The following is a 58,957-nucleotide window of genomic DNA, read 5'->3' as shown; positions in this document are numbered from 1 at the left end:
AAGTTAATTCAGCGGCAAATATTTTTTGCTCTATAACAGACACCTGATTAGGAGACATCATACACACTACATACCAAAATTACATGCTACTTGACAGTCCTGATATGAAGTTGCATTTGTTAATTAAGCTATTTAATAAAAGTAGAGCCAGAGCAAAAAATGCTATTGTAATTACAATAACTGGTTGTAAAAGAATAGTTATTTAAGTTACTGTTGCCTGCTTTTCATTTTTGGTCATTTTTTTCCCCACACATTTTGAAAAACTGTGAAATTCTCAAACTAGCAACAAGGATGCTGTAGTAAAAATTATAAAGACCACATTATTCCCTGTTCTCATGTTTGATGGTAAAATGAAACTAAAGCTTGTCTTTGAACTTTATTTGCATTATTTTATGCATTATGCTGCTGCTACATGACTGGTTGAATCAATAACTGCTTCAAAATACACACTAAAAAGTGATTATGTCCTTATGTAGTTCTTGTCTGTGTTACTACAATACTATTTGCCTTTTTTCAATGTATAAATGTTCCTAACAAAATGGTGGGTGAGTGTAAATGTGTGTAGTGAAGAACTTGATTCGAGAAACCAACAGGATGTGGGTTATTTTCATCTAGATTTTTTAGATAATAATTGTAGTATTATTTTAAAATGTGTTAAAGTAAACTTACATTTTACTTTGCCACTCATTTCACAATTATCATGAATTGAAGATGTAAACAGTCATGTAAAAGACAGCGCATATTTACCACACACACTTTATAAATGTCTACTCAGTGCAACAGTGGCTTAGTCTGGTGTTGACAAACATCCTGCATTATAGTTTAAAAAGTGTACACGAGACAGTGGAAATGAGAAATGAACAGACTGACTTACCTGCAGACATCTTTAGGGAAGTGGAATCTCCAATATACAAATGTCTCACCAGTGTTCGCTTCTTTATCTCTTAACTGCAAGATGGTAATTAATACTTTCACTTTTAGTTTTGCACACCCCCTCCCCCTTTTAGTTTTGCACCCCCCCTCCCCCTCCCCATAAGCTTCCTGAATGTAAAATTCTTAAAAATCTTTAACAGTTTATTCAAATTAAAAGTTAGATTAAAGTTGGCATTTAAGACTTGTAGTGTAAAAGGCATTATTAAGATAAATGATCACATCTGCATCGCCGTGGTTTCATGGCTTCTTCCTGCTACTTTATTCTAGTTACTGTTTTTCACTGTACCCAGGACCTGTCTATGTGCTTTAGCATTGAAATCTAAGATGGCAGCCAACTCTAACTTAACATCATACCACTCTGTCATTTATATTTGGCATGTAATGCAAGTTAATCTATTAAAGAAGGGGTTCTTTTGAGTTCCCTGCTTTAGGGTTTGGAAACACAGACAACAAAATGTAAATCTGGGGTTGTCAATGTGAGTTATTTTATTAAACATGTCCAATAGCATAAGATATATAAATGATATCCATCACAAGTATTTCCTGGCTTAAAAAAAAAAAACACGTATTTTCTAAAAGTAAACCTCTGCTGCAAATAACATTTTAATTTTAATGTGTGTGTGTGTGTGTGTGTGTGTGTGTGTGTGTGTGTGTGTGTTTTAGCAAAATTACATTTTCCCCTTTTTTAATATCAATATTCACCTTTAGAGCTATCACAATGTTAGAACTTATCACAAACTAAAAAAATTTTTAAATTTTTAGCATAGAAATACACTATAAGGTCAAACATATTTGCATCCCTGATCATCACACAAGTATACAGTTCTTTCCCCAACTCTTTCCACAATGATGGAAGTGTTCATTGTTGTACTGCATTCTGTAGCATTACAATTTCCCTTCACTCGAATTTGGAGACCCAAACCTGTTCCAGTACGACCATGCTCCTGTGGCATAATGCCAGTTCCAATAAAGACATAGTTTGCCAAGGATTATGAGGTTTGGTGTGAACTGAAACTTCTTCACCCAGAATTAATGCCTGACTTCAATAATGCTCTTATAGCAAAATTATTGCAAAAATTATTCAAGCTCCAAAATATAATGGAAAGCCTTCCCAGAAGACTTTTTTATAATTTGACTTATTATAATATGATGATGATTCAAAAGACACATATGGGTTTGATACTCGGGTGTCGACACAACTTCGTCGTATAATGTATAATTGCTAAAGGCATGTTCAGTGAGGTTCGTTGTTTAATGATAATCAGTTAGAAGGTGTGGATTCTGTAAGGATGGTCAGATCTGTTCATGGTACCAGACCCTGAGAACTGCCATGCAACTTCATGAGGCCAGACCCCGAGAACTAACATGCAACAAAAAATAAACCTTCTAATCTGAGGAGAGGATCTCTTTGATCTGAGGAGAGAAAGCCATTTGTTCAGCTGCCCAGTCACCCATCCTTGAGCAACCCCTCTTTCCCTCCTGGGGAGATGGCCGGATCCTGGAAAGGTGACTGAGAAGGTCCCGGAATTCAATTTACTTTACTTGCATCATGTAATAATTACAATTTAAGAATGTATACATTTTACCTCCACATGTTTTGTATTATTTTAAAGGTCTCAGTGTGATTGGAAATATGATCTCAGTCCCACATCAGTAGAACAGACCCCAGGTCCTACTGACAGAATTTGCACCAGGGAAGATCCTTACAAGGTGGTCTAGGTGACATTTGTTTTTTAGGTCACATCCTGTCCCAAGAAACGGTGTGAAAATCTTTTATCACTTTGAATTTACTTTGAAGTGTTTACGATGGTTTGGGTATTTAAGGAAATTTGGCGAAACACTCAGGGAAGCATTCGATAGTCAGAACTTCCCACACAGTCCCTGTGTGTCTCTCTTGCCAGGTGTAGTGATTCTTTAACAATTCTTTAGTAAACAGCATTGATAAATTATTTGGTTTAATGTTGATCATATTATATAACTTTCTTCTATTATTTGTTTAGATATGACATTTGCTTATTGATTATTGCCTGGCAAATAAATGTAAAATTCTTGATTAACTCTGAAATTTCCTAAAATCATTTATATCTAGTTGATTATGTAGTCTGTCGTTACCGCAAATCTGTGACCAGGATAGTACAAACTGAAGGCTCATGAACGGATGGAGCGTAGAGCACAAAGTCTGAGACCTTCTGATTTTCCTTTTGCAAGTTATAACTAAGTGACTAAATACAGTATTCTTTATGCATGAGCAAGCATTGGCGGCCTACTTAAAGAATATTAGTTTACCGTTATATCCTCTGACTAAGAGACAGTCTGGCAAATTTGTGTCTGTGAACATGTGTAGCGGCTATCACTGACTTAGCAAGTTATGACCAAGTAACTAAATTAATGAATATTAGTTTACCGTTATATCCTCTGACTAAGATTCGGATTGGCCAATGTGCCTCCGTGAGCAGGTATAGTTAGCCGAGCACAAGGTTCTAAGCGACTCCAGGACCATAATAAATTATTAATTGAAAAGACAGAATGCTTAGAATAATGTACTTAAATTAAAGAAGAAGTACAACCAGTAAGGTAATCATCTTGAATAAGAGCTATTCAATTTAAATCTTTATTATATATTGGAGTCAGATTAGAGGTTAAAATTAGATTAATGTAACAAAGTGCAATCTATTTGAGTAATCTTTTACAGCCAGGCTAGAAGGACTAACTACCCACACAAGTGGATTCCGTCATTGGGCCATTGGGTGGGCACCCTTTACAATTCATTTTCTAGGACAGCTCTGACAATAGAATAGAATAGAATAGAACAGAATAGAATAGAATAGAATAGAATAGAATAGAATAGAATAGAATAGAATAGAATAGAATAGAATAGAATTTTTTTCTACATGCATTCATTTTGTTTTACTAATATGCTTTCTGAAAAAAGATGTTAATTTTATATGTATGTTTCCTCTTTGGATATAATTTACAGCAATAATATTATTAAATTTGGTGATTTTAAATAATTAAACTGAAGAAATGCAGTACAGTGTAAGCTAGCACAATCTGTCTGACAAAGTACATTTTTATCTGGAATTCTTTTTTGGTCTGCTGAAACAGGAATAATTAACAGTCTTCTTGTAATTCACATTGATGTCTCATAAAATACTTTTTTGTTGCTTCTAGTGCCTTTGTGTTATGATGACATTTCAACAGTCCCTGGTCCTCGTGAAAGAGACAGTCCACAGTCCATATGTTCTTCTTGCTAACATGTCGTCTACTCTCTGGAGCAATGCTATCCAGATCAAATGTGTGATGGAGCACCACCAAAACAACAGGCTGGTTTTCTAAGATGAAAAATAAAATGATACATATATGATACAGTAATATTTTTATTTTCAGAAAAATTGGTTGTTTATTTTTATAACAATTGCTATGAAAAAAGGTTACACTCTCTTCTTCAAGTGAACATTTACCTGGTATATACTTAAGAGCAGCTTCAATGTCAGTTCCGGCACGAGAGACAATGACGACGAATGCAATAATGACATCACTCTGATCCACCGACAACACTTCATTTTGGGGATTAATACCTAACCTTCTCAAAAAATCCTGGTGGCTGTTCATGTCGTTACCAATGACCATTTTGTGGAATCTGATTGCCTTAATTTTTTCAGCTGAAACATAATTGACAGTGTAGGTCTGTATTTGTTTTGCAGAAAAAGATTTAAGTTAAATTGTTTTTAATTTATATAGTATAATCACCAATACATGATTACAGAAAGCCTACCTTTTTGGGAAAGAATGTGCACCAATGCATCCCGTAGAAATTCTGCCACTTTAGTCAGACGTCTCTAAGGGAAGAAGAGTTTAGGGTGTTATGTTTACATTTAGTGTGTAGGCCTGAGGCATGTGATATCAGCATTGACTGTCATGAGATTATTACTGTTGAAAATGATAGTTTATCGCTTACAGAAAAATAGCTGGACTTTTTATTGTAAACACATAACAATTATACTAAAACACTGTCTTCAGTTTCAGGCTGAAATTGAACTTAATCCAAAGACCACTGTGAAGCTCATGACCTCATATCTCTGTGACAGAACAAACCCATCTACATAAATAGTTGGTTATAAGCAGTGTTGGGGGTAACGCGTTACAAGTAACGTGCGTTACGTAATAATATTACTTTTCTGGAGTAACGAGCAAAGTAGCGCGTTACTTCATAAATTTACACATTAATATCTGAGTTACTTTTTTTTAAAAAGTAATGCGAGTTACTTTTCAGTTAAATTGTTTTGCATAAAAAAATAAATACTGAATTAAAATGAACTTTAGATTCACGTAGAATCGCGCACTCATACGTGCAAGCAACGGGAACAGAAGCTGGTCAGAAGCGGAGATGGCAAACCAGGGCATTACATTACTGTGATGGAAGTATTCTTATTATTTTGAAATAGTCGAGGAAAAGGAGAAAGGAATAATGGTTAAGTGTAGATTATGTGTTGGTGAAAAGCTCTTGTCAACTGCAGAAAATACCACTTCAAAAAAAAAAAACATCTGCATGCAAAGCACAGCACTACAGATGTGTGTGTGTGTGTGTGTGTGTGTGTGTGTGTGTGTGTGTGTGTGTGTGTGTGTGTGTGTGTGTGTAATGTTGAATATATGCAACATTATGCAATGTTGCATATTTGGAAATGGAGACAGAAATATAGAAGACTTTTGCCGACTTTCCACCACTGCAGCTCTATGGACTGCTCAGAATAAAGGTTTTCCGTGGGAGACACATGTACGATGCCATCGCAGTGGAGAAAGAGAGTAAATTCACAGCTCATTTGCTCTTTGTGGGAAAATAAACGGCCACGGTCACTGATAATAACGCGAACTTTGTAAAAGCGTTCAGAATGTTTTAAGCTGATGATGAAGCAGAGAATGATGTAGACGAGGACGAGGTCATATTTACGGAATTGCATGATGTTTTACAAGATGACAGAGAAAGGTATGTTCTCCCTCCACATCACCGGTGTGCAGCCCACACCCTTAACCTTATATACACGAACGATAGTTACATTCCTGACGGCGAAGGCAGATTGCAAAGCAGTGTACAGAAGAGCGCCTGGAAAGTGTTCAGCCTTGTGGTCAAAATTTTATCAAAATCTTATTGTTCTCTAAGAAGTTATTAAGCATTTTAAATGTTTAAGAAATGTCTTTTGCCCTAATATAACATTTCTTAATGGCAATTATCTATATTACACCTGTTACATCTGTAAGGCTTGAAAGAGATACAAGTAACACAAAAGTAACGCAAAAGTAATATAACGCATTACTTTCCATAAAAAGTAATTAGTTACTTTTTGGGGGAGTAACTCAATTTTGTAATGCATTACTTTTAAATACCCAACACTGGTTATAAGCAAAAAAAAAAAGAACAGTGTATCATTATATGATATGATATAGGGTCCCTGGCGGTCTAGTGGTTAGGATGCGGCGCTCTCACCGCTGCGGCCCGGGTTAGATCCCCGGTCAGGGAACCAACCCCAGCCACTCGTAGTGCCGGTCCCAAGCCCGGAGAAACGGGGAGGGTTGCGTTAGGAAGGGCATCCAGAGTAAAAACATGTGCCAAATCAAACATGCGGAGGATCCGCTGTGGCAACCCCTAATGGGAGAAGCCGAAAGAAAGTTAGTGTATCATTATATGATATTTTTCAAATGACATAACAATAAAAATACTCACACAAATGAATCCGGGTATGTCGTAGATAATCTGTATTAGTAAATATAAAAAGCAAATCTAAGACAATCTAATACATATCACATTTCTGTAAACACATGACAATTATAGTAAAACATTGTCTTCAGTTTCAGGCTGAAACTGTACTGAATCCAGGGACCACTGTGAAGCTCATGACCTCACATCTCTGTGACAGAACACACACATCTACATAAATGTATTTTATAAACATAAAAAGAAATGACAGTGTGTCCTGGTAGTAATACTTCTTTATTTTTTAACTAATATAACAATGAGATTACTCACGGGATTTAATCTGGGTATGCTGCAGAAACTCTGAAATAGTAAATAGGAAGCAAATCAATACAAATTGTGTCCCCATATTATGCACCCATGTAATAAACATGTCACAAGAAAAATCTATAATACTGTCCTCTGAACTTTAGCTGCAAAAAGGAGAGATATTATGGATCATCTTAGGTAATTACAGAGTTTAATAACTCAGAATGAAAGTGTAACGATCTGAACGACTTTATGGTCTGCTGAAACAGTAATAATTAACAGTCTACTTAACAGTCTAATTAATCGTGATGTCTCGTAAATACTTTGTTGTTGCTTTTAGTAACTCTGTGTTATATTTACTCACAGAAATAAATCCGGGTATGTTGTAGATAATCTGCAATAGTAAATATAAAGAAAATCTAAGACAATCCGATACATATCCTATTTCTGTAAACACATGGCATTACTCTAAACATATAACAATTATATTAAAACATTGTCTTGACTTTACATCTCTGTGACAGAACACCCCGTCCACATAAATAGTTGGTTATTAGCAGAATAAGAAAGTACAGTGTATCATGGTAATGACACGTCTTTGTCTTTCAAATAATATAACAATAAAATTACTCACTGAAATCAATCTGAGTATGACATAGATAATCTTTGATATTAAATCTAAGGCAAGTTTAAGACAATCTGAAACGTTTACACATATTTTACGTGCCCAAGAAATAATGCTATCCCAAGATAAATCCATAATGCTGTCCTCTGAACTTGAACTGCAGTGAGGACAGATATTACAAATCTTTTGGTGATTAGAGTTTCATGACTTAGAATGAAAGTGAAACCATCTTAACCACTGTATGGTCTGCTATAATAACAGTCCCATATGACATTATAAAAATATTAATTGCACCCCAGTGTCTATGATACGATTGATAAATTATGTGTATTATAGTCAATATGTCTTCTTGTGTAAGTTAAATATGTTGTATACAATGGTTAGTTTAATTCAGTATTAAAGACCGGAACATAAAAAACGTGTCCATCTGCTGGTCATGTATGGTATTGCACTGTGAAGTCCATTACTATGAACACAAGTTCTACATTATACTCTGTTATCGTTATTGTTAGTAGTAGTAGCAGTGGTTACTGATTTATTGGCCCATACGCCTCACATGAGGTTCTACATGTCTAATAATATTCTACGGTGTTTGTTATTCATATTGAATTTTTTCCGGGTTAAAATATGTCTAACAACCTACACAAAATGTGACGTTAGCGGGGAAAACTGAGGGGAAATCATAAAGTGAATCATCAAGGAAACATGGTGCATTCATGATCTCCTACGATTTACTGTGAAGTTGTAATTAAAAGTCAAGTCAAAAAGCTTTTATTGCCATTTCAACCATATATAGCTGACGCAGTACACAGTGAAAATGAGACAACGTTTCTCCAGAACAGTGGTGCTACATCACAAAACACAGAACTAGGACTAAAGTAAATTGTCCTCGCCACAGAAAGTGCATCGTCTGCAACCGAGTCCAAAAAGTGCAAGACAAAAGACAATACAAGTGCAAACAGACAATACAAGACAGTGTGGGACAGACACACAAAACACATCATATCACTGACCAATAAACCTACTGTATATCTTATACAGTACAAAAGAGAACTATAATTAATTCATTATTGAATTAGTTATTAAAATCTAATAATAAAATATATAAATAACTAAATAGTGGACAAGTAAGTGTTTTTGAGAAAAAAAGAACTGGAGTCTCTCAAATAGTTGCATTAAACAGTTTAATAGCACAGTATGTCGTCCATTAATAAATATATAATTGTAGTTAGTGAATATGTCATATGAGTATAAATGCGTATTTAAATGTGTCAAATGCTGTTTCAGCAGGTGAAGGAGTGCAGCTCCGTTAATTTCTGTGTCCTTGGTTTCATCGACAATTATTATGGTAATTTCTGCAGAGATTGAAGAGATTGAAGGGTAAAACATAACTAGAAAGTGTCGACTTTCTGATATGCATTAGTTATTTACTGTTGGCTTGTTTCAGAAAAATATTTTCTGCTTTAATTCAATACACCAGAAACTGGACTTGAGCTTTCTTTCTGAACATAGTAAGTGTGTGTTCCTTCAATCTTATCGTCCCTACACTGGCTACCTGTCAAGTTTCGAATCGACTACAAACAACTACTCCTTACTTATAAAACACTAAATGGTTTTGCTCCCATGTATCTATCCAGTCTTTTAACATGCTACAATCCGTCACGCTCGCTGAGATCTCAAAACTCTGGACTTCTAGTAGTTTCTAGAACAGCAAAATCCACTAAAGGCGGTAGATCATTCTCACATTTAGCTCCTAAACTTTGGAATAGTCTTCCTGACAGTGTTCGGAGCTCAGACACACTCTCCCAGTTTAAGTGCAGATTAAAAACTTATCTTTTTAGCAAAGCCTACACATAACATACATCACATATCATAAACTTGTGCTCCAGTACATCTAATCACATTCACATTATCAACTTGTGCTGTTAATATCATGAACAGCAGCTACGCTAATTTCTCTCCACTGCTTCTCTTTCTCTCCCCATCCCGAGGCTTCCTGAGGTTTGGCCAGCTCCAGTCACGTCCCACCTCATGAAGATTATGGACCTTTAAAGAAGTAGATGCCTGCAAACATCTCAAACCATCTAAAGACATACCAGTGCCAATTGGATCCCACTACATGTGTGGGGTTTTGACATTGGACCTCCTGAAGTGTTTAAAGGCTCTGGCATGGAGAAGCTGGTGTTGGATCTGTGATGATCACAAATGTTGAGCTATTTTATGAGTTGCTCAGTAGCTCCTAGTTTAAAACCACAATGACTGTATAAGTCTGTAGAAAGTACATTACTTATAATTACACACTCCAGTGCTCATGTTAGTTCTCACTCTCCAGTGTTCTGTATTATTTAAAGATTTATGATCACACTCTTGATGTCACCCAAATGAGGATGGGTTCCCTTTTGAGTCTGGTTCCTCTCAAGGTTTCTTCCTCATAACATCTAAGGGAGTTTTTCCTTGCCACAGTTGCCACGGCTGCTCATCAGGGATAAATGCACACTATTCACCTTGACTGCTGATTTCTACAAAGCTGCTTTGAGACAATGTCGCTTGTGAAAAGCGCTATAGAAATAAACTTGACGTGTTTAAAGTTGTAACAGCTTTTATAGCCAATCATTTGCAGGAAAAAAATGCAGTGATTGTTCCACTCACTTTGGTCCTGTATACCTGACACGTGTTTATTGCCTTTGTATTTATTAATTATTATTTTTTTTTTTTGCACTTGTCACACTCATATGAGCACTTTATGTCGTCCTGTCTACTGTATTCCTTATGTGTTGCATAATTTTCCTCAGCTTTATATTAAAAATGCACGGTATCTTCGGCTCAAATAATTCGGAAACGCGTTTCACCATAACCAAGGAGTACCTTGAAGGAAGCCCGACATGCTAAACAATGCGCATGCGCTTTCGGCTTCTACCGCCCCAGGAGGTTAAAGTAGTCCCATTGCGCATGCGTCTGTTTTCTCTCTTCACCTCACTGCGCTGAGCTTCACCATGGCGAACGTTGCTGACACAAAACTCTACGACATTCTCGGCGTGTCTCCTTCAGCGTCCGAAAATGAGCTTAAGAAGGTAAATAAAAGTAGCAGAAATCGTTCGTTGTTTGTTTGCCATCGAGTAACGTTGCCGAAACACTTTATTCCACACCTCAATCTGACACCGGCGTGTGGCCACCAGAAGCAGGAAGGACAGATTAGCCACATAGCTACTTTGCTAACAGGAGTAGGGGTCGTGTCCCAAATTGCTGAGTCGTTCCTGTTGGGGACCACTAGATAGGCGCTGACAGTATTGGCATGTGCGCACTATGTAGGGGTCGAGAAAGCTATTTGGGATTTGTCTGTTAGTATTGCCGTATGGCTGTGCAACGAGGCCTAGTCGGTAGATTTAGCCGGTACCCGATGTTAATATATAAATACACGTATAAAGTTCTGATTTTGATTTAATATAAATTTCCCTTCATGTGTTATTTGTATGTTTGTTTTTAACGAATTTTACTGCCCAAATTTTGCTGTAAGGTTATTTTTCACTAGCTTTACTATCGCTAGCCTGATTAGCACGTTGTTGTTAAACCGGCCTGTTCACCGGCTTGTGCTAGCAAACCGCTTTCTGTCTTAATAATTTACACACAAAGCGAACTTGGTCGTAATTACTACAACCTTTCACGTGTTTACACGAGTAATTCATTATTTTTGTGATCATTTAATTAACGACAAGGGATCATTTGTAATAAAACAGAAACGAGGTCAACTCACACGCAGTTAGGATTTAACTGACAAACTGTTGTTTATTAATAATACAAAAACATATTTATTTGACAAAACCTTTTATTTTGGTATGTTTATATCCTGTTGAATTGTGTACGGAGCAGTACAACATGTTTATATTTTATTTAAAAGCATGAGGTTGCAGTTAGCTAGCTAGCTCTGTGTGCTTTAGCGGGCCTTGTTTCGTTGTCTTTCCACGTAACCGTCATGGTTACAAGGAAAAACGTGCAAAATAACTGATTACGCAGAACGTGTCGCTCTGCCAGCATTGCCTGTGTGGAGCGATCAAAAGTTGTTCATAATGAAAAGACGAAATTGCGCAACTGTGGTCACATCCCGCAGTTAGTCCAATAGCGTTTTCCTTTTCTGTGTGTGGTTTTGAACATCATTCAATATTTTTTTTTATTTACGCTTGACCTGGGTAATTAGAAAACCCCCATATTATGGTTACACTATAATCAATATTATAAGTAATTAGTGATGCCCAGGGATCATCCGGGGTCTAAACTGTAGGAATTACAGGCATTAGTGGTGGTGACTTTTTCAGTGAAAGTCGCTGTGTGACGTCACATAGATTCGCCTGTTCATCTAGATAGATGAATAGGTGAGTAGATGGATGGATGGATAGATGGGTTGTCGGTATATAGATTGATTGAATGGTGTAAGTTTGTTATTGCATAGTACATGTGTAAAAATGTACATTTTGCATCTACCAGAAGTGCAAACAGTTACATTGTACTAACTGACAATATACACACACACACACACACACAGGTTGGAGCTGAACTGCTGCATAATGGTTACTGGAAGTAAACTCAGTAAATTTATTATTTGAGCCATCAGTGTCTTTACTGGTGCAGTGTAGAGTTGATGGTTGCTGCAAATGCATATATGAGATGATTTTATAGGATTTGATCAAGGTAACTTTTATTCATGGAACCTATGTGAGAATTGAGGTTGTGGTAGAGAGGAGTCAAGAAAACATTTACTCATGAAGAAACTCACTACTTTTTAATATCGATGATTTAGACACTAGCCAAAATTTCCCTTATGAATCAAATGTAAAGCTAGAAACCAGAATAGAGGTCTTCCATCTTATCAAAGGACCGATGTAACTGCAGGCTTTTATTCCCGTTAAATAAGAAGTCTTACTTAATTTAACAAGTGGAAAAGGGCATGAATCCCGCTTGGCTGGAATGAAAGCCTGCAGACATAGTGACTCTTTCTGGATAAGACTAAAGACCCCTGTACTAAAATCCACAATTTGTCACACAACTATAAATGTAAGGTGTAGTAATATTACTGTTCAGACTAGATTAGACCATCTTATTGACCTTGTTCTGTTATTTTTGTCTGACCTTGTTAAAGCAATTGTCAAGTGTGTATTCTGACAAGTCTGGAATTGAATACAACTTACATATTTGTTATATTCCTTAATGTCCATATTAGGATACCTTTCATTGTTTAGAAATCCCTACCTGATAGGATCTGTGTAACTATTTATAACATTCATTTATTTCAGGCCTACCGCAAATTAGCTAAGGAGTATCACCCTGACAAGAACCCAAATGCTGGAGACAAGGTAAATATTTAAGTTCTGGTAGAACTACAATCTTTTGCTGTAATTCAGATGATCCCAAAATATTACTCCAGTTGTACCTTAGTTCTGAGGAATGTACTAGTATTTATCTTTAAATCACTTTTATAGACATATGTTTAAGGTTCTCAGGATTTATATCATTGTGTAACTCCACAACTAAGTTAATGGTAATAAGAAAGTTAGATTTTTGCAAGTTTTATGTAATTAGTTTTCAGGAAACAATTAAAATAAAATTATTTTAATTTGAATGATGCAGTTGTATATAACTAAATAATGAATGGTCTTTTTTTTATTTTATTTTTTATAGTAATGTGTTCATGCTTAGATTGCACTCTTCTGAGCTGTAATCATATTTAATCTTAGAGATAAGTAAACAGATATGATCAAATAATTGAGAGCTGTCATTTTAATTCAGTTCAAAGAGATCAGCTTTGCGTATGAAGTGCTAACTAACCCAGAGAAGAAGGAGCTCTACGACCGTTATGGAGAACAAGGACTGCGAGAAGGGGGCGGAGGAGGACCCGGCATGGACGACATCTTCTCTCACATTTTCGGTGGTGGCCTCTTTGGCTTTATGGGTGGTCAGGGACGCAGCCGAAACGGTGGCCGGCGGAGAGGGGAGGACATGGTTCACCCTCTCAAGTAAGTCTTTGTATTTTCAGCAGTTTAGAAGCATGTAGAAATAGAAATCTGTCATAGATTATTTGTCCTCGACTTCAGTTGCCATATTTTATTTACATGTAATGCTGATCTAAATTTAGGAATCATTTTCTTAATAGCACAGTACATTTTGTGTTTGTGATATCTTTGTTTTTTATTTCTAGGGTATCACTTGAAGATCTATATAATGGCAAAACAACTAAATTACAACTGAGCAAGAATGTTCTTTGTAGCACTTGTAATGGGTAAGTATTTGAAACAAGCTGATTTATCTAGTTGGTGATATTACCAAATATTAGCAATGTTAAAAAAAAATCTCAGATCTATGAAGCTGTTGGAAAACCTGGTCATAGCTTTACTCCTGAAAGGTGCTAACACTGGAGACTCCTTTCATACATGTTAAATAAAGACACTTATCTTTTATAGAAATTTGTTTTTAAAAGGTTTTCTAGGCATTATATATGCGTTTGTGGAACATCCATCATCCTGAGAATGAGCTCCTAACATATATATTAGAACAACTGCTTTAATATGTACATAATTCTGTGGGTTTTCTTAACAGCATTTCTGTCACAGCTGCTGTTGTAGAGAATTAACACCTTCAGACCAATCAGATTGTAGACTCCTCCAGTGCTGTGTAAAGTGCAGTAGCATTTATCTTTTTGTTAGAATTATTAAATTGAAAAACTTTGTTCGATGTTTGCAGCCAGGGGGGGAAGACTGGTGCAGTGCAGAAGTGTGTGACTTGCCGGGGACGTGGTATGCGCATCATGATCAGACAGCTGGCTCCTGGAATGGTCCAACAGATGCAGTCTGTCTGCACTGACTGCAATGGTGAAGGTAAGTAGTAAGGCTAGATCCCAGACCTGCAAACCTTTTTTATTTATTTATTTATTTATTTTTTTTTATTCAACAGCAGTAACTGGTAATGTTTGTGCATTGGACTATTTGTATCAGCAGCGAATGTGTGTAAAACATTAGAATCGTGTGTTTGTAGGGAGGTGATCAGTGAGAAGGACCGCTGTAAAAAGTGTGAGGGGAAAAAGGTGGTAAAGGATGTAAAGATCCTGGAGGTGCATGTGGACAAAGGCATGAAACACGGCCAGAAGATTACTTTTGGTGGAGAAGCGGATCAGGCGCCTGGTGTGGAACCTGGAGACATTGTCCTCGTTCTGCAGGAGAAGGAGCATGAGGTATGCAATTCATCTCCCTATAATAAAAGGGTACAATAAAAAGAGCATTTGGTTCTTTGATTGGATTTTTGAGTGCTTCTCAGGGGCATTGTCATTCTTTAATAGGTTTGGGTCTCTTGGTACCAGTGGATGGTCATTGTAATGCCACAGACTACAGAGACATTCTAGAACATTCTGTGGTTGTATAGTGTATCATGTCTTTACTGGTTGAATGGAACTGCAGGTTGTAGCCTAATTTACTGAAAACTCTAATTGTGTGGGTTAGCAACACCGATTGCAGCGACTGAGTGTCATGACCAATTTGTTTGTTATCTAGAGCTCACCCATCATTAGTTTCTGTTCACCAGCGCTCAATCGGGAGAAAACACCTGGCATCAGAGCTGTTGGATTGTGATGAGTGCATTGATTTTTGTAAAGCTTTATTCTCCCTGATGTAGCTCTCAAAAGTTCTTGGGAGATTTTATAATTGAGTTACAGTTCCAGTGGCAATTATTTATTTTTTTATGGCAATTATTTATTTATATTTTTTCTTCGAGTTCAATTGTTTTATACGGATGTCGGCAGCTCTTTGTTTGACTTGTAGCCGTAGCCCCTCTCTTCCTGTCACGTCCAGGCCTAGAAGCTTCTGAAGCCCTCTTCAAAATAGCCTGGCAGATCATACTGACAAGCTTTCATGGAGACAGATGAGAGAGGGTTAAGGGGAAGTGCTATTTTAGCATAGGCTTTTTTTGTTGTTGGATATTTTAAAGGCATCTTGAATGTAATTGGTTCTCTGATGGTCACATGTGCTAAAGATGGAGTTTTTTTTATGCAAATTGTTGAACAACGGATGCATGTACATTTATTTAGGTAAAGTGAGGCAGTTCTGGTTGACGTTTTTAAATGAAATGATGACTGGTTACTTTAATGTTAAAAATATTTAGTAAATAAAAAAACCTTTTTTTTGGTTAATTTCTATATTCTTGACAATAGTCTTGTTTTTCTTGACAGTGTAGAAGTGAAGTGACGATTAATTGTTCAAGCCGTGGTCACAGCACATTTTGTATTAAGCAGCGGAGCATAGCTGTAATCCTCTTTGTGTTTGTCTTCTTTTTTTTTAGACATATAAAAGAGATGGACATGACCTGCACATGACTCATAAGATCGGCCTGGCTGAAGCGCTTTGTGGATTTCAGTTTGTCCTGAAGCATCTGGATGGCAGACAGATTGTGGTGAAATATCCAGCTGGCAAAGTCATCGAGCCAGGTGAGTGATGTGCACACAAGATGCTCTGTCTGGTTATGAGCAGTTTATTATGTCATGCAAATGGATTATAAAAATTGTTGTGTTGCAGGTTCTTCCAGAGTTGTGAGAGGTGAGGGGATGCCACATTACCGCAACCCCTTTGAGAAAGGAGATCTATTCATCAAATTCGATGTTCAGTTTCCAGAAAACAACTGGATCAGTCCAAAGAAATTATCGGTGAGCATAATGATACACAATTGCAGATCCTTTGTGTAAAGCACCTCTTTCTAAATGTGGGAATTAAATGATTTATGTAAGAAATCTGACTACCGTCATTTCCGGCCCGATTCAGTAAAGGCGCATCTGATTTAATATAAAGAGATTTACTGGTTCACCTGAACCCGTTCGGCAATTTCATTGGTTTTATGTTATGGGGCTCAGTTTTTTGGCATGAAGTTTGTGAAACTGGGAAAAACCCAGGAAAAATCCATACATTAGCCACTTCGTTGTTTAAGCCGCGGGGTTCAAAGAATGGGGGGAAAAAAGTAGCGGCTTATAGTCCGGAAAATACAGTACATGCAGAATTTGAGAAGCTGTGAGTACAGAGGTGTAGAAGAGAGATTTAAACACTCAATGTAGTGATGTTTTTGGGTAAAAGAGCATGTTCAAGTGTTCAGGACCATCAGAATCAAGTTTTACTTTAGATGATGTATCTAGTTCAGTTTAAATTTGTATGTGTAAGTCATGTGACTTGCTGTTATCTGTGTGTGTGTGTGTGTGTGTGTGTGTGTGTGTGTGTGTGTGTGTGTATATATATATATATATATATATATATATATATATATATATATATATATATATATATATATATATATATATATATATATATATATATATATATATATATATATGAACAAAACTTCATATAGCTTAATGCTGGTGTGTTACGAATAATTATATGAATTGACAAGCATTTTAGGGGCGTAGTTATTTATTTCAAAGATTTTGGTAAGAGCAGTTTTGCTCAGCAGGTCTTTTACTGGGTAGTTTTACCAGCAAGTCAGATTAGTGAATTAATCAGCTTTTAGGAATTTAGACTGAAGAACCTTCACAAAATGTTATTACCCCAAGCTAGAGGTTGTGCCCTGTTTGTTTTTGAGCTTTAAATAACAATCTTTTCACCCACAGGAATTGGAGGATCTGCTGCCCTCACGTTCTGAGGCTCCTGTAATCTCCGGTGAGACAGAGGAAGTGGACCTGCAGGAATTTGACATGAGCCAAAGCTCATCTGGCAGCCATCGGCGTGAAGCCTACAATGACAGTTCTGACGAAGAGGGTGGCCATCATGGCCCAGGGGTGCAGTGCGCCCATCAGTAATCATGACTACCACAACCTGTCTGGATCCAGAGAAGGAAAAATGTTCTAGTTGCACAACAGCAGAACAACAAAGGTGTGGGTGTTTGTTTTATTTCTTTTTATTCTGTCTGATTTAGTGTTTACCTTAAACAGCGAGTACACTGCTTTCCTCAGTGAACGCGCACATGAGCCTGTAGATCCTCCCCCCTTTCCTCTGTTCTGCCCTGCCCTTCTAGTTTCATATACAGGTGACCTAATATCAGACAGAGAAGAAGAAAAAAAAAAGGTCGTTTCTCTTTTACTTGGTGTGTAACTTGCATTTTTGTTGTTGTTGGCGTTGCTGCTGTCAGCATAGTATTTAGAGTTAATTTAAAACTAATCCCAATGTGCAGTTCTGGCCTTGGATTCGAGCCTCTTTATTTGTAAGAGTGTTTGTGTGAAAGTAAGTGAGGAGAGAATGAGACTGTAAAAGAGAAAAGTCCTTGAAATAATACACACACCTTTGGGACATAATATTCATCACATTTTTAGGTTGGTTTGTATGCATTTGTGCTTGATTGATTTTTACCACTTTACTTTGTAGATTTTTACTTTTTTGTTTTGTTTCTTTTCTGTTATATTTTAAGATCTGGAACAAGAGTCTACAGCATTGTGTAAAGAATTAAAGTGTTGTCATTTAAGCTTTATGAGCTGCAGTTATCTAGATTAAATAAAACCTTCACTTGCCTGTATCTGTCTTCAGCCCAGGTGCATGCTGGGAAAGCACTGAAACATCCAAAAAATCGTATAATGAAACTGGGTGAGAAGCAGCTGTAGGTGTATACCTTCTGTGGAAATATGTTTATGAAATTGTTAAATAAAAACAATATCTCTCCAAACAGTTTAAAAATTTCTTCCTTTTGGGAAATTTTGATTTTGTTTACATGACATGCTAAAGCATTGAATGAAGCTTTTCATCTTGTGCTCATGTTCTATGTTAATTGAATCAGGCGAACAGTTTCAGCAGCTAAAAGTACATGCAGTTCATAATTAAGCAGATATTTTTACTTTGAGATGAAGCTGTATCAACACAAAGGCCCACTTTTTGACAGTATTTAAGACAACTCCATTAAATTCAGTGTGCAGGATGAATGTTGTGGACTCTCCAGAGTAATAACCATGACACGTTTTTTCTCTCCAGTTACATTTAATGGTTGAGTGAATACTTTCTGGGGAAATTCAGCTGGTCACCTATGAAAGTACACCCTTTTGGGTGTTAATGGTTTTACATATCAGGACAATCATGTGGTCTGCCAGGTTTTAAATTAGGTAAATACAAGTTACCTTATATTAATTGTACAAAAATAAAGCCAAAATGCAAGAGGGTGAAGTATACACTGGCGATCAAAATTAGAGAACAATTTATAAACAATTGAACAAGCCTGAAAAAATGTCATCTTCACTGCTCAACAGTGTCTATACCATGCTACCAGAACACCTTTTCCACAAAATAACTAAGGCATTTCCAAAAAATTATTTTGCAGAAAACACACTGATCAAAATTAGAGAACAACAATGACTGTAGCATGGAAAAAGATTACAACAAAATTTTCTGAAGGTTACAACAGTCAGCAATTAGTAGGAAGTGTACAGGCCTCTGCTCTGAATGACTTCAGCACATCTGCGGCCACAGGACAGCACTAGTCTCTCACACTGCTCTGGTGTGATTTTGGTCCACTCTTCTTCCAGTCTCCTCCACAGTTCGGTGACTGTAGTGGGTTTCTTGGCCATAACTTTGTCACCAAGGATTTTCCAGAGGTTCTCTATTGGGTTGAGATCAGGACTCTGGGCAGGCCATGTCATTATTTCAATGTTTTCAGTTTCAAGCAACTGCTTTACCCGTTTTGCTGTGTGACATGGAGCGTTGTCCTGCATGAACACTGCGGGCTGATTGGGTGATGAACGCAGGAAAGGAACCATATGTTGTTGAAGAAGGTTCTGATAAACATTTGCATTCACTCTGCCATGTAGCTGTATAAGAGGCCCAACTCCTGCTGCAGAAAACATGCCCCAAACCATGACACATCCTCCTCCACTTTTCACTGACTTCTTTACACACTTTATATTCGGCGACAAACTGGAGAAAGACTGAACCCAATGTTTCCCATCGGACCCAAATAAATTTAACTGGCTTTCATCACTGAAGTGAACTTTGGACCAGTTCTCCTCTGTCCACACAACATGCTCCTCAGCAAAGCTTAGTCTAGCCTTTTGATTCTTTCTGCTAATGAGAGGTTTGGTCACTGCAGAGTGGGCTTTCAGTCCAAATGCTCTTAAACGTTGAGACACTGTATGACGAGACAGATCCTTACCCTGTTCAGCGCTGAACTGGTGAGCAATTCCAGCTGCAGTGTGGAAACGATTGCCCATTGAGATCCTCCGCAGTATCCTGTCCTCTCTTGTATTTGTCTTCCGTGGACGACCAGCCTTCTTGGCGGACTTGAATGAGTTTGTGATGTAAAGATTCAATATTCTTGAAATCACAGATTTGGAACGACCAACTTGTCTTGCTATGGCTGATAGGGTCATCCCTTTGGCCTTCATCTGGACAACCTGCTGCCAGAGGCTTTCAGTCACTTTAGAACGGCCCACCATCTTGCAGAGTCAGTGAAACTGGAAGTTAGGCTGCCAGTTAAATAGGGGTTGACAGATAATCAAGGAAATTAGCACCAGGTACCAGATTAACACCAATAACTGGGAGGTATCTGAAAGTGTTCTCTAATTTTGATCAGTGTGTTTTCTACAAATTATTTTTTTTTATTTTTTTAAATGCCTTAGTTAATTTGTGGAAAAGGTGTTCTGGTAGCATGGTATAGACAGGACAAAAACTTCCCTCAACTGTTGAGCAGTGAAGATGACATTATTTCAGAAATGTTCAATTGTTTATAAATTGTTTTCTAATTTTTATTGCCAGTGTATATCCTTATTGTGTCAGGGACTGCTAATTACATTCTACTGACTAATTGATCAAATTATTCCACAATTTGCCACCATTTTTTTTTTTTTAAATGCACCTGTTAATACATCCGTTTTAGTAATTTAAATCTAATCTGAAAAGCAATATATAGTCATTTGTTCAGTAATGCACAAAGTTTTTAAATATTTATTATTTTAATATTTAAAATTAAAACAAGTATTCAATTTTGAGATTTTAGGGAGCATTTTTCAGCTTGACTTTGTTGCACAGGTACTCCATCAGCTCCTGCAAACAAACAGATATCAGACAATTAAAAACAAACACCAAACCGCAGCATTAGACAGAATTTGCATGTTTCTCACCTTAATCTTTTGCATCTGGCATAAAGCCAGCTCATCCAACAGTTCAAGTTTAACTTCATCTTTAGTCTCCTCCGACAGGAACAAGGTCTAGCAAGCGACACAAAAGCCAGACATTTTAGCCACATTAAATTTCTTCAAGGTCAAACCCAAGGTAGCAGCTCTTACCTCTCCAAGAGAGGTTGTGATCGTGGCAGTAGCAAGTCCTGAGAGATCGTCACTTAATGACCGACTTTGAAATCTGCAGAAAACAAAACATAAGAGATTTGTTTTGCTTCAGAAGATGTATCCTGGGTTTATCCAATATTGAAGTCTTACCTCATATTACCACCTAGCAGAAGAGTTTGGTCACTCAGCTTCATCACACGACCTTGAGTTCTTTTAGCACTGATTGTTGACACACATCTGGGCAGGAGGGAAGAGAAAAAAAAAAAAAAAGTTTACAGGCTTTAAATGCCGTCTCAAAATAATTCCTGTTACTTTGGTTTCAAACAGTAATTAACCATCGTTTGAGTTAATGCCAACATTACAGCACAAATAAACTAAAATCAGTGCATGTGAATCATTAATACATTTGAAATAAGTAATAGAATTATACTTTTAAAAAGCAGTATAATGCACTAGCAGTTAAAATGTGTACTGTACAACATTGACTTAGTTTCAAAGCTTTTGAAAAAGGTCATTTCATTCATATTAAACATTGCAATTTTGACATCACTTAGGGTCTAGTCACATTTTCTGCCAGTTTAGACTTCTTTTTAGAGGACAGTAAATACACTGCCTTACAAGCTACACGGTGACTGAAAATATATTCGTTTAATTTCTATAGTATTGTCCTTTGAGAAAATACTAAAATGGTTGCTGAAATGCGAGTGGTGTAATCACTTTGAGATATGCATGTAAAATTCTCCTACATTTCATTAACCATTTACACACACACAAACTTTTGTTTGAATTTGTTTAACATTTAAACATAGTAGACATCCATCCTTGTAAATGACAAAAGTAACTATGTATTGATGCAAGACTGATCCTATAGACTTTACCTTAAATTCCCAGTGCTGTTACTGGCCTGCATTTTCTTCTTGGTCTTTTCTATATTTTGTTTTAAAAAAAAAAAAAAAAAAACCCAAGCAAGGGAAGAAACATCAAATAACTAAAAATTAATTAATATACACATTACAGGTCATGTGATTCATACCTTATTATCATCAGTCTTGAGACCTGTAGATCTTTGGGCTGCTACTGTCGTTGTGGTACTTGACTTACCTTAAGAATGGCAAACCGGACACAATAAGAAAGGACAAATACGATGTGATTGTGTCTTTAGACATTTTAAACCTGAATAAAAATACTATGGAGGAATTTCATGTTAATGCAGGCGAATATATAAATATATATTACTTTAAGTCATTAAAGACTTCAACTTTATTGGTTTCCAAGAATGAATAATTGATGCATACTTTCCTATTTATTTACGTTTGGTACTGTACTAAATTCTATAAATTATCCACTTAGACACAACCTGTTCTCTGATTGGTCAACTGTTTACCGTAACTTTCGTACAAAAAGGCACCCCTTGGGTATTTAAAAATATTTACTAAAATAAAATTACAAAAATCATCATTTATGTTACCTGTATTATATGAATATCATTTTTAATAAATTATACTATGATTATATTACTAAATATTATATTAATATTTTATCATTTAATACATAGTGTGTATAAATTAAAACATATCTATGGCACTACCATAATGCCGGCAGACCATCTTAACTAGGGCTTATTTTCAGCAATATGTTTTGCATGACAAGTGTCAGAACTTTGTGGGTCATTCCACATCATGACTTGGTCAAAAAACAAAGCAAATAAACAGCATAATGTTTGCTTTTGATTGCACAAACAGCAACAAAACAAGCTCCAGTGCCATTAGTTTCTACTAGAGTTAAGTTTTAGTACTTTGTAGCATAATTTTTCTATGTGCAATGATGTGTACATATTTGTATAGTTTTTTTTAAGCTTTGATATTTTTATCTATCTATCTATCTATCTATCTATCTATATCTAATACCTGTCTATCCACACACACACGTTCAACACTTTTCTTTTCTCTGACTCCTTAAAACTTATGTCACCTTTTTTGCTGGGCTTTCTGCTGAGTGGCTTGCTAATCTCCGGAGACACAGCCTGCGAGAAAATATACAACATTTTAGAGATAAAATGTACACAAGAGAATAAAAGCAAAATAAACAACGCAGTTGTACAAACTGCCCACAAGGTGGAGACATCACTTAAACTCACCCCAATAGCCATTGTAACGTCCCCAACAGATGCATCCTGTGCTGAAAAACATATTTACGTTAACTAGGAAAATGTACAAGTTAACATTTTATCTACTTAAAGCATTTTATTTGATCTAATCCTACCACTCATTATATCTTTAATCAGCGTTGTATGAAGCGACTGAGGCAGTTTCATCATCTCTATTTTCACTGCTCTGTCCAGTGTGCCATTAATTTATCCATTTTGGCCTCCATTTCATTTATTCTTTCCTGTGCTGTTACAAAAACACACATTCAGCCTTATAACACACATGGATTTGTTGACAATAAGCATGATATTAATAGGACTGTGGGGAAAGAAAAAAAATAAATCAACCTTCTTTCTCAAACTGCTGGATGAACAGTGCTTTCCTTTTCCTGAGTTTATCAGCTGCTTGGTCTCTCTGGAGACCTTCAGAGCTTTGACTTCCTTTACGAGTTCTTCTGGCAGCCATGTTCCCACAATCACACCTCACCACTGAACCTGGCTTTAAACTCATGGTTAGTGACTGACATGATTAACAACAGGTGCAGCAACAATCAGACGGGATGAACTGCAACAATGAATGTGTTTGGCTAAATCTCAAATGTTTACCATTACTTGTATTCATATACTACTGATACTAGTAGGATTGTTAATGTATTTCTATTAAATTGATTTATAAATCCATCTGGTAGAAGTTTCTTCATAGGTTCTACTAATGAAAACACAAAAACAATTTACATCAGAATTCCTGTTTTTAAACAAATGTTTTATGGTTTCAAATACTCTTTTCAATGTTATAGAGAACATATCTTAAACGGTCTTTAAATAGATTAAATTCAGTGATAGATTATATAACTAAAAAAATGATTTTAAATGTATAGATTGTCTGTACTTGACAGATCCACTGACGCACTGCCGTCTTATTTTGTGTGCATTTCTTGTTCAAATCAAGATAATGATGTTCTGAATTTAAGGTTTCTACCTCATAGCAACAATCTACTGATTTATTCAAGGTAAAAAAAATAATTTTAATGATCTTAATAAAGAATTAAATAAAGAAAAGTACATATAAGGTGGTATAACTCAAGTCTTCATAAATCAGCACTTTACCAGTGTGTGTTACTTAAAGCTGCATGAAGCAGTTTCCCTGCTAAAGTGTTTTAATTAAATACATCATTGATCGTTATAACATGCTTCTATTTACATCCCTTATTGATAAAAATAAAGCTAAACCCTATATACAATACAAATCTGAAATTAAAATGTAAAACTAATTATTTTCTGTCAATTTGATAGGTAAAATAAAATAGATAAAACTTTTACATGCATTCTTTTGTAAATAAATTTGCTAACAAACCTGGCAAATGCTTTAAATTTTATCTGATTGTTAACTAGATTCATTTTTCAAGTTCCTATGGAAACAATCCTACAGATTCGTTAAAAGTGGAAAACCGTAAATGTTTTTTTTTTGCTCTGAATAAAAAAAAGTTCAATAAAGAAATGAAACTCTACAAAATGGTAATTTAACAGTCTTCATTTTAATTACAGCTTTAATTTTGGCATTTAGATTCATTATTATTTACATTACTCAAGTTACACATTAATGAAGAAATGCAAAATGAGAGTAAACATACACAAAAATGTACCTTCAGATAAAAACAGTTTGGCTTTGTTAATTTGAACTTCACAATATGTAGGTCTACAAATAAGAGTCAAACTCACTGAAGTGAAGTGACAATAATTAATAAAAGGATATTAGTAACATGGACACTTCAAATTACAACAGGTTTGAAAGGAGACTGCATAGATAGGCGTTGTCTCTGTGCATTACATTTGTTGCTGTTCAAGAGTTTTCAGGAAAAAAATATTAATAAAATCTCCAGAATGCTTTCCAGAAAAATGTAATTAAAAAAAAAAATAGCTTTTAAGTGATACATATTAGATATAGAGAAATGCCAAATCTGGTAACAGGTAATCATTAGCTTGTCTGAAATTACATTTTCACTTCAATTTTTACTTCAGGAAATTAGACATGTACTTCAGTAAAAAAAAAAAAAAAAAACACTGTGAAACAGTTTTTAATAGCACATGAATGCAAAAGCAAAAATAACCACAGTAAAGGAAAAAAACTAACAAAAGCAGCAAAAGAAAACAAGACACCAGAGACACTCCCCATTCTCTATTTAACGTTTAAATATATTCAGCACAAAAAGTAAAACAAATAAAATGAAAAACACCTCGATCATAATGAAGAACTGTGCGTTTATGAAACTACATCAACACTGTCCCAGTGTGCGTTACTTAAAGCTGCATGAAGCAGCAGTTTGGGAAATGTGTAAAAGTGTTTTTTATTAAATACAGTATCGATCATTATAGCACCTCTCTCTCTCAACATCCCTTATTAATACAAATAAAGCAGAACATATTTACAATACAAATCTGAAATTAATAAAATGTGAAACTCACATATTTGTTAGTTGCTGGCCAATTTTCATTGATGCATTAATTATAAACTATTAGCTAGTTTTCCAGGAAACCTGACAAAAATAATAGTTAGATGAACGTTAACTAGCTAGTCACTTTTTAAGTTAGAGAAACGGAATGCTAGTTTGCTAGCAAACCTGGCCAAAATTTTGGCTGCCTGGTATTAATTAAAAAATTATCAGCTGAATGTTAGCTAGCTTATTAGCGACCCTGGCCAGAGTGCTGGCGACAAGTTTGAATTACATACATTTTAAGGCCACACGGTATATTTATTTATAAGAGATATATGTTGAGAAGCTTTGTATATCACAAACAAGTTTCAAATAAATACATTAATATTGTTATATTGACAAACCTAATTTTGTGATGTAAAAACGTGTTTAATGAAGATGAACATGATGTGAATACGGAGAAAAACTGTCATTTCATGCCTTAGTGTAAGATCTTTTACAGGTAAACTATATTGACTCCCATTCATAATTATTTTATAGTAGCACAAAGGCACATGGCTCATGAAAAAGTGTCCTTTTTAGGGGAAATTGAATTTAAAGCAGAATATGAAGTTACTTAACACAACTGCTACTTGTGGGTAATGTGTTAAGTATTATTTCATCCATGTTCTGTGGTCAGCATCTCATGCTCAAACACCTCACTGAGGCTCCTGAAGGTCCGAGTACTCCTTTAGAAACCCGATGTGGAAATCCCGCACCTTCTCCAGCAGTACCTTCAGCTTTTCGTGAGATGGGAGAATGGTCATTCTGAAATGAAACATTGAGACAGAATTGTGTCACATTTCGGAGGAATGTGATAAAGTTCCTATCCTATGACCTGTACAACAACAAGAACAAGGCAATTCTTTTTCTTGAGAATTTTAGCATATGCAAATCTAATGCATCGCTTCAAGTGTAAAACGGCTTTTTCTTTTTGCATAATATGAAATGCTTTGCCCAAATACAAAAACAAGGTATTAACCTGAGGTGAAAAAAAAACTAATTTAAACTTTAATATACAGAGCATGCTTTGCAAGACAAATATTAAAAATATGTACAATATCAGCAGAACAAAGTGCTGTTGAGACTTGTATATTGGGACAGATTTGTATACTGGGCCATCAAACATTTAGCATGTTTCAACATGAAGGTAAATACAAGCAACAGTAAATCAAGCAACGTTTAAACAACCTGAACAAACAAATAATGTTGTAACTTATGCATAATTGTGGACTATTATTTTGACTGCTGTTACCTGTAAACAAGACAGGAAATTAGTGGGTTGGGGTAATGGGTAATCGTTGCTTTTCTTAAAACAAAAACCATTCGAATAAATACACAAAATAAAAATTATTTTGTGAATGTAGGATGGATAAAAAGACTGGGACTAAAGGGCACTGGGATATCTGGAAGTAAGATTACCTGAAATGGTATGTGCCTTCTCTTTGTCCGAAGCCACTGCCAGGCACCACACAGATTCCTGTTTCCTCCAGGAGCCGCAGGCAGTACAGCATGTCCGGCTGCATTCCCAAAGCCTGCACAAGGCCATCAGTGTAGAATGATGAAATCATAGTGAAGGTGTATGAGCAATGCATTTCAGCTGGTCATGACAAATGGATTTTAAAATATAACAACACACTTGTCTTTTCGAATATCCTGGTTTACACGATTAAACATTCAAGTTACACCTTTTGTGCTTGTAATGTTAAAGTTAAAATCAGAGATTAATGTCAATGCTACAATATGAAGCAGTGAGAACATACCTTAGCTTCTTCCACTGCTTTTGGTGGAATGAAAATCTGTGGAAATGCGTACATGGCCCCCTGCACAGGATTACACTTGATGCCAGGCACTGCATTGAGAATCTGCTCTGTTAATTTCGCTTTTTCTGCTAAAGCTCCCAGCACTGCTGCTTTTTCCTGAAATGCACATCAGTAAACATTTACAGTGCGTTCAAAATTATCTCCGCAGCTGCTATGTAGACTAGTAGTGGTGCGTTGACACGCCCTTGTTTGGTGCCACCAGTCTGTTGTACGTATCCAAAGAGTTATTCGCCAGCCGTGTATTTTTGTGTGAAAATGTTAACCATCAAAGAAGTTTTTTTCCCTTTTTTTTTTTCCTCTAGTTTTATCGCTAAGTTGGCGATAAATACATGGATATGGATCGTAAAAATTTCAAGCAGCTTTTCCGAAGACAAGAATACATCATGGCGATACAGTGCGAGATTTAATAACTACATTTCGAAGTACAGGTTCTGTGGCAGATGCACCGAGAAATGATTGACCAAGTGTTAGTGTAAGGATAGACTTCTCGATATTTCTGATAAGATGACAAGTCCGTTCAAGTCAATGAGGGAACTGGCACAGGAAACGGACATTAGTCTAGGAACGGCCCACACAGCTGTAAGGATTTAATTCATTCGAATTAAAACCAATAAAACTTTCTTTCGGCTTCTCCCGTTAGGGGTCGCCACAGTGGACCATCCGCATGTTTGATTTGTCACGTTTTTACGCTGGATGCCCTTCCTAACTCAACCCTCCCCATTTATCCGGGCTTGGGACCAGCACTCAGGCTTGTGCAACCCTAATGGCTGGGGTTCGTTAAAACCAATAGATTATGTTAAAAGACTGCGGCAATGTGAGTGGTTCAATAATTTCATACACCAAAATAAAACTGGCCTGGTTGGTGAAACTAATTTCACTGATGACACTACTCGAAGACGTCTTCAGGAATCACATAATTTCAAAGGGTTTCTGGCCTCCATGGTCACCTGACCTAACACCACCTGATTTTTACTTCTGAGGTGCAGCAAAAGGAGCTGTTTATAAGACCCCTCTAAAATCCACTCACGAACTGAAAACTGCCTTCTCCGCTTCACACTGCTTTCATTACAGAGGAAAAGTTACGTGTCTTTGGCAATATGACAAAACAAACTGAATCATGCATTTAACAACAGGGACAGCACTTTCAGTGCTTAATGTAAAGTGAATGACATTTATGATTTTAATAAATTAATACATGAGTGAGAATAATAATGAGTTTCATTAAACTAATATTTTCCTATAACCTACACTACGCGGCCACTGCGGAGGGACTTTTTGAACACACTGTATTTACCAAGGAATCATGATTCTGAGGCAAATCGCACAATATTACAAACCTTGTGGAATTTCATAAAGGACGGCTCGTCTGGATCAGGAGGATTCACGATGACGTCCATTGCGGCCTGGCCAGCCACGGTGGGGCACAGTCTGACCGAAAGCAGCTTTACCAGTTGGGCCTTGACGTCCGGGTCCAGGTTAACAATCTCCATATAGCCTCCCCTGAATCCACACCTAAGGAACACAGCTAGGAGTTAGATCATTTAGAGCATCCTGTCAGAATTTAAGCACTTCTGGATCATGGAATACAACCTCATCAACAACCTGCATCAGTAAAGGATGAATTACCACAAGCGTTTATTTGGCAAGTTTATCATAAAATGTTGTACCGAATATCCAGAAATGCTAAATGTACATTTTAAGAATATAGTCATTTTAAAGTTTCAGAATAAAACTTTTTTCCCCCATTAATTTCAGCACTTTTTTTTCTGGCTTATATGTTTTGAGGTGTATATTGTGTATTGTAGAAATGTCAAGTATTGTGATATTTCTGTCAGGTGTCCTCTGCATTTATTGTCAATTATTTAATTTCTTTTATACCATTTTATTATTATAAAATCTAAGACTAGGACATTTCTTGTTTAGAAATTTTAAGACTATTATAACTTGGAAGTGTCCTGTGATTGAGTTGTAAGAACTTGCACATCAGTATAAACCTATGATTTTGCAGCTGCATTGCTGTCAGAGCTGCTGTTTCACTGGCAGTTTAATAACAGGAAAAGAAGAATATATGGTGTAGCTATGCCTTTCCAGTCTTCACAGCAGTTTTCACACCCTCATTTGTCCTCTTTAGTGAAACAGAACTGAGCCAAATGTGCAAATTATTTATTGACAGTGTTGCACAAGGTGTTTACATGTTGATATTACTGCAGAAGTCAACATCTTAGCTCAGCTCTTTGTTAGCCATGCAATTATGCATATTAATTTCTATTCCTTGCACTTAATGTTCCCTGGTGCAGTTTATATAAGTCCACTGTTCAGCACATGCTGTCCTGTTCGGTGTATGTGTATTTTAGTTTAAGCTGCAGTAAGCATTATTCTGCCTGCAGTATGAGGCAGCGTTATGTGTGAGCGTTTAAGTCTGGGTGGAATTTCAGAGGCGTGCTGACTCAGATATCAGTACTTACTCTCCTGTGTAACCTTTAGAGGTGGAATGGAACGAGGCCAGCTCCACGCTGTTAAAGTACTCTGGTCCCATTTCATACAGCACCTTCTTAAATGAGTGAAACTGGCAGTCAGGAGCATACACGTTCTCCTGATACACCTGTAGGATTAAAATAAGGAATATTAAGGGCCAAACTGATCACAAAATGCACAGGAAAAGTAATTATAAACCAGATTTTAGTGGTACCAAACACAACAGAACCCTTTTAGCCTCTCATCAAGTGCTTAAAAGTATGAAAGGCGCTAGTCAGGGAAAACAAACTGTCTATATCAGCTTTTACATCATTACCTCGTCAGCCATTACAAAGAGGTTTTCCTCGTAGGCGAAGTGCAGGACGTCCTCGATGCACTTCTTGCTCTGAACCTGACCTATTTACACAGAGGGGAGGACAGAGATTAACAGTGACAGAACAGTATGCTCAGTGAAACAGAACAGTACACTTCGTACTATGAGGATAATGTAGCCAAAATGATTCATTTACCCAAATCCTATTTGCTACATGGACAAAATCTGGACACAATGTAATGTGTTTTGTTCTTTTTTGATACAGAAAAGGACATTTGAAATAGGAAGCAGCAAAAAACAGTACTTCTGCTTAATTACACCAACTCTATACTTCTTATTTTCCTACAACAGTACAGTTTATTTATTTTTAATACATTCCAAAATATTTATTTGCACCTTTACTGGAACTAAGCATATCTGAGCAATTAATTCAGCCCATAGAATGCTGATTAGATGTTGCAGAAAAACAAATATATAAACTTGAAGTGCTTTTAAGAAAAATAACTATGCTTAGTTATATTGTTAGTAATATATATTAATCAAACTCACTGAATAGAAAGGATGTGCATTTCAACCCTGCCTGCATTTCAAATATTAAGTCATTTAAAGAATGTGATGTCTCACCGGTAGGGTTTCCAGGGTTGATGATGCAGAGGACTCGGGGCTGACAGTGCTGTTTAGCAGCTTGGTATGCTCTGTGGAGCTCATTGACATCCAGTGCCCAGCAGTTGTCCTCGTCTAGATAGTAATTTATCTGCACAGCACCCAGCTCAGCGATGGCAGCAGAATAAAGGGGGTACTGCGGGATGGGGATCATCACACCTGTACGGTTATGACCTTCACCTGACACCAGCAGTTTCAGAATGTTCTGAGGAACAAACACAAATGAACATATTAGTGTCTCAGTAACTGAATTGCACAGGGAGTTGCCTTAATACCACCACTAGGCTACTCTGAGATGACATTAAAATGTTAACAAATATAGCCCATGTGCTGTTTGGAACACGTTCAATATACAACAATATACTAATGAATGTGGGCACATTTATTAGTCATTGGAGGTTACAGCAAGGCATATGTGCCTAATGCACATACTGAGTCACTGCAGGACTGCATGCTGGTATCTGACTCAATTTGTAGATGAGAAAGCGCAGTAGCTGTGTGTACACTGCAGAAATATAAATATAAAATCGATTCCCAAAAACCCTGGAAAACATATCGAATTTAAATAAGACAACTAACATTTCTATGGAAATGCTTCGAACTTAGGGCTGATCTTGGGGCAAACTGGCTCATATTCATGGACCCTGCCTATTTATTACCTGTCTGCCTGGTCTCAACAAATAAAACATGTCACAACAAGTAGAGTGACAAGAACTTCTTGACAATAAACAGGAACATTTTTGGTATTTTCACTCTGGTTTGGTAAAAGTTTTAATCATGGTCATTAGTGTATGCCTACCAAATGTTTAATATATGTTCTTTGAGCTTTAAGCTGGCTTAAGGATCATACCATGATGCCATCGCTGGCCCCAGTGGTGAGAAAGATGTTCTCCCAGTTAGCTGGTACACCCTCATCTCTTTGCTCGATGAAGGCTGCAATGTCCTCTCGGATACACTGCACCCCTTCACTGGCACTGTAGGAGCCTGCGACATATCCATAAATATTCACACACACACACACACACACACACACACACACACACACACACACACACACACACACACATTTCAACACACTATTCAACGTCAGTGTAACCCACTGACTGAAACATCAGACCTTTTATTTTGTTAAAAATGGAACATTGTGGGTAATAAGCATTATGAAGTTGTGTATTTTAACCTTTCTGAATTAATACACTCTGTATATATTATTTTCTAGACATTTACAAACAACTTGTCAGTCTCTTTTTTCACTATTGTAAATTTATCTGTCTGTCTACCTCATTGTCTATGTGTCTTTCTAAAATAGTTTGTCTGGGTTTTTTTTTTTTGCCTGGCAACTGCTTATTTCTATTTTCTGTCTCTCTTAGTTTCCACATTTTATATACAGGGTCTGTTTTGCTACATGTCTATGTATGTCTGTTTCTCTTTCGCACATACCGATGCTTTGTCCTCCACAGCCCTTCAGGATGCGCTTTGCTCTCCACTTTGAATCCTCAGGGAAACTCGGGCTGTCCATGAGCTCAGGGAATGTGCAGAGAGCCACCACCTGAAGACAAATTGTATATACTGCTATTCTAATACGAAGAATTCTAAAATGGGAACAATGGTTCATGTTTTGAGTTATCCTTTCATTGAAGCAAACTTGCTATGGAAACCTCAGACTCATGTGAGAGCCAATACATTGAAAACAACTAACATACTATTTGATATTTTAGGAACAACAATTCCAGCAGAGAATTAACATCATCAGTATTCAAAAAATGATGGATTTTTAGTACTTGGAGGATATAATAATATTGCGTAATGAGGCTACCAAAGGCATTTTGGTAGTGCTGAATCATACATATTGTCCATTGATCAAAAGTCCAAAAGCTTTAAGAGAACAACTGGTGTATAAAATACCATAATGTTGTAATACAGATTTAAAAGAACTGAACGGCTCATTGAACACACAATATTCTGGCAATTCACAGTCACACTGATGAACTGCTTTTTTAATTTAGCCTCCTATAGCTGAGAAATTATGCTTTTTCTGTAAAGTTATGTGCGACAAGAATATCAGACTCTGTCAATCTGAGCTCAGCCTGTATGATATATTTACTCCCACAGCACCTGCTAGCTGCTTCACTACAGGACAGTGCTGACAACACAATGGTTCACAGAGATTTATAACCTGCTACAATCATACTCACGGTTAACACTGACAGTCTGACTCACACAGACTAAATCTACAGCCAGGGCATGAGCCAAAACTGGTTGTCAAATACTGCAGTATTTAATACTCACTATTAGTGTAATAAAGAGATTTCAGGTGAGCCAAAAGCTGTATGACTGTAAACTAGACGGTCACAGTTTAAGATGAGATTATTTCAATGTCATTCCGAATAAAATGCCTAATTATCAGCCATGGGTGTTCAAATACAAACAGTGCAATTAAAACATGATATTTAAAAAAAAAAAACAGTGCCCTTATTTTTGTTTTGGAGTGTTGGATTACATTTTTTTATTAATACTAATATTTTTCTACAGTTTGAACAACTTCACCCCGGCTACTCTAAAACACTCGTTCCATGCTGTCTGGATTTAACAGCTTTCGAATAAAGGTTTATCTTTGGATTCTGGTGCGACTCAATTCCTGAAGAATTTGTTCCAGCTGCTGCTCGGCTGTTTTTCAACTTTACACAGGAGCAGTAATGACAAATAAAACAGTACAGCATTTTACCGTGTGTTGTTAATGAACAGTAGTCAAAGAAGCAACCATTTTCCCAGCGTCACGTAGTCAGTCCTTCTTCAGAGTAGAGTAACACACAGTCTGAGATTTAGAAACAAGAACATCCAAGTGTGGCGACATGTTTTTCACACCTTCACCTTATCTTACCTGTCTTAGGAATGTGATTGGTTGTTGTCCCATTGCATGAGCATCTCCAATGTTGGCTTTAATGACCTCGGTGAAGGGCTTCTTTCCTCCCTGTAAGTCAAACAGAGAGAAAATTCAGTTTAGATTTAATGTTCCAGTGGAAATAAATGCTGTTTTCAGAGATTATAATGTGTTATAATTACTCCGCACCCAAATTACAAAATACACCCAAAGTGGAAAAGAACAAATCAGACACTAGGCTTTTATTTGCCATACATATTTGTATACATCATTATAGTGCCACTTGGTACCATTATAACAACCCAATACCACAAACACATGCATTTAGGTCAACAATATGCACAAGAACAACTTTATTTGTGTTTTTCACAGAATTTAGAGAATCATTAATAATTTATAAAACACTTTTAGTTAGATTTTATCACTTTCTAGAGCAGCAATATGATTTTCATCTTCCCAGTGATATAAACAAGCATGAATTATTCAATTAAATGATTTTGCTTTCCAATGGATAAATCTTTGTTACACCTTTTGGAAGATATTACACCACAACACAGCTACATACAGGAAGGTCGAAGAAGACGAAACACAGAAAATGAATTATTAAAAAAAAGGGGAAGACAATGTTTTAAGAAGGAATTTAGATGCTTGCTGCAATCCAAAATAAAACAAAAACATTTTAAAAGACTGTTGCCTAAATTTACCTGCCTCCATATTATACTGACTAAAGTCTGCATGAATGCTTATGTTCTATTTAACACACAGTAGGTCTCTTAATAAATTATAATTCTTATTTTTCTTTAAAGTGGTCTAAGTACACTTGTGCCCGTTAACTCTTAAATCATAAATTGTTAATATGACAGAAATGTCTTTCCAATCTAATCATAGTCAAAAGGGTCTTTCAGTCACATACATATACACATCCAAGAGTTATCAGGGGAAAGTATAGAAGATTTTCAACCTAACAACACTTCTCTCCGTCTCTCCGCAATCAATGCTACAACTCCTCAGTTAACGTGTCTTGTCAGGGTTCAAAATGTTTTGTATGAAACTATCAACCATTAGATGACTCTGCTCAGCTTGTGATTGAATCCAGAGAGCAAGACAGCTCTTGCATCACTGCTGGCAGTTTAGAGTGTATACACTGGACATCTGTGGGATTAAAAAGAGTATCCAGGGCTTGGGAAAGCACCTGTCCCATCTGAGGGCTAAAATTAAATCTGTCTATTTGTCTATACTAAGGTCAGCTTCTCCAAAGCCAAAAGTAGGAAAACTCAAGTGTGCCGTGTGTCTTGCCTAATTTGTTTTCATACTGAGACTTTTTGAAGCAGTGCTGATGTGGTATTATTTTTCTAAAATAATATTGTTTAAAGACTATAATCACAGTCTTGATATCACCCAAATGAGGATAAGGTTCCCCTTTTGAGTCTGGTTCCTCTCAAGGTTTCTTCCTCATAACATCTAAGGGAGTTTTTGCCACAGTCGCCACGGCTGCTCATCAGGGATAAATACACATCGTTCACCTTAACTGTTAAATTCTGTAAAGCTGCTTTGAGACAATGTCTGTTGTGAAAAGCGCTATAGAAATAAACTTGACTTGACTTTCTGCAATGTCAAAATTCAACATGTATGATATGAAGAGCTAGAGGAAATTCTGAAATGCAAATACACCTACGTAGTTATTATTGTTTTTAAAAGACGCCATTCCATTTATTTATCTTCAGTACTTTCATAAGTTAAAGGTATAAAAGATAACTTAGACCAGCAAATGAACGGGGAAATATGGCTTTGTACTTTCTGCTGAGTAGACATAAAATACAAAGATATTTCTTTTATTTTGAAACATCTTTGGACTGACAAGAACAATGTCACGAAAGATGGACTATGCAGTTTGCACGAGAATGTGAAGGCAAAATCTTACTTTTATACACAGATGTGATGTGATTGTTTGGTTTCTGGTTTCCTTTAAACAGTTATATATTGATAGTGTTTATAAAGCAGACACAAGAAGCTCACGCGCACAGGTATGATAGAAGCTCCAGGCTGATCACACTAATACTCAGATCCGAGAGAGGTATTTTCTGATGCAACTCTGATCTACACGGCCACGTTGACAGCTCGTTATCATATTAATAAGAGGAGGAGTGTAAAAGCGAGACGGGGGAAACCGGAAGTGCGACCCCGAGTCTTACCTGCTGTATTACTTTCTCGATCTCTGCGGCTTTAATGACGATTGGTCCTCTCACCGCGTACTCCACGGCCTTCACATGCGGGTTCAGGTTCTCCATGCTCAGAGTCTTCTCTCGCGGCTTGGTCTTCCCCAGAGCAGCAGATGCTGCGGCCGCCTCGGCGGTGATGTACCGCTCCCTCCCGCACCCCCATACCGGGTACCGCCATTTCTCAGACACGCGCCTTAATCCCGCACATTGACCAAAAGACCCAGTGATTAAACCCCGGTTTGTTAGAGACCGAAATCTGTTCATTATTTCTATTTATTATTATTATTATTTTACTATTAATATTATATGCTGATGTCAAAATCAAATGAATGAAGCGGGTTACTCTTCCGAAGCTCCTCTTCGAAGAACAATGCGCAATCGAAATATGAACCGATTTATAAAGTCTCAAAGAGAAGAAACCGAACTGTTTCACAACAAAAATGAATCAATTTTATGCAATCAAGTATAAAACGATTGAACGTGTTCTGTCGACGGCCGCCTTTTATTTCCAAACCGCCGTCCACACTCTTTCATCAGCCGGCAACGCATGCGTCTTTAATCATGGGAATTGTAGTTCTTCTCAGGTTTGATTTCCTTTCGACTCGCGAAGGCGCAATTTCTAAAAACTAAAAATCCCAGAAAGGCTTTTGTTTACGGTGTACGTCAGCACCCAACCCCCCCACTCTCTGCTTTCTGATTGGTCAGAACAAGACCCGCCTCCTTACGCAAAAGGAAACGGACACATTGGAGATTTTCCACACCTTGTTCGTATTATGCATATTATATATGTGCAACCTTAAACAGGTATGCAGTTCTTTAAGGAATAAGACATTTTCTAATAGAATCACAGTTTATAGATATGACTTTAACGAAAACATAGAAAGTTACGCCATGTGAGATAAACCACGTGACATCTCAAACGCCATCGTTACTATGGAGTAATTATTACAATAACGATACGGTCATGTCGGCTGTCCAATCAAACGCCTGCTTTTGAAACAGCGGGAGGGGAGGCTGGACTTTCTCATCAGAATGACCCGACACTGCCACCTGCTGACTAGTTTGATGTCCTGCAATTACCGTTCTGCTCTTTGTATTGAGCATTGCTGACACGTGGCGCAGATCATCGCCTAATTTTATCTCCTCAATGTGTTTATATGGAATAAATAAAGTGGCGAAATGTGTTTCATGAGCACAGATTATTGCTTATTGTTGTCTATATTGTCGGTATTTGTATATTATGTTTCATGGTGATTGAGAATTTATATTTTGATGGTGAGAAAAGAGTGTTATTACAGTGTGTGTGTAATATGGTAATTGTAATCATTAATTATGTTCATGTGTGTGTAAGGGAAATCAATCATATGAAAAATGTGGTATGACACACCTAAAACCTTAATCTCTCTGGAATGTTGAGGGCTGAATAGCTAATAGACTGTCTGGCTAAATTACACTTTATGATACTGTATACAAAACAAAATATGCATATTGTCTGGAGTCCATAAATTCACTAAAATTAAAAAATACAGTACAATTTTAACATATAGCATAATCAGTTAAAATAGATTTCTCATTTGCAGTCAGGTGTTTAAAAAAATATTAAATTTAAGTAATAAAAAGATAGTGATGATAAAGTTTGAGAAAACACAAATGAATTAAACAATACAAATACATCACCTTACTAAATAAAATATGTAAACAATTATATGAAAAATACACTAAAGTGTGTAATTTAAGATTATGTATTACAATAAACTAATTGACCAAGAGGCAATAAATAAACAAGGAAACAAATAAACCTAAAAACAACACAATCATATTATATTATATTATATTATATTATATTATATTATATTATATTATATTATATTATATTATATTATATTATATTGGTAAACAATGTAGAATTAATATAATTTCAATAGAAGAACAAGTAATTTTGTTTGCAATTATTTTGTCAAAATCAGTTATTTTAATTAACTGAAAGAAAAATACATAATAATGTCACAATAAATAACATTTCATATTTATTAAACTGTTATAAGTGGTGTTATTAGATTATAATGAATTAAAAAAAAATGTTAATAAAAAAAATAAATAAATTGTTTTTAATAATTGAATAATATTTAATACAATTTAAAATAAATAAAATAAAATAAAATGAAACACTGCTATCTGCTGGACAAATCAGATCATAACCTTTAAGACCTCATTATGGTTTTACATGTTACTTTTTTATTTTAATTACTCAAAACTTTGTCCCCATTAAAAAATAATTCTATTTATTACAGTATTTTTCTGATAGATTCATCAGTTCGGTGCTGTGACAGATATCACATAATAACAACTTCACTTTCTCTTGTTAAAAAAAACCCAAAAAGTACAATTTTACATTTCGTTGTTTGGCTTTGAAACATATACACAAAAGCTTGTGGATTGATCATGTTTCTACATGAAGAAAGCGTCCATCAGAGACAAGCAGAACTTTTTAAAGATGCCTTTGTCTGCTTGGCGATGGCAGATTTGTGGGAGAAGGGGAGGAAACACAGAGCTGCAGATATTTATCAGCCTTCAGTTTGAAAGCAGGAGAAACTACAGAGAGTATATGACTGTGTATTGATAAAAAACCATCTGTGTTTACAAGTAATTGATGTTGAAATGATTTTCTGCGTGGCAGTAAAGACTGTAATTGTGACAGAAAGCTTACACAGACTTCTGCTAGTGTTCTGTTTGTGTTTTGAGTTTTTAAGAGCTACCAATTTCTGTATTTGTTTAGTGTAACGAAAGAAATAGGTGACATTTGGCCAGTTCCAGTGATAAAAATGAAATTAATGATATTATTATATGTAATTGACCATTTTTATCTCACAAAAATGAGGGCTGCAGTTTCTGTGCAGGATTTTTGGCAGGAAATTTCTGTTTACATAATAATTAAGGTTAAGGCTATAGGGCTTGGAGGTTAGATGATTTATATGTTAATATACAAGTCAGTGGAAAAAACCCACAGAAATGTGTGTGTGTGTGTGTGTGTGTGTGTGTGTGTGTGTGTGTGTGTGTGTGTGTTGGGGGATGGGCTGTGAAAAAAGATTCTTTGAGCTTAACAATATAAAAAGTGTTGATTAAAAGCAAAAATAATAATAAATGAATAAAATAATACAGGATTGTATAAGATTGAAACATCGAATAATATTCGAATATATATATTTAAAAAAAATTGTTAGCTGATCTTCAAAAAAAATCATTTCGCCGCCTTTAATATTTATAAAAAAAAAAAATATATATATATATATATATATATATATATATATATATATATATATATATATATATATATATTTAAATCTACACACGTATATACAAGAAACACAACTAAATGGCACATAATATAAGCTTTCAACCGGCTCTTCATTGTTTTCTGGGTCACGTGACCCGGTAGCGCCGAAGCGCGCATGCGCAGTGCGGGACACATAGAGACAGAGGAAATATCAACAGCATGTTCTTGGTTACTGTATCTTTTTTTAGCCGCACTGCGCATGTGCAGTGTGAATAATGTGGAAAATGAACTGTAGGTTTTTTTCTGGTAGGGTTTGGAGCTGATTGATGGTTTATGTATGTGTGTGAGTGTGAGTGTGTGTGTGTTTGAATGTGTGTAAGAGTGAATGCGCGCGCACGCGTGTGAGTGTGCGTGTGCGAGAGTGTGTGTGAAGTGGATGATATTACAGGCAAGGATCGACTTGATTATTCCGTCCTTCGCATTTTGGACTTTTTATTTTATTTTAATCACAATAATGTCCGCAAATAAAGTGAAGAAAGTGAAAATGGCAACCAAATCGTGTCCGGAATGTGACCAACAGGTGAGTGTTGATTTTATAACAGATGATATTATTATTATTTCATCTGGAAGTCTTCCTGATGTGGCGAGAGAGAGGAAGTTTGTCAATGCTGAAGTTGGTGCTTTTATTATTCAGCAGTGGAGATTTTTTTATGGTGCTTTCAAGTGTGTGTGTGTGTGTGTGTGGTTTAAAAAACAAACAAAAAAAACTTCAGACAGGAAAAAGAAATATTGCTGTTTCCGATTTCACTATTGATCGAATACAAATGCGCTCTTATATCATCAGCAGCAACAACAACAAACAAACAACAAAGAAATAAATAAATGATTGGCTATTATTTTCTCTGTGCCATCTGTGTGTGTGTGTGTGTGTGTGTGTGTGTGTGTGTGTGTGTGATCGCGAGGTCTAATATTCCATCTGGACTCTTCCTCATAATAGAAAATATGAAATATTTACTATTGTGTCATTTCACATGACTTTACTGTGGCTATTGAAAGACACTGCAGTGGAAACGGTGCATCTTCAGAGCCATTGTTGAAATATTTCAGCCATTAGAAATTATATCTGATTTTGATAATCATTTCTGAACAAAACAGAAATAACAAAAGAGACATTTCCTAGTTGCATTGTTCATGGTGCTCGTTTCAGATCAGGATCATTTCTGTGTTTATTTATTTTATTTTTATAATTGTTTGATTTCAAATGGATTGTGCGTAAAACTCTTATCATTCCTGCTTGTCTTTAATATTACATTATGACTCCTGTCTTCATTATGGTTTAATATGCTGTGTGCTCATTTGAGTCATTTCCTTTTTTAATCAACCCCCCTCCCCAACACACACACACACACACACACACACACACACACACACACACACACACACTCTCTCTCACATCTTATATTGCGTCTGATTTTAATTTCAGTCTGTTTTATATCTTAATTTCATATCATTCCTGCTAAAAAAAAAACAGTCAGCGTAGAGATTTCTGCTTTCCAAGGCCAAGGCCACATTATTGGCTTTCTGCAGGGCAGGATGCCCAGATCATGGGCCACTTCTCATCATTTCCTTTTCACTGCTTTCATATTTCAACTGACTTGTAGGAATAAAAAAGTGGTTTGATTCTTTTAGTTTGGTTTTGATGAGAAAATTAAACAGCTAGTGTTCAAATAATACTCCCTCGCATCAGGATTGCTGAGACTCCTTTATTCTCATTTTAATTCGTTAAATTTGCTAGGAATAAAAAGCTCAATATTTGAGCATATCAACAGTCATAGTATATAATAGTCGTAATAATGTTTTCTGTTTTGAAATGTATAATGTTATATTGTTAGAGATCAAATGTATGAGCCAAATTGTGAAGTGTTGCAGTAAACAATTTATATTTGCTATTTGTAACTTGGTAAAAGTGCTAGTGTGGCTTTTGTAACTAAATATTTATTTTGAATTAAGTTTGATAATTGAGTGTTTTTCAAAAACATTTTTCTTTAACGTGCTTGAAAGGATAGGATGTGGTTGTAAAAGGTGGTTGTGATGGAGAGCAGGGTGTTTTTCCATTACAATCCACTTCACACCAAAACCATCACGTTGAATAATTAAACAGGCACAAAGGTTGACATGATGGCGTTAATAATCAAGACCCGAGTAAATATCCGTTCTCTAACTGACGTGATACTGTTATCCTGTTAGCGTTGTGCAATCAGGACGTAAAAGCATTGGAGTATGTTATAAAAAGTGTAAACAGCATTGTTGTGTGTCTGTGTGTGTGTGTGTGTGTGTGTGTGTGTGTGTGTGTGTGTGTGTCTTTCCTCTTGGTTCTTCAGATCCCTGTGGCCTGTAAGTCGTGCCCTTGTGGTTATGTCTTCATCAGCCGAAAGCTGCTCAGAGAGCCACCTGCTATAGGTAACACCTAAATGTTCATTTCTTAAAAACAATAATAATAATCTCGATCGTCTACTGGTACTGTACATCACATGTCTGGCATTTCATTCTCTCTTTATATAAAGTTGGACTGTGTGTTGTTTAAGATATTTTTATAGAAGCCTCAATCACATGTTTATGAAATATTGTCTATAAAATTTCTGTCTATTGGACTGTATAGATGGTTATTATTCTTTAAAGAAAAATAGAGACAGATCTGTATCGATCCCAAAGGGCATGTTTTGTTTTTTATATTTATTTAAATTGAAATTTGATATATTAAGAGGTAGAGTATGCACTTTTTCCACTTGTGTGGTGATAGTATTTACATCTGCTTATGTTTTGCAGTGAAACAGTTTAAACAAAGTCTTAAATCTAAATGTATACAATTTAGTTACACACCAAATCCAGCTCTAAGGCTAATGTTTCTAAGATAACAAGGGCTCCTCTAGCCTCCATTTTAGTATCATATCTCAATAATTGTAGAGTCATGTTGTTGACTCAAATGATTTCTGACAGTATGCTCTCTGCAGAGCTAAAATCAGTCAAGGAACTGAATCACTTTCCTTCACAGCCCACAGTTTGGCCTGAAGCATAGGGAGGCGTGGCCTAAAGTATGAATGGGGAAATTAGAAGTTAGAAATAATTTGAATGATAATAGTCTGTTTGGTTTGTTTGTTTATTGAGTCAAACTGTTTTTTTTAACACAAGTGTAGTTTTTATTTGACTCCAGCGCAACACTAAAGATATAAATAGGACCAGGATTTTCAGGTTCTGTAGCTGAACTGTAGTTTAACCTCCAAACAAACATTGATCAAAACTAGAGTTATAATGTGTAATCTTATTCTGCTTGCTTTCCGATTATACGTGTAGTCTTACACAGATGTAATGCCTCAGCTGTAACAAAGATTAAAAATAAATAGCAGTTTATTGCAGAGCGGAGTAGCAGTGCTGCTGTTGTGCCTCTCCCTCTTTTATGAGCCATTTTAATCCGCACTGAAATGCTTCACAGGAAGTTTAAACAATGAATCGCTTAAAGCCTCTGGCAACACCGTTTAAAATTCTAAAGAGAAAAACCTTTTGTTATACCAAAGATCCATCATTAAAGAAACATTAATCGTTTATTAATGTTAGAGCTAAGTAATATGTGGCTAACCTTTTTATATTGATTATATCTAAACTGTTCCAAAAGCAAGCTTTTCTGCCTGATTGGATCTGTGTGGGCGTGTCGGATTGCATAATGATTGTCAGCAGCGTCTTTAAGGCAGTGTCATTACCAACCCTGTCATAGATCCAGTGCCAGAAAAGCGTGTAGGAATGACAGTAGTTCTTTCACAACGCTTTTGTTTTATTACATTATCCACTGCTTTGCTTATACAAGACATTAATGTTGCATTGGTGTATTTTGTACTTATTTCAAGTGAAGAATCAGCGTAGATTGCAGTATGTGTGTATTCTGATCAAATAGAAAATATTCTAATTCCAAGCAATTTAGATTACACTGAGGCACACAAACAATGAGAGAGCAGGAAAGAAGTTTTAGTTGCTGTAGTTTTTGGGGCAAAGGTGCAAAATGTTATTCACCTACTCGCCTACATGTCTCCTGTATAACTCGGATTTAAAAGCGATGAGCTCCATTTCTGCAGTAGGCACGACTGTTGTCGTTATACAGGTCAGAATTATTCAAATCCAAACACATTTACTATACTTGAAAATGCAAACAACTAGTATTAAAAACAGAGCTTTTGTTAGGTCTGAAAACATGCACAAGCAACACACCAAATGACTGCAGGATATGAATGGCAGCCATCCTACATACGTGTTTGCATATTAGCAAACAAAAAGGGCACCGATGTAAGCAGATGGTTAATAGTTTTTAATACTTGTGTAGCACTGATTTCTACCAAATAAGTCCAGTCTACTTTAAATTATTTGAAAGAAAAAAATGAAATGCATAACTCTCTTTTGCAGTCATAATTTCACTATTATTATAAAATGTGAAATATTTTGATAGGGACTTCCATAGACATTCACAAAACTGTTAAAAGATAATGAACATCTGAGCTTTTTGACGTCCAATAGTTGAAGAGGACGTTTTTGTTTTTAGGTATTTTATATATTGTATGTTAACACATTTGTATTAGCAATTATAAGGAAATATTTTCCTGGAATGAAGAAAACGACACTGGTTAATCAGTGGGCAAATATTAAAATAACAGCTATTAATTACCAAACCAGCAGAACAAGAAAAGCTAGTGGTGTTGCTCTTTGTAGCTTTTAACAAAAAAAGTCTAAATTTCCTAGTCTAAAAGACTTGATTATAATGTCTAGCTTCTAAATGATGCATAAAACACAATTAGACTCTAAATTCAGCAAAATAATTTCATGCAACATGAGCAGTTGAACTACAGACAATGTATAAAGGAGCTCATTATTAAAAAAAAAAGAATACTTTTTTCAGAAGCCTAATTTTTGCTCCTGATTAACACAGTTAATTGTGCAGTGATAGACTGTATTTGTTTCACTGTGTGAATTGAACACATGTGTAATTGGGTGTAAATTGGAAGTATCCTGGTCAGAGGTGTAACTGCAGAATTTTGAGAGTTGTCGCAGTGCTTTAGTGACTTCTTGCTGAAATCGCTGTTCGCTTGAACGAGTAACGTGGAGTGGAAAAGGGGGGAAGGGTGAACTAATTCACTAATTCCTGCCTGAAAATGCTCCTTTCCCTTTACTCCCTCCTCCTCTGCAGCATGGAGTGTTTAGGCCTCATAAGCCTCATTAACTTCATTACGGCTTTAATAAAAATAAAAAAAAACAAGAACTCTGTCCTTTCTGGCTCGTTCAACTTCAGATTAGTGAGAGGTGATGACTTATTTCAGTTGCAGAGGACTGAAACTGTAAACGGTGAATCAGTCTATCTTTGTGCAGTTTTAACTTTTTAAAATGGATGACGTTAAACCAGTGTGGGAAGGTATTCAAATGTTAGATCTGTTGTTTCCAGGAAAGTACTGACTGCAATCTTTCCATTTTTGATGCAGTAGAGACACAAACATGGCTATATATATATATATATATATATATATATATATATATATATATATATATATATATATATATGACATATGACATACAGCAGATTCGGCATATACTGATCTAATATGGCTATTATACTTTACATTAGAAATTGTAAGCGTTTTTTTTGTTTTACATGTTTTACCATGATATGGAATCATTTTTGTTACACTTTACCTTAGGTATGGTTAATTACTCACTAATTTAACATTATGTTGAAGTTCATGCTTTGTTAATGTTAACAAAGTAGTAAGTAAGGTTTAGAAATTGTTGCACGCATGTTGTTACAGAAAAAATAAACTACATGCCCTGTAGTGTTCTATAACCTTAAAAAACATCTGACTGTTTTAAAGAAAACATTTTGGATTTGGTAAAGCAGCCCTGTGAATGAGCTGTTACTATAGAAACAAGTGTTAAAATTGGCATGTTAATTTAACAGTACATCAGTTTCATAAAGGAAAATATCAAATAAACGATATAGCAGCATTTTTGGTCTTTCTCTATTTTTTAAATATCTAATTTATCTGCGTTATTTAATACGAGGTTGGATCGGTATCCATTCAGTTGCATGTCAATAATGATTAAAAGATTCATCTATATGGTGCTTTCAAAGGATGTTTTATGATGGTTTAATTAAAATGAATGAAATAATATATGTATACTCGGCGTGTCTCGATTGTAATTTGTTTGTCTCATGATTAATTATCATGCAGATAATTAAGATGAATGATTTAATTGTATTTTTCATTAAAGCTATGCTGTAGATTGGGTACGATCTCTTTTATGTCTAGAGAAGAAACAAAAAGATACTAAAGAGTAAAATTAATGAAAGCAGTCTTGTTGTGGAACTTACTAACTGCTTACTGAGATTTTAATGCAACTCTAAAGGAGATATTTATTAAATGACTAAAGGAGAGTAAAGCAGTTCTGCATATGAAGAAATGACGATGCTTAAACTAAATGTGGTGTGAGAGATTTGACTGCATTCACATTATTACATTCTGTGGGGTTTTTGTGTTTGTATGGTGTTTTTTATGTATTTTTTTTCTTGATCTTTTATATTCATAACAAGCAGTAAACACCCCTGTCCCTGCACATGCACATTTGCACATTGATTTCTTGGCCAATTGTTTCAAAATCTGCTCTGGTCAAGGTTCTTCTAGCTTTGTTTGATCAATAAAAAAACCCACGTATTAACTAAATCCCCAATTTCCACTTTCTTTTGCTGGGTTTTCTGATGCTGCTGTAGTCCTCCGATATGGTTTTGTTGATTTTTGCTGTGACAATGTTGGTGGATGATAACGTGCACACATTCAGGAATAACCCAACGTTCTGAAGTTCTTATTCATGTCACATCACAACATATCGTTTACCTATCTGATCTAGGACCAGACAAATAAGTGACTCAGATCAGTCAAAAAATCTGATTTGTTTGTTTTGATTTAGGGCAGGAAACAATGATTTTGTGAACGTGAACACAGCCGTAAAGATTTCATGTTTCCCATCCCATTAGCTTGGTAAAGGATTGGAACAATGAAGTAAAACAATAACATTGGATGCGTTATATTAAAATTAAATTTTTTTGTATCTACCCCTTTTGATAATGAAGGCAATTAAATGGCAAATGTAATATTGAAACATTGCATATTAGCCAATATCAATACTGATCCAATATATCTAATACATTTAGTTTACAGTATATATTTTAAATAAATTGCTTGAAAATAGATGCCCAAAACTGTTTACAGTGTATATATTTTAAATAAATTGCTTGAAAATATGATGCCCAAAACTGCAGCTTAGATTGTGTTTGTTTGTTACACAGAATGGTCAGATATTTCAAAGTCACTTCCATTGTAAATTTAATATATATTTATAAACCCGATATATAATAACTAAAAATATATATACACGCACACAGATATTTTTGATTTAAAATAATATTTTTATAGCAGGTTTGGATTTTCCATGATACACATTGGAAATCAAGCACAAGAAAATATTGACTAAGAGACACAAAACACTCCTGCAGTCTGTGTTTCACATTAGAGAGTTTACTGTAGCAGCATATTTTTGGTGTTTCAGTGTGTAACCGCTGGCTGACGCTCAGCTCACAGTTATGAGTGGAATGTTAAACACAGGCCTCTTTGTAGCAGAGCTTTAAACTCCAATCAACTGCGTAATAAATTCTGCTCTTTGTTTTACATAATGCAATCCAGATAGTGAATTATACTGAAATCCCTGTACAGCAGAAGTTTAGCTTCACATGACTAGTGAAGGTTTTTTTTCTCTTCTGCAAGAGAGGAAGTGTGTTCAGAGATATATTTTTTTTGCTTTGAGTGCTCAGGTTTCAGTGTTAGCTGCTTTTTCTCTAAGCAGGATGGACTATTTATACTGAGCTTATGCTAAGAATAACTACTCGATTTTCAAATAGGTCAGGATTTTATTTAGGCTGACCGACCAGCTTGTGCGAGACCATAAAGAGAGGATAAAACATGGTTTTATTTATGGTTTTAAGTCTAAATTAGATTTGGATATTATTTTTTATGAATAAATATTACATTTTTTGATAGGTCTGCTAGTTAAACAGTGACGTGAGCACTGTGGAAGTGTTTCAGCAGGATTTCACCCTTAGCCCCACTCTGACACTGACAGAAAGCAGTGTCAAGGAAGAAATGAATCAAAAGAGCTGCAGAACAGTTCCTGTTAGGGCAGGTTATTGACAAGATCAGGATTCCTGCAGTATTGTGTAGAAACGACACAGTACTGCAGTAAGACAGGGAGGAGACTGCCATATTTAACACACTGACACGCATAAAAAGAATCTGCCAGAATGATTCTGTCCATGCAGCAAATCAAAATAAAGAAGTAATAATAATCAGAATTCACAATACGCATCAGAATATTCAGGTTTTCTGACGGTGGCAACAGTAAAGCACTAAAAAACAATCTTTTTTTATAATAAAAAAAAAGCATAATATTAAAATTAAATTTATTATGTTCATATATCTTCTTCTTCTATATACAGTGGATCACCTGCCTCCATACCCCCCTGTCCTCTACATCTGCCCCTTTCGAACCAACTCCCTGCATGTCTTTCCTGACCACATCCAAAAACCTCCTCCTTGGTCTTCCTCTTTTCTTCCTTCCTGGTGGCTCCATTCTCACCATCCTCCTACCAATTTACCCCATGTTCCTCCTCTCCACATGTCCAAACCATTTCAATCGTGCTTCTCTCACTTTGTCTTCAAAACATCCTACATGCGCTGTCCCTCTAATACTCATTTCTAATCCTGTCTATCGTCGTCACTCCCAATGAAAATCTCAACATTTTCAGCTCTGCTACCTCCAGCTCCACCTCCTGTCTTTTACTCAATACCACTGTCTTTAAACCATCCATACATTTGTGATAGAAGAGTATCTGCAAGAGTGAAAGGGAACGTTTATAGGACTGTGTTGAGACCTGCGATCACTCTTCTCCACCCACTCCACCCTGTCTGCACACTTTTCTTCACTTCTCTAACACACTCTCCAATACTTTGCACTGTTGACCCCAGGTACCTGAACTCCTCCACCTTCTTCACCTCTTCTCCCTGCAACCGCACCACTCCACTGCCCTCCCTCTCATTCACACACATGTACTCTGTCTTACTCCTACTGACTTTCATTCCACTTCTCTCCAGCGCATATCTCCACCTCTCCAGGCTCTTCTCAACCTGCTCCCTACTCTCACCACAAATCACAATATCCATTATGTTCATATATAATATTTACAATTATACAATTTATAGCATAAGAAACGTATGTAATATATATAAACTGTTATTTACACATTTTATTGTTGTGGTTTACAATCATTTACTTTATATCATATTTTAAATAAGTAAATTAGACATTGAGTGTATTAAGTGTTTCTGTAATGAAATAACATTGAAAATGAATGATTAGGTCTCAGTGAAACATGCAGGAAAAGAAAAGATGTCTTGTCTTAAAGAAGGAGGAGCTGAAATATTAAATTGGTTGAATATTATCTTTTAAGTTTTAGCAAGCATCTATTTTACTACACACTTTTTACTGCATACATATGTTCTACTGTAGTCTAGTGAATGGGAAGCCATTTTGTATTTGATGGAAAGTCATAAAAAAAAACATATTATGACTAAGCATTTTTGTGGGTAAATAAATGTACAACTTTCTCTTTTCTCTTTTTTTTCTGCCTATACTGCACAAATTGTGGTTATAATCTTTATTTTTAATTGAAATTTCATTTAGCCCTCTTTTTATTTCTCATTATTGTGCATTTGATTCCGTTTCCCTCCAATGTCCTGTCAGACAAATCCGATGTGAAAAGAAGACGGCCGGAAAGAATAAGAAGGGAGAAAATTAATTTAACCTCCACCAATGATATGGAGAACAGAAGGCGGTCTCGCTCCAACAGCCAATCAGACACAATCCGAAGAGGACGGGGCAGGCCAAAGACCGTGGGCTTAAAGAAGCAGGAAGAGGAGAAAGGTGAGCTAGCTTCTGATGCATGTTTCTTCCAACCAGACTTAATTTTTCCCTTATTTCATCTCAGACATTTTTATAAGCTTTGTACTTCATGTACTTCATTATTTTTGGTTAGAATTTAACTGAAGGCCATTTTTATGAGACAGTGTAATGTCACACATTAAAAGAGAATTCTTTCTCCCCTGAGCATCAAACTGTCCTCATATCATAATACAATGTTTTTAGCCCAATCGTCCTATTCCTATAACTGACAGCCTTGTGGAGATCTCACTCACTCTTATTATCTTTCTTTTATTGAGTCTAACACACATCATCATCTGGACTCACACTCTTCCTCTCGCAATCTCTCTTTTTTTTTAGGTCTCTCGCTTTATCTCCTTCACTTTCTTTAGCTTACAATTTCTCACACAATTTATTTTACTTACTATCTTTTTCAATCTGGTAGACTCCAAATCTCAGAGTGTGTCTCCCGATTTGTCTTGCTTTTTCCTACTGTCTTACTCTCTTACTGTCTCTCACACTGTTCCTGGCTTTCTTTTTGTATAAGTTTTCTTTCTCTAACTCTCAAGTTTTCACTTTTTAAATGTGTCTCTCACTGTTTTTGATCTCTCTGTTACTGTCTATGTCTATATTTAAACTCTCTTTTTAATGTCTTACTCTTTCACTCTCTCTGCACTTTTATTCTGTTGCTCACTTAATCTTAATTTTTTAAAATCTTCTTTACTGCTTTTTTTTTTATATCCAATTTTTTTCTCTCTCTCTTTAATATTCTCAAACAACATGTCTTAGCATTCTTTTTGTTTTGTTGTTAAAATGAGAATTTACACCATTACACATAGTGAACATTTTATTTTTACACATGATGCTTTATTTCCTCCTTAACGTCTTCCTCTTTTACTGAAAACACCTTACTGAAACCACAGAGACCTAACAGTGGTGCTCGATAACAAGAAATAGTTTTATGTAAGATCAGCGACTTCTCAAGAACACAGAAGCTTTAGATCCTTATCATAGTTTTTCTTTTTTTTTTTTTTTTTTTTTTTATAAATAATCAGCTTTTTTTTTTTTTTTTTTTTTTTGCCTTATTTCATTAATTACATTTTAAACTGGAACAATCCTAGTTTCAATATGTTCTGTGAATATCAACACTCATTAGGTCATGAGAATATATATATATATATATATATATATATATATATATATATATATATATATATATATATTTATTTATTTATTAGGGCTGCAACAACTAATCGATAAAATGATAATAATCGATAATGAAATGCTGTTTTCGATTAGTTGGGCGGCTCAAGATACGGGTTAACGTGACGGCAAGATAACACTGCCAAATGTTGCGAAGAGTATTGGCAATGGGAGCATTTTATATTAAAATGCTGTAAGACTGTAAAACCTGTAAGTTATGCAAAGCGGAGTTTGTGTGGGATGGAAGTACCACAGTGATGCACTGGTATTGCTAAAGTGTAAACTGTTTGTTTGCTAACTTCAGGACAGTCACACTGGATCTGTTCTGGTTGCGCAATTACCTCGATCGCGACATTGTGATAGATTCAATTAAAACGGTGCGAACAAACACTAAATCTAAATGCAGCAAATAATAGCAGCAGTAAATGATTACTTTTTGGTCACTGTTGTGGTTTTCAGGAAATGATTTTGCATTTGTACAACAATGCATTTTTTTTTTTTCCTTTTTTTACTCAAGCCTGTTAGCCTGCTACATTTCTCCATTCCATTCTCTTTTTTAACATTTGTCTACTACAACAGTTAACTATCTGTTTTCAAACGTGATTTTTCTACTTTGAATTGCTTGTTTTCAATGTTTGTATATTTAATTTATACATATCATTTAATTATTATACACAATTAAATTAATTATATATTTTACATGCTTATAAATAAACCAAAATTTCACTGTTTTTTTATTTTTTATTTTTTGGGGTTTTTTTTTAACAAAAAGAAACAACCCAGCATGAGTGAATTTGGGAGAAATCCCCCATCCACTCCTCGAAAAGCAGCACTATAAGCTTTAAAATGTCTAAATGAAAGGTAGTTAAACTATGTGGCTTTTGCATTTTTTAAGTTAACTTTTAAACATAAATACCCTAATTTAAGGTTTTATATAGTTATAATAATCAAAACATTGGTTAAAAAAATCTAATTAATCATCGGAAAATAATCGACCAATTAATCGTTTTATCAAAATAATAGTTGCAGCCCTAGGATGCTTTAATCAACATGGACAAATATGGATGCTTTATGCAAATGTATGTTTATTTTTAGTAAAACCAAACTCAACATAGAGCATGAAGACAAAATATTATTTAAAATGTTTTAAAGTAATAATGATGTTTTAAATTATGTAAATCATCAGGATCCAAAATGAACTTTTGCTATGTTTCCACACGGACAGTTTTAGTTGCCGGATGTGTGCATCACGGCTTATGCTGGTGCTTGATTTGAGACTTGGCACATCAGTAAAACAATGTTTGGTGATTAAAAAAATAATAATAATAAATTCGGTTGAGTCTTTTATTTTTATTATTTTTATTTTATTTTTATCTGAGTAAAAAAAGGACATCATTAATAAACGTGTGTTGCGTTAAATGTTTTCATTTCCCTTCTTATATTTGATCATTTTTATAAAAAATATCAATAAACAGAAATGAACGCTGCATTAATCACACGTCAATAAAATGTGTGCCGTTAAAATTGAATTTTGTTAACACGTTAATTAGACACACGTATATTTCTATATAATTCCAGTCATTCAGTCACCCATTTTAGACTCCTTTTATTAAAGCACATTTCCAACATTATCATTCTCTACTGACTGAATCATATGTTCATTGATTTAAATTTCTTTATTTTAAATCTATTCTTGGCTCAGCTGCAGAGTTTAATATACACAAGAGGAAAACATTAGTCATTATTTTTACATTTGTTTACACTGAACTCACCTTCATTTGTCTTGCAAATTGTCTTGCTCTGATAAGCAAAATAAGCCTTCAGGTTGTGTGTCTGTTGTTATTTTTGTTTTCAGCACTAAAATAGTGTTGAAGGTGTGATTAATTTGACTTTGATGATTAATTTGACTTTGATCATCATCATCTTCTTCCGGCTGCTCCCATTAGGGGTCGCCGCAGTGGATCATCCGTCTCCATACCCCCCTGTCCTCTACATCTGCCTCTTTCACACCAACTACCTGCATGTTTTCCTTCACCACACCCATAAACCTCCTCCTTGGTCTTCCTCTTTTCCTCCTTCTTGGTGGCTCCATCCTCAGCATTCTCTTACTGATATACCCCATGTCCCTCCTCTGCATGTGTCCAAACTATCTCAATCTCACCCTCACCTTGTCTCCAAAACGACCGCCATCCGCTGTCCCTCTAATAAAGTAATTTCTAATCTTGTCCATCCTCGTCACTCCCAACGAAAACCTCAACATCTTCAGCTCTGCTACCTCCAGCTCCACCTCCTGTCTTTTACTCAATCCACTGTCTCTAAACCATACAACATCGCAGGTCTCACCACAGTCCTATAAACTTTCCCTTTCACTCTTGCAGATACTCTTCTATCACAAATCACTCCTGTCACTCTTCTCCACCCACTCCACCCTGCCTGCACTCTTTTCTTCACTTCTCTAACACACTCTCCATTACTTTGCACTGTTGACCCCAGGTACCTGAACTCCTCCACCTTCTCCACCTCTTCTCCCTGCAACCGCACCACTCCACTGCCCTCCCTCTCATTCACACACATGTACTTTGTCTTACTCCTACTGACTTTCATTCCACTTCTCTCCAGCGTGTACCTCCACCTCTCCAGGCTCTTCTCAACTTCTCCCTATTCTGCATTAAAATGATTCACAAGTCACATTTTCCAATTAAAAGAGCTTTTTTAATATAAAAATGGATTTTGGGTACAGCTACATAGTTGTCATTAAATAAGCACCATATATTCAGACCAATTACATGCTCATTTGGAGGATGTTAACATGGAACCTTGCCAGTTTTAGTATGTTGTAATATATCTAGCTAACTCATTTAGCTAGATTGATATAAACAGATGGTGTCTGTCATGGTAAAATCCCTCTTTTGTCTAACCTGTTTTAGTGTTAGCTAGACAAATAGTCAAGTATCTATTGTTAGGCAATATATTATCTTATTAGTGATGGCAGCAGGACATGTGGGTGTTTCTACTTTGCGTATTCATGCATATTCATAGATCATGTGGTTTAATAAGCGTGAAGGAGTAGAGATTGTTTTTGTGGCATTTAAAAGCAAATGAAACAATTAATTGTTCTGCATAATGGTTTCTAATTGTATATTCAAGTCGTTTTCAAAAATAAACCACAGAGATTAATTTATGATTTTATTGTTATGATTTATTCGATCTTGATGCATAATTCCTGAGTAGAATTAAATGTATAAAAAGTATTTGTCTATATATTAACTGGCTTCAGACTTCAAACTTAAAAGATGTATCGTTCACAGTCTATTTATTCTTTATTTAGATATATATATTTTTTCTTCATAATAGTGCTTACTGGGCAAAAGTACAAAATAGAAATAATATAAAAATAATTCTTTGTTTTGTTGTATGTTTTCCAGAAAAACAGGAGCGGGAGGTTGATATTTATGCCAATCTGTCAGACGAAAAGGCTTTTGTGTTCTCCGTGGCCTTAGCCGAGATCAACCGTAAGATATTGGGCCAGAGACTGATCCTGTAAGGGGAGAGAGCAACATATGATTGTCAGCTGAAAGTTTAGGACTCGTATTGCACAGATCTCTTGGTGACATGTATCCGGGAGGAATGCATTAAGTCAGGACTGATGAGCATTTCGCTCAGGAGGGCGGCTATTTCAGGAGTCACACGAGGACAAGGGGACAGTGTCTGTGACGAATCTTTAAACATTATAAATATGGACGTGTAGGAATCTTCTCTATTTATCTTTAAAACAGATTTTATGAAATGTATTAAAGAAGGAGTGTTTTTTCCCCCTTTTATCCAAGTCAACACGATTCACGTTTTCTCATTCACACTTTAATACAATTCTTTTCGTTTTTTTTTTTTTTGTTGTGTTTTTGTCATGATAAAACATAAGAACATTTTTGAGGTTTTAATCACAAAATTCATCCAGCCAAGACCTGATTGAATACAAAGTTTGCTTCTTGTTCTTTGGGTAGATGTAACTAACAGTTAAAGGACATTTATAGCTACCAGTTTAGCACCATACATATTAAAAGTCATTGTTTAGCTCATCAGTGCCATTGACTGATACATCTGTATTAAATATATATAGGAAGGAAGTAATTTGGGTTTGAGTAGACTGTTTTTTTAGCTCTGCATTATTCTATGGCACATTCATTTTATAAATAACAGTGTCATTCAATGTGTAAAACCACAATAACAAGTCTGAAGACTGATGATTTAGACATGCAGTTGCACAATGCTAAACTGGAGCCTATATGTTTCCATACTTTAGCTACATTAGCCAGTGTATATTTAAAGAAACAAATTTTATACACCAAACATGTCTTAGCTACTTGAATTTTATTTTATTTTTTATTTTTTGCTGAATGTGAAATATTGAGATTACTGTAAAGGCCTGTTTACATCTTGCATTAACAAGCATGTCTACTAATCCAGTTATGATTGTGCAGCATGTTGCACTGGTAAAAGGTCTGAACTTGCCTGTAGGTCCTCCAGAGGTTAAGTTGTTGTACTCAATAAATACCAGAACCCTCAAAGTGAATGAAGGGAGCCCAAAACTGAAAAGGGGGAACACCTGCTTGGACAGAATAAGCTCCACACTGGCCAGATGGGAACCTCAGTCTAGACACAGAGTACCCCTGCTTATGCAGAGGAAGCCCCACACCCCTCAAGTCCATCTTTACTGCTTGCTTTCACTGATTTCCGTTGCCCGGCATGAAACCTTTTCTGTTGACTGCGAATGAGTGTTGCTCACGCATCAGTTATGAATGTTAAATTAAAGGTGTAAACAAGGCCATAAAGGACTGAGTGCAAGTTAAGTGTTCTTCATCCAGGTCACAGATCCTAGACCTTTCCAAAGAGTGCTGATGGCTGGTGCTGTGTCTCAGAACGAGCCTGCCATAATCCGAGCATCTTTCTTTTTTTTTTTTTTTTTTTTTTTTTTTAATACATTCCAATGAGCCATTCTGCTTTGTAAATGCATTTGATCAAAAGGGGGTGAGGGACTCTAAATCTAATGCTGGCGAACTTCCATTATTTATTGTTGCATCTTCTATTTTATAGACTTTTTTTATTAACATTTATTTTACAAATGGTTAAATCTTACATGTGTAATAATCACCACAACTTATATTAAACATCAGAGGGAGAAAATTATTTGCAAATCTTACTGTTTTTTTTTTAAAGGGAAGTTAATTATAACTATTCATCTCTCTCTCTCTCTCTCTCTCTCTCTCTCTCGCTCTCTCTCTCTCGCGCGCGCGCTCTCGCTCTCTCTCTCTCGTTTTGTGGAAGCTTTTGTTCCCTTTCTGTCTCACTCTCATATAATCAGTCATCTCTTTTTCACTCACAGACTTTGTGTTTTTTTACTTCTGTGTTTACTACTAGACAAAGAACTATTTGTTTCATCATAGAACTACACAATGAAGACAAACGTAATAGTGTAATTGTGCTAAGATATTTTGTTCACAAAACGGCTTTACAGGCTACACCTACCTTTCTCTAAGATTTGTGTCTAAGAGAGTTTAAACTGCATTCAGATGAAAAGAATAACAACCAAGATTTGGAATTATATAGAATCTGAAAAGGTACATTTATTAATCTAAAATACACCTTTAAAATCTTATGAAACATGCTTAATGTTTTTTTTTCTTTATTCAGAGATTATATTTTTTACTGATTTAGATTATAACCTATATATATATATATATATATATATATATATATATATATATATATATATATATATATATATATATATATGTATATGTACTTTTTACTTTTTACTTTTTACTGAAACTAATCTCAGTTTTTTCCCCGCTTAATTTAGTGAAAAAAATTTATTGCCTATAAATCTCAGGCATAATTTAACACATTTTGTGTGTGCTTAAACCTCACCTACTTTAGGTTTGGATTGGATTTTAAAAGCACTGAACTGTTAATCTTTGTCTCTTTTAGCAAAATTACAGTAATGTGACATTATCCCTGCCTGAGGCTAATTTGGCCTAGCAGCTCTAATGATAGCACTCTAATGATGCTGGCTGTGTTTAATAATGTAAAGGGAGGAACGGTTTGTATAATTTTTAATGGGCAGCAGATATTTTAATCAGAAAATATACATAAATATGTAAATAAAGTGCAAAAAATATATATTTTTTTCTATTTTGCAGTGATAAATAATAAAACATTATTGTTAATGCTATTTAATTAGCCTCTATTTCATGAGCATTCAAATCTGTAATGTAAACCATAACAAAATCATGTTTCCAAAGAGATAAAAAGATATTGAGAGATCAATACAACTGTGAAAATCATTCAGAAATTGACACATCGAGAAACAAAAACAGGAAACTATTAAATATGATCATTACTTTGTCCTAAAGAACCTAATCCCCATAACCACAGTTTAAAGTCAAGTGAAAGCCTTCGCAGAAGAATGGAGCTTATTATTACAGGAAAGAGTGAACTAAATCTGCAATGGAGTTTTCAACAAGTACATATGGGTGTGTCATGAATGCACAAACTTTTTTTTTATGTATATGTATTTAAGTGAAACCATATTTTTGCACTTAAAGTATTTTTATGGAAAATTCTTTATTCAGTCATCGTCTGTAAGTGCTTTATCCTGGTCTGGGTTGTGTAGGAAAACATGGGTTGAGGCAGGAATACACCCTGTAAGGGAAACATTTACAAAACTTCACACAGAGAGAAACCTGAGCCAAGGATCAAAGTAATGACTGTGGAGCTGTAGGGCGGAAAACCTCGGTGCACCTCTCAGAATTATAAAATATTATGTATCTATAGTATATAATTACACTTACTTCTGCGTTAATCATTTGTCTAAAGATGTTTAGGGAAAAGAGTACATGTAACAGCAAGAGGCAAAGATATACACTACAATTAGAATTTCGAATATTACATCTAACATCAGTCACTATTAAATTAAGATAATCTCTGTTTTCATAAAACACTTGAGTCAGTGAAAGTTGGAATAAGGGATTTTCCAACATGAGTCAATTCATTGTGTGTGTGTGTATGTTTTATATCTTGCCAGATGAAATATCTGACAGTTTTACCTTGTAAGGAAATTTGGTCCCCATGACTAAAAATTAAATGTAGCATACTGTTATATAATGCAATAAGTACTTTTAAAAAGAGCAATTCAAACATGTTTTCAGCACCCTTTATTTGCATACGGCTGTCACATCCATCAAAAGCACAGCAGGAGCTGAGAGACAGCCGTTACGAAGTCTGCACTCTTAACCCTTCTTTTCTATTCCAGTTCGAATCTAACAATATTGTTTTTATTTGCAGTGTTAGCATTTTTGTTATGTATGTCCATTCAAATTTAAACTTCTCTGATGATCTTTATTCTTAAAAGTCATATTCATAATACAGACAGTATATGTACCTAAATTGGTGTTAAAAATACATATGGATGGATGGATTTATTTATTTATTTATTTATTTGTATTATGGCTATCCTGCTTTCACCATTTCTTATTCCACTTCTTACCTGCTATGAAAAGAAGCCCTGTGCATGAGAAGGTCTAGCATTTACATCCGTATGTAAATATTGATCATCACTGTGATAAATAAATCATAGATTCTGTATTTTAGATTTTATTGCTATAAAATATAAAGCCTCTGCATTGGGAGATAGGGAAAATATGAGCATCTACCTCACACACTGATTGTAATAACTGAAACCCCCAAACCTGACTCATGGGAAATATTTCCCGGGATGACGTGACACACTTCGGTCCATGTGTATATTTTAGCCGGAAATGCTCTGATTTAAATTCATGGCTTTGCTCCAGAGAATCATCTGTATGAATAATGCACATTCTCCTGCTCTGGGCCCTGGGGATGAGCTAGATAACACACACATATGCACACCTATCTCAGCATGGACAATAAATCAAGCTGATTTAATTAAAACTAAGGTCATATGACAGTTTTTATGAATATAGCAATACATTTTTAAAATGTGCTGTTTAAAAACTCCAGCATAACTCAACACAATCTATATGATATATGTTCAGAACTACTGGAAATGAGTTTGCTAGTTTATTTGCTCACCACAGGAGTTTTTAAAACACCAAACCGAAAAAGATCATGCATATACAAATATGCAAATGCCGCTCTTTCTCCAAAAGTTTACTTGCCTCCTCTGTAAAATGCGCCTGTTCCCATTCTGTAAACCATTTAAAATCCTCCCTCGCACAGAGAAAATGAGAGAAGTTTGTGACTATATAACTTAAAACCCCAGATGTGCTTTGGTTATCTCTGTAAGTGTTAGCAGTAAGTGGTACCTTTTAAAGCTCATAAATTAATACATTAGGACATACAGGAAAAACAGACAAACACACACAGTACAGCACAGTACAGTACAGGAAAACAATGCAGTCGCATTCATTCTTTATAAAAGCTAGTTGCAATGAGTTGAAAAGGCATTGACAGGGTTTCCAAGGTCATTTTCAATGTATTCTGCAACCAACTGACATGAGCTAACCTGACAAGATTTATGAAAAGATAAAAAAAACAACTATTAAACCTCTATAATTT

The 58,957-nt window shown here is 35.5% G+C and overlaps 4 protein-coding genes across 4 annotated transcripts; 2 read left to right on the top strand and 2 right to left on the bottom strand.

The window, feature by feature from the left end:
* The first annotated feature begins 10,472 nt into the window (after positions 1–10,472).
* Positions 10,473–18,230, top strand: dnaja2a (DnaJ heat shock protein family (Hsp40) member A2a). The gene is made up of 9 exons (XM_046840875.1): positions 10,473–10,627; positions 12,842–12,901; positions 13,335–13,561; positions 13,744–13,824; positions 14,286–14,419; positions 14,576–14,772; positions 15,873–16,017; positions 16,106–16,233; positions 17,185–18,230. Exons 1-9 carry the CDS (start codon positions 10,550–10,552, stop codon positions 17,371–17,373), a joined length of 1,239 nt encoding a protein of 412 aa, XP_046696831.1. The 5' UTR covers positions 10,473–10,549; the 3' UTR covers positions 17,374–18,230.
* Positions 18,231–20,480: 2,250 nt separating this feature from the next.
* On the bottom strand, positions 20,481–23,476 carry cdca9 (cell division cycle associated 9). The gene is given in 11 exon segments (XM_046840079.1): positions 20,481–20,593; positions 20,671–20,757; positions 20,836–20,908; positions 20,986–21,072; positions 21,714–21,762; positions 21,868–21,936; positions 22,807–22,858; positions 22,973–23,013; positions 23,098–23,181; positions 23,184–23,228; positions 23,330–23,476. Coding segments are annotated over 11 exon segments (756 nt in total). The 5' UTR covers positions 23,448–23,476; the 3' UTR covers positions 20,481–20,542.
* A 1,145-nt stretch (positions 23,477–24,621) lies between these two features.
* gpt2 (glutamic pyruvate transaminase (alanine aminotransferase) 2) lies at positions 24,622–36,376 on the bottom strand. Its single transcript, XM_046840803.1, has 11 exons — positions 35,800–36,376; positions 33,608–33,697; positions 32,167–32,275; positions 31,577–31,710; positions 30,688–30,931; positions 30,067–30,146; positions 29,741–29,877; positions 28,613–28,787; positions 27,216–27,371; positions 26,875–26,987; positions 24,622–26,220 (listed from the first exon to the last, which is right to left on the bottom strand). Exons 1-11 carry the CDS (start codon positions 36,088–36,090, stop codon positions 26,112–26,114), a joined length of 1,638 nt encoding a protein of 545 aa, XP_046696759.1. The 5' UTR covers positions 36,091–36,376; the 3' UTR covers positions 24,622–26,111.
* A 2,895-nt stretch (positions 36,377–39,271) lies between these two features.
* On the top strand, positions 39,272–55,546 carry c26h16orf87 (chromosome 26 C16orf87 homolog). The gene is made up of 4 exons (XM_046840354.1): positions 39,272–39,680; positions 41,482–41,560; positions 48,983–49,162; positions 53,788–55,546. Exons 1-4 carry the CDS (start codon positions 39,486–39,488, stop codon positions 53,904–53,906), a joined length of 573 nt encoding a protein of 190 aa, XP_046696310.1. The 5' UTR covers positions 39,272–39,485; the 3' UTR covers positions 53,907–55,546.
* The last annotated feature ends 3,411 nt before the right edge of the window (positions 55,547–58,957 follow it).

Source organism: Silurus meridionalis, chromosome 26, assembly GCF_014805685.1.
Source record: "Silurus meridionalis isolate SWU-2019-XX chromosome 26, ASM1480568v1, whole genome shotgun sequence".
Taxonomy (NCBI): Eukaryota; Metazoa; Chordata; class Actinopteri; order Siluriformes; family Siluridae; genus Silurus; species Silurus meridionalis.
The sequence above is the reverse complement of the archived record's forward strand: the minus strand, read 5'-3'. Positions and strand labels throughout refer to the sequence as shown.

Coding starts and splice junctions, on each gene's coding strand:
- dnaja2a (XM_046840875.1), top strand. CDS start 10,550: ATGGCGAACGTTGCTGACACAAAACTCTACGACATTCTCGGCGTGTCT. Junction 13,825..14,285: donor CTTTGTAGCACTTGTAATGG/GTAAGTATTTGA, acceptor CGATGTTTGCAG/CCAGGGGGGGAAGACTGGTG. Junction 14,773..15,872: donor TGCAGGAGAAGGAGCATGAG/GTATGCAATTCA, acceptor CTTTTTTTTTAG/ACATATAAAAGAGATGGACA.
- gpt2 (XM_046840803.1), bottom strand. CDS start 36,090: ATGAACAGATTTCGGTCTCTAACAAACCGGGGTTTAATCACTGGGTCT. Junction 31,711..32,166: donor CTGTGGAGGACAAAGCATCG/GTATGTGCGAAA, acceptor GATATGTCGCAG/GCTCCTACAGTGCCAGTGAA. Junction 27,372..28,612: donor CCTTTATGAAATTCCACAAG/GTTTGTAATATT, acceptor TGTGCATTTCAG/GAAAAAGCAGCAGTGCTGGG.
- c26h16orf87 (XM_046840354.1), top strand. CDS start 39,486: ATGCGCGCGCACGCGTGTGAGTGTGCGTGTGCGAGAGTGTGTGTGAAG. Junction 39,681..41,481: donor GTCCGGAATGTGACCAACAG/GTGAGTGTTGAT, acceptor TTGGTTCTTCAG/ATCCCTGTGGCCTGTAAGTC. Junction 49,163..53,787: donor GAAGCAGGAAGAGGAGAAAG/GTGAGCTAGCTT, acceptor TATGTTTTCCAG/AAAAACAGGAGCGGGAGGTT.